A 70,871-nucleotide genomic window follows, 5' to 3' on the forward strand; every position below is an offset into this window, starting at 1 on the left:
GGCGTTCCTCATCTGCGGTGGAAGGAGGCAGACCTACAGCGCTGTTTGACAGACCAGGAGAATATGGGCTGGTCAGGCCTCTAGTTCCATGTAATGTCCCAGCCAGGTGAATCTACCTCTAGTTATATGTAATGTCCCAGCCAGGTGAATCTACCTCTAGTTATATGTAATGTCCCAGCCAGGTGAATCTACCTCTAGTTATATGTAATGTCCCAGGCAGGTGAATCTACCTCTAGTTATATGTAGTGTCCCAGCCAGGTGAATCTACCTCTAGTTATATGTAATGTCCCAGCCAGGTGAATCTACCTCTAGTTATATGTAATGTCCCAGCCAGGTGAATCTACCTCTAGTTATATGTAATGTCCCAGCCAGGTGAATCTACCTCTAGTTATATGTAATGTCCCAGCCAGGTGAATCTACCTCTAGTTATATGTAATGTCCCAGCCAGGTGAATCTACCTCTAGTTATATGTAATGTCCCAGCCAGGTGAATCTACCTCTAGTTATATGTAATGTCCCAGCCAGGTGAATCTACCTCTAGTTATATGTAATGTCCCAGCCAGGTGAATCTACCTCTAGTTATATGTAATGTCCCAGCCAGGTGAATCTACCTCTAGTTATATGTAATGTCCCAGCCAGGTGAATCTACCTCTAGTTATATGTAATGTCCCAGCCAGGTGAATCTACCTCTAGTTATATGTAATGTCCCAGCCAGGTGAATCTACCTCTAGTTCCATGTAGTGTCCCAGGCCCTCCACTGTGTCCAAGTGAACCCTCGTCTGACCAACCAGGAACAGCCTCCTCTCCTTCCTCACCTCACCCTTCACCCCTAGAGAATCAGCCAACACAGTCTACACAAACACACACTAAGATTAATATACACCACCTCACCTCATGACCAGCCATCTCTACACTAAACCAGTCACTCATTCCCTCAGATGGAGTAGTGTTGTAGTAGCTACTCACTGTAGTAGAGATGGAGTAGTGTTGTAGTAGCTACTCACTGTAGTAGAGATGGAGTAGTGTTGTAGTAGCTACTCACTGTTTAGTAGAGATGGAGTAGTGTTGTAGTAGCTACTCACTGTGTAGTAGAGATGGAGTAGTGTTGTAGTAGCTACTCACTGTGTAGTAGAGATGGAGTAGTGTTGTAGTAGCTACTCACTGTAGTAGAGATGGAGTAGTGTTGTAGTAGCTACTCACTGTTTAGTAGAGATGGAGTAGTGTTGTAGTAGCTACTCACTGTAGTAGAGATGGAGTAGTGTTGTAGTAGCTACTCACTGTTTAGTAGAGATGGAGTAGTGTTGTAGTAGCTACTCACTGTAGTAGAGATGGAGTAGTGTTGTAGTAGCTACTCACTGTTTAGTAGAGATGGAGTAGTGTTGTAGTAGCTACTCACTGTAGTAGAGATGGAGTAGTGTTGTAGTAGCTACTCACTGAGTAGAGATGGAGTAGTGTTGTAGTAGCTACTCACTGTAGTAGAGATGGATTAGTGTTGTAGTAGCTACTCATTGTGTAGCAGAGATTGAGTAGTGTTGTAGTAGCTACTCACTGTGTAGTAGAGATGGAGTAGTGTTGTAGTAGCTACTCACTGTGTAGTAGAGATGGAGTAGTATTGTAGTAGCTACTCACTGTGTATTAGAGATGGATTAGTGTTGTAGTAGCTACTCACTGTGTAGTAGAGATGGAGTAGTGTTGTAGTCGCTACTCATTGTGTAGCAGAGATGGATTAGTGTTGTAGTCGCTACTCACTGTGTAGTAGAGATGGAGTAGTGTTGTAGTAGCTACTCACTGTAGTAGAGATGGAGTAGTGTTGTAGTAGCTACTCACTGTGTAGTATAGATGGAGTAGTGTTGTAGTAGCTACTCATTGTGTAGCAGAGTTGGATTAGTGTTGTAATAGCTACTCACTGTGTAGTAGAGATGGAGTAGTGTTGTAGTAGCTAATCATTGTGTAGCAGAGATGGAGCAGTGTTGTAGTAGCTACTCACTGTAGTAGAGATGGAGTAGTGTTGTAGTAGCTACTCACTGTGTAGTAGAGATGGATTAGTGTTGTAGTAGCTACTCACTGTGTAGTAGAGATGGAGTAGTATTGTAGTAGCTACTCACTGTAGTAGAGATGGAGTAGTGTTGTAGTAGCTACTCACTGTAGTAGAGATGGAGTAGTGTTGTAGTAGCTACTCACTGTAGTAGATGGAGTAGTGTTGTAGTAGCTACACACTGTGTAGTAGAGATGGAGTAGTGTTGTAGTAGCTACTCACTGTGTAGTAGAGATGGAGTAGTGTTGTAGTAGCTACTCACTGTAGTAGAGATGGAGTAGTGTTGTAGTAGCTACAAACTGTGTAGTAGAGATGGAGTAGTGTTGTAGTAGCTACTCACTGTGTAGTAGAGATGGATTAGTGTTGTAGTAGCTACTCACTGTGTAGTAGAGATGGAGTAGTGTTGTAGTAGCTACTCACTGTAGTAGAGATGGAGTAGTGTTGTAGTAGCTACTCACTGTAGTAGAGATGGAGTAGTGTTGTAGTAGCTACTCACTGTAGTAGAGATGGAGTAGTGTTGTAGTAGCTACACACTGTGTAGTAGAGATGGAGTAGTGTTGTAGTAGCTACTCACTGTGTAGTAGAGATGGATTAGTGTTGTAGTAGCTACTCACTGTGTAGTAGAGATGGAGTAGTGTTGTAGTAGCTACTCACTGTAGTAGAGATGGAGTAGTGTTGTAGTAGCTACTCACTGTAGTAGAGATGGAGTAGTGTTGTAGTAGCTACTCACTGTAGTAGAGATGGAGTAGTGTTGTAGTAGCTACACACTGTGTAGTAGAGATGGAGTAGTGTTGTAGTAGCTACTCACTGTGTAGTAGAGATGGATTAGTGTTGTAGTAGCTACTCACTGTGTAGTAGAGATGGAGTAGTGTTGTAGTAGCTACTCACTGTGTAGTAGAGATGGAGTAGTGTTATAGTAGCTACTCACTGTGTAGCAGAGATGGAGTAGTGTTGTAGTAGCTACTCACTCTGAGTCCCTCTGGATCCTGTGTATCAGAGATGGAGTAGTTGGACACCTTGGGCCCATCACAATCTGGTCTCTCATAGAAGATCAGCTGACCCCTCCCATCCTGCTGGACAAACAAAACGTCAGTCCAAAGCATGTGTGTTTATGTGTGTCTGTGTATGAGTGTGTGTCTGTGTTTGTGTTTGTGTGTGTCTGTGTGTGTGTCTGTGTGTGTGTGTGTGTGTAGGTGTGTGTGTGTAGGTGTGTGTCTGTGTGTGTGTCTGTGTGTGTGTTTGTCTGTGTGTGTGTTTGTCTGTGTGTGTGTGTGTGTCTGTCTGTGTGTGTGTGTCTGTGTGTGTGTCTATGTTTGTGTGTGTTTTTATGTTTGTGTGTGTGTTTATGTGTGTCTGTGTGTGTCTGTGTACCATCAGGTTGCGTAGTTTAAGTCGTCCGGTGCTGCAGTTGAAGAACGTGTCCTGCTGGCGGATTACTGTGCCCTCTGATTGGTTTAGCTGGCTGGCTCTCTCTGCCAATCGTGTCGCATTGCTCACCCTCGCCTTGATCTCCACATTAGACGGCATCTCTGAGCTGTACCGAGTTATATTAGGGTTAGAGTGGTAGAGAGGTTTATATCATATCTGTATTGAGTTAGGGTTATGTTAGGGTTAAAAAAAAAAAAAAAAAATTGGTCATTTAGCAGACGCTCTTATCCAGAGCGACTTACAGGAGCAATTAGGGTTAAGTGCCTTGCTCAAGGGCACATCGACAGATTTTTCACCTAGTCGGCTTGGGGATTAGAACCAGCGACCTTTCGGTTACTGGTCCAACGCTCTTAACCACTAAGCTACCTGCCGCCCTATTAGAGTGGTAGAGAGGTTAGAGTGGTAGAGAGGTTTATATCATATCTGTATTGAGTTAGGGTTAGAGTGGTAGAGAGGTTTATATCATATCTGTATTGAGTTAGGGTTATGTTAGGGTTAGAGTGGTAGAGAGGTTTATATCATATCTAAATGAGTTAGGGTTATGTTAGGGTTAGAGTGGTAGAGAGGTTTATATCATATATGTATTGAGTTAGGGTTAGAGTGGTAGAGAGGTTTATATCATATCTGTATTGAGTTAGGGTTATGTTAGGGTTAGAGTGGTAGAGAGGTTTATATCATATCTGTATTGAGTTAGAGTTATGTTAGGGTTAGAGTGGTAGAGAGGTTTATATCATATCTGTATTGAGTTAGGGTTATGTTAGGGTTAGAGTGGTAGAGAGGTTTATATCATATCTGTATTGAGTTAGGGTTAGAGTGGTAGAGAGGTTTATATCATATCTGTATTGAGTTAGGGTTATGTTAGGGTTAGAGTGGTAGAGAGGTTTATATCATATCTGTATTGAGTTAGGGTTATGTTAGGGTTAGAGTGGTAGAGAGGATTATATCATATCTGTATTGAGTTAGGGTTAGAGTGGTAGAGAGGTTTATATCATATCTGTATTGAGTTAGGGTTAGAGTGGTAGAGAGGTTTATATCATATCTGTACTGAGTTAGGGTTAGAGTGGTAGAGAGGTTTATATCATATCTGTATTGAGTTAGGGTTAGAGTGGTAGAGAGGTTTATATCATATCTCTATTGAGTTAGGGTTATGTTAGGGTTAGAGTGGTAGAGAGGTTTATATCATATCTGTATTGAGTTAGGGTTATGTTAGGGTTAGAGTGGTAGAGAAGTTTATATCATATCTGTATTGAGTTAGGGTTAGAGTGGTAGAGAGGTTTATATCATATCTGTATTGAGTTAGGGTTAGAGTGGTAGAGAGGTTTATATCATATCTGTATTGAGTTAGGGTTATGTTAGGGTTAGAGTGGTAGAGAGGTTTATATCATATCTGTATTGAGTTAGGGTTATGTTAGGGTTAGAGTGGTAGAGAGGTTTATATCATATCTGTATTGAGTTAGGGTTATGTTAGGGTTAGAGTGGTAGAGAGGTTTATATCATATCTGTATTGAGTTAGGGTTATGTTAGGGTTAGAGTGGTAGAGAGATTTATATCATATCTAAATGAGTTAGGGTTATGTTAGGGTTAGAGTGGTAGAGAGGTTTATATCATATATGTATTGAGTTAGGGTTAGAGTGGTAGAGAGGTTTATATCATATCTGTATTGAGTTAGGGTTATGTTAGGGTTAGAGTGGTAGAGAGGTTTATATCATATCTGTATTGAGTTAGAGTTATGTTAGGGTTAGAGTGGTAGAGAGGTTTATATCATATCTGTATTGAGTTAGGGTTATGTTAGGGTTAGGGTGGTAGAGAGGTTTATATCATATCTGTATTGAGTTAGGGTTAGAGTGGTAGAGAGGTTTATATCATATCTGTATTGAGTTAGGGTTATGTTAGGGTTAGAGTGGTAGAGAGGTTTATATCATATCTGTATTGAGTTAGGGTTATGTTAGGGTTAGAGTGGTAGAGAGGATTATATCATATCTGTATTGAGTTAGGGTTAGAGTGGTAGAGAGGTTTATATCATATCTGTATTGAGTTAGGGTTAGAGTGGTAGAGAGGTTTATATCATATCTGTACTGAGTTAGGGTTAGAGTGGTAGAGAGGTTTATATCATATCTGTATTGAGTTAGGGTTAGAGTGGTAGAGAGGTTTATATCATATCTCTATTGAGTTAGGGTTATGTTAGGGTTAGAGTGGTAGAGAGGTTTATATCATATCTGTATTGAGTTAGGGTTATGTTAGGGTTAGAGTGGTAGAGAAGTTTATATCATATCTGTATTGAGTTAGGGTTAGAGTGGTAGAGAGGTTTATATCATATCTGTATTGAGTTAGGGTTAGAGTGGTAGAGAGGTTTATATCATATCTGTATTGAGTTAGGGTTATGTTAGGGTTAGAGTGGTAGAGAGGTTTATATCATATCTGTATTGAGTTAGGGTTATGTTAGGGTTAGAGTGGTAGAGAGGTTTATATCATATCTGTATTGAGTTAGGGTTATGTTAGGGTTAGAGTGGTAGAGAGGTTTATATCATATCTGTATTGAGTTAGGGTTATGTTAGGGTTAGAGTGGTAGAGAGATTTATATCATATCTAAATGAGTTAGGGTTATGTTAGGGTTAGAGTGGTAGAGAGGTTTATATCATATATGTATTGAGTTAGGGTTAGAGTGGTAGAGAGGTTTATATCATATCTGTATTGAGTTAGGGTTATGTTAGGGTTAGAGTGGTAGAGAGGTTTATATCATATCTGTATTGAGTTAGAGTTATGTTAGGGTTAGAGTGGTAGAGAGGTTTATATCATATCTGTATTGAGTTAGGGTTATGTTAGGGTTAGGGTGGTAGAGAGGTTTATATCATATCTGTATTGAGTTAGGGTTAGAGTGGTAGAGAGGTTTATATCATATCTGTATTGAGTTAGGGTTATGTTAGGGTTAGAGTGGTAGAGAGGTTTATATCATATCTGTATTGAGTTAGGGTTATGTTAGGGTTAGAGTGGTAGAGAGGATTATATCATATCTGTATTGAGTTAGGGTTAGAGTGGTAGAGAGGTTTATATCATATCTGTATTGAGTTAGGGTTAGAGTGGTAGAGAGGTTTATATCATATCTGTACTGAGTTAGGGTTAGAGTGGTAGAGAGGTTTATATCATATCTGTATTGAGTTAGGGTTAGAGTGGTAGAGAGGTTTATATCATATCTCTATTGAGTTAGGGTTATGTTAGGGTTAGAGTGGTAGAGAGGTTTATATCATATCTGTATTGAGTTAGGGTTATGTTAGGGTTAGAGTGGTAGAGAAGTTTATATCATATCTGTATTGAGTTAGGGTTAGAGTGGTAGAGAGGTTTATATCATATCTGTATTGAGTTAGGGTTAGAGTGGTAGAGAGGTTTATATCATATCTGTATTGAGTTAGGGTTATGTTAGGGTTAGAGTGGTAGAGAGGTTTATATCATATCTGTATTGAGTTAGGGTTATGTTAGGGTTAGAGTGGTAGAGAGGTTTATATCATATCTGTATTGAGTTAGGGTTATGTTAGGGTTAGAGTGGTAGAGAGGTTTATATCATATCTGTATTGAGTTAGGGTTATGTTAGGGTTAGAGTGGTAGAGAGATTTATATCATATCTGTATTGAAATAGGGTTAGAGTGGTAGAGAGGTTTATATCATATCTGTATTGAGTTAGGGTTATGTTAGGGTTAGAGTGGTAGAGAGGTTTATATCATATCTGTATTGAGTTAGGGTTATGTTAGGGTTAGAGTGGTAGAGAGGTTTATATCATATCTGTATTGAGTTAGGGTTAGAGTGGTAGAGAGGTTTATATCATATCTGTATTGAGTTAGGGTTATGTTAGGGTTAGAGTGGTAGAGAGGTTTATATCATATCTGTATTGAGTTAGGGTTATGTTAGGGTTAGAGTGGTAGAGAGGTTTATATCATATCTGTATTGAGTTAGGGTTAGAGTGGTAGAGAGGTTTATATCATATCTGTATTGAGTTAGGGTTATGTTAGGGTTAGAGTGGTAGAGAGGTTTATATCATATCTGTATTGAGTTAGGGTTAGAGTGGTAGAGAGGTTTATATCATATCTGTATTGAGTTAGGGTTATGTTAGGGTTAGAGTGGTAGAGAGGTTTATATCATATCTGTATTGAGTTAGGGTTAGAGTGGTAGAGAGGTTTATATCATATCTGTATTGAGTTAGGGTTATGTTAGGGTTAGAGTGGTAGAGAGGTTTATATCATATCTCTATTGAGTTAGGGTTATGTTAGGGTTAGAGTGGTAGAGAGGTTTATATCATATCTGTATTGAGTTAGGGTTATGTTAGGGTTAGAGTGGTAGAGAAGTTTATATCATATCTGTATTGAGTTAGGGTTAGAGTGGTAGAGAGGTTTATATCATATCTGTATTGAGTTAGGGTTAGAGTGGTAGAGAGGTTTATATCATATCTGTATTGAGTTAGGGTTATGTTAGGGTTAGATTGGTAGAGAGGTTTATATCATATCTGTATTGAGTTAGGGTTATGTTAGGGTTAGAGTGGTAGAGAGGTTTATATCATATCTAAATGAGTTAGGGTTATGTTAGGGTTAGAGTGGTAGAGAGGTTTATATCATATATGTATTGAGTTAGGGTTAGAGTGGTAGAGAGGTTTATATCATATCTGTATTGAGTTAGGGTTATGTTAGGGTTAGAGTGGTAGAGAGGTTTATATCATATCTGTATTGAGTTAGAGTTATGTTAGGGTTAGAGTGGTAGAGAGGTTTATATCATATCTGTATTGAGTTAGGGTTATGTTAGGGTTAGAGTGGTAGAGAGGTTTATATCATATCTGTATTGAGTTAGGGTTAGAGTGGTAGAGAGGTTTATATCATATCTGTATTGAGTTAGGGTTAGAGTGGTAGAGAGGTTTATATCATATCTGTACTGAGTTAGGGTTAGAGTGGTAGAGAGGTTTATATCATATCTGTATTGAGTTAGGGTTAGAGTGGTAGAGAGGTTTATATCATATCTCTATTGAGTTAGGGTTATGTTAGGGTTAGAGTGGTAGAGAGGTTTATATCATATCTGTATTGAGTTAGGGTTATGTTAGGGTTAGAGTGGTAGAGAAGTTTATATCATATCTGTATTGAGTTAGGGTTAGAGTGGTAGAGAGGTTTATATCATATCTGTATTGAGTTAGGGTTAGAGTGGTAGAGAGGTTTATATCATATCTGTATTGAGTTAGGGTTATGTTAGGGTTAGAGTGGTAGAGAGGTTTATATCATATCTGTATTGAGTTAGGGTTATGTTAGGGTTAGAGTGGTAGAGAGGTTTATATCATATCTGTATTGAGTTAGGGTTATGTTAGGGTTAGAGTGGTAGAGAGGTTTATATCATATCTGTATTGAGTTAGGGTTATGTTAGGGTTAGAGTGGTAGAGAGATTTATATCATATCTAAATGAGTTAGGGTTATGTTAGGGTTAGAGTGGTAGAGAGGTTTATATCATATATGTATTGAGTTAGGGTTAGAGTGGTAGAGAGGTTTATATCATATCTGTATTGAGTTAGGGTTATGTTAGGGTTAGAGTGGTAGAGAGGTTTATATCATATCTGTATTGAGTTAGAGTTATGTTAGGGTTAGAGTGGTAGAGAGGTTTATATCATATCTGTATTGAGTTAGGGTTATGTTAGGGTTAGGGTGGTAGAGAGGTTTATATCATATCTGTATTGAGTTAGGGTTAGAGTGGTAGAGAGGTTTATATCATATCTGTATTGAGTTAGGGTTATGTTAGGGTTAGAGTGGTAGAGAGGTTTATATCATATCTGTATTGAGTTAGGGTTATGTTAGGGTTAGAGTGGTAGAGAGGATTATATCATATCTGTATTGAGTTAGGGTTAGAGTGGTAGAGAGGTTTATATCATATCTGTATTGAGTTAGGGTTAGAGTGGTAGAGATGTTTATATCATATCTGTACTGAGTTAGGGTTAGAGTGGTAGAGAGGTTTATATCATATCTGTATTGAGTTAGGGTTAGAGTGGTAGAGAGGTTTATATCATATCTCTATTGAGTTAGGGTTATGTTAGGGTTAGAGTGGTAGAGAGGTTTATATCATATCTGTATTGAGTTAGGGTTATGTTAGGGTTAGAGTGGTAGAGAAGTTTATATCATATCTGTATTGAGTTAGGGTTAGAGTGGTAGAGAGGTTTATATCATATCTGTATTGAGTTAGGGTTAGAGTGGTAGAGAGGTTTATATCATATCTGTATTGAGTTAGGGTTATGTTAGGGTTAGAGTGGTAGAGAGGTTTATATCATATCTGTATTGAGTTAGGGTTATGTTAGGGTTAGAGTGGTAGAGAGGTTTATATCATATCTGTATTGAGTTAGGGTTATGTTAGGGTTAGAGTGGTAGAGAGGTTTATATCATATCTGTATTGAGTTAGGGTTATGTTAGGGTTAGAGTGGTAGAGAGATTTATATCATATCTGTATTGAAATAGGGTTAGAGTGGTAGAGAGGTTTATATCATATCTGTATTGAGTTAGGGTTATGTTAGGGTTAGAGTGGTAGAGAGGTTTATATCATATCTGTATTGAGTTAGGGTTATGTTAGGGTTAGAGTGGTAGAGAGGTTTATATCATATCTGTATTGAGTTAGGGTTAGAGTGGTAGAGAGGTTTATATCATATCTGTATTGAGTTAGGGTTATGTTAGGGTTAGAGTGGTAGAGAGGTTTATATCATATCTGTATTGAGTTAGGGTTATGTTAGGGTTAGAGTGGTAGAGAGGTTTATATCATATCTGTATTGAGTTAGGGTTAGAGTGGTAGAGAGGTTTATATCATATCTGTATTGAGTTAGGGTTATGTTAGGGTTAGAGTGGTAGAGAGGTTTATATCATATCTGTATTGAGTTAGGGTTAGAGTGGTAGAGAGGTTTATATCATATCTGTATTGAGTTAGGGTTATGTTAGGGTTAGAGTGGTAGAGAGGTTTATATCATATCTGTATTGAGTTAGGGTTAGAGTGGTAGAGAGGTTTATATCATATCTGTATTGAGTTAGGGTTATGTTAGGGTTAGAGTGGTAGAGAGGTTTATATCATATCTCTATTGAGTTAGGGTTATGTTAGGGTTAGAGTGGTAGAGAGGTTTATATCATATCTGTATTGAGTTAGGGTTATGTTAGGGTTAGAGTGGTAGAGAAGTTTATATCATATCTGTATTGAGTTAGGGTTAGAGTGGTAGAGAGGTTTATATCATATCTGTATTGAGTTAGGGTTAGAGTGGTAGAGAGGTTTATATCATATCTGTATTGAGTTAGGGTTATGTTAGGGTTAGAGTGGTAGAGAGGTTTATATCATATCTCTATTGAGTTAGGGTTATGTTAGGGTTAGATTGGTAGAGAGGTTTATATCATATCTGTATTGAGTTAGGGTTATGTTAGGGTTAGAGTGGTAGAGAGGTTTATATCATATCTGTATTGAGTTAGGGTTATGTTAGGGTTAGAGTGGTAGAGAGGTTTATATCATATCTGTATTGAGTTAGGGTTATGTTAGGGTTAGAGTGGTAGAGAGATTTATATCATATCTAAATGAGTTAGGGTTATGTTAGGGTTAGAGTGGTAGAGAGGTTTATATCATATATGTATTGAGTTAGGGTTAGAGTGGTAGAGAGGTTTATATCATATCTGTATTGAGTTAGGGTTATGTTAGGGTTAGAGTGGTAGACAGGTTTATATCATATCTGTATTGAGTTAGAGTTATGTTAGGGTTAGAGTGGTAGAGAGGTTTATATCATATCTGTATTGAGTTAGGGTTATGTTAGGGTTAGAGTGGTAGAGAGGTTTATATCATATCTGTATTGAGTTAGGGTTAGAGTGGTAGAGAGGTTTATATCATATCTGTATTGAGTTAGGGTTATGTTAGGGTTAGAGTGGTAGAGAGGTTTATATCATATCTGTATTGAGTTAGGGTTATGTTAGGGTTAGAGTGGTAGAGAGGATTATATCATATCTGTATTGAGTTAGGGTTAGAGTGGTAGAGAGGTTTATATCATATCTGTATTGAGTTAGGGTTAGAGTGGTAGAGAGGTTTATATCATATCTGTACTGAGTTAGGGTTAGAGTGGTAGAGAGGTTTATATCATATCTGTATTGAGTTAGGGTTAGAGTGGTAGAGAGGTTTATATCATATCTCTATTGAGTTAGGGTTATGTTAGGGTTAGAGTGGTAGAGAGGTTTATATCATATCTGTATTGAGTTAGGGTTATGTTAGGGTTAGAGTGGTAGAGAAGTTTATATCATATCTGTATTGAGTTAGGGTTAGAGTGGTAGAGAGGTTTATATCATATCTGTATTGAGTTAGGGTTAGAGTGGTAGAGAGGTTTATATCATATCTGTATTGAGTTAGGGTTATGTTAGGGTTAGAGTGGTAGAGAGGTTTATATCATATCTGTATTGAGTTAGGGTTATGTTAGGGTTAGAGTGGTAGAGAGGTTTATATCATATCTGTATTGAGTTAGGGTTATGTTAGGGTTAGAGTGGTAGAGAGGTTTATATCATATCTGTATTGAGTTAGGGTTATGTTAGGGTTAGAGTGGTAGAGAGATTTATATCATATCTGTATTGAAATAGGGTTAGAGTGGTAGAGAGGTTTATATCATATCTGTATTGAGTTAGGGTTATGTTAGGGTTAGAGTGGTAGAGAGGTTTATATCATATCTGTATTGAGTTAGGGTTATGTTAGGGTTAGAGTGGTAGAGAGGTTTATATCATATCTGTATTGAGTTAGGGTTAGAGTGGTAGAGAGGTTTATATCATATCTGTATTGAGTTAGGGTTATGTTAGGGTTAGAGTGGTAGAGAGGTTTATATCATATCTGTATTGAGTTAGGGTTATGTTAGGGTTAGAGTGGTAGAGAGGTTTATATCATATCTGTATTGAGTTAGGGTTAGAGTGGTAGAGAGGTTTATATCATATCTGTATTGAGTTAGGGTTATGTTAGGGTTAGAGTGGTAGAGAGGTTTATATCATATCTGTATTGAGTTAGGGTTAGAGTGGTAGAGAGGTTTATATCATATCTGTATTGAGTTAGGGTTATGTTAGGGTTAGAGTGGTAGAGAGGTTTATATCATATCTGTATTGAGTTAGGGTTAGAGTGGTAGAGAGGTTTATATCATATCTGTATTGAGTTAGGGTTAGAGTGGTAGAGAGGTTTATATCATATCTGTATTGAGTTAGGGTTAGAGTGGTAGAGGTTTATATCATATATGTACTGAGTTAGGGTTAGAGTGGTAGAGAGGTTTATATCATATCTGTATTGAGTTAGGGTTAGAGTGGTAGAGAGGATTATATCATATATGTATTGAGTTAGGGTTAGAGTGGTAGAGAGGTTTATATCATATCTGTATTGAGTTAGGGTTATGTTAGGGTTAGAGTGGTAGAGAGGTTTATATCATATCTGTATTGAGTTAGGGTTAGAGTGGTAGAGAGGTTTATATCATATCTGTATTGAGTTAGGGTTATGTTAGGGTTAGAGTGGTAGAGAGGTTTATATCATATCTCTATTGAGTTAGGGTTATGTTAGGGTTAGAGTGGTAGAGAGGTTTATATCATATCTGTATTGAGTTAGGGTTATGTTAGGGTTAGAGTGGTAGAGAAGTTTATATCATATCTGTATTGAGTTAGGGTTAGAGTGGTAGAGAGGTTTATATCATATCTGTATTGAGTTAGGGTTAGAGTGGTAGAGAGGTTTATATCATATCTGTATTGAGTTAGGGTTATGTTAGGGTTAGATTGGTAGAGAGGTTTATATCATATCTGTATTGAGTTAGGGTTATGTTAGGGTTAGAGTGGTAGAGAGGTTTATATCATATCTAAATGAGTTAGGGTTATGTTAGGGTTAGATTGGTAGAGAGGTTTATATCATATATGTATTGAGTTAGGGTTAGAGTGGTAGAGAGGTTTATATCATATCTGTATTGAGTTAGGGTTATGTTAGGGTTAGAGTGGTAGAGAGGTATATATCATATCTGTATTGAGTTAGAGTTATGTTAGGGTTAGAGTGGTAGAGAGGTTTATATCATATCTGTATTGAGTTAGGGTTATGTTAGGGTTAGAGTGGTAGAGAGGTTTATATCATATCTGTATTGAGTTAGGGTTAGAGTGGTAGAGAGGTTTATATCATATCTGTATTGAGTTAGGGTTAGAGTGGTAGAGAGGTTTATATCATATCTGTATTGAGTTAGGGTTATGTTAGGGTTAGAGTGGTAGAGAGGTTTATATCATATCTGTATTGAGTTAGGGTTATGTTAGGGTTAGAGTGGTAGAGAGGTTTATATCATATCTGTATTGAGTTAGGGTTATGTTAGGGTTAGAGTGGTAGAGAGGTTTATATCATATCTGTATTGAGTTAGGGTTATGTTAGGGTTAGAGTGGTAGAGAGATTTATATCATATCTGTATTGAGTTAGGGTTAGAGTGGTAGAGAGGTTTATATCATATCTGTATTGAGTTAGGGTTATGTTAGGGTTAGATTGGTAGAGAGGTTTATATCATATCTGTATTGAGTTAGGGTTATGTTAGGGTTAGAGTGGTAGAGAGGTTTATATCATATCTGTATTGAGTTAGGGTTAGAGTGGTAGAGAGGTTTATATCATATCTGTATTGAGTTAGGGTTATGTTAGGGTTAGAGTGGTAGAGAGGTTTATATCATATCTGTATTGAGTTAGGGTTATGTTAGGGTTAGAGTGGTAGAGAGGTTTATATCATATCTGTATTGAGTTAGGGTTAGAGTGGTAGAGAGGTTTATATCATATCTCTATTGAGTTAGGGTTATGTTAGGGTTAGAGTGGTAGAGAGGTTTATATCATATCTGTATTGAGTTAGGGTTATGTTAGGGTTAGAGTGGTAGAGAGGTTTATATCATATCTGTATTGAGTTAGGGTTAGAGTGGTAGAGAGGTTTATATCATATCTGTATTGAGTTAGGGTTAGAGTGGTAGAGAGGTTTATATCATATCTGTATTGAGTTAGGGTTATGTTAGGGTTAGAGTGGTAGAGAGGTTTATATCATATCTGTATTGAGTTAGGGTTATGTTAGGGTTAGAGTGGTAGAGAGGTTTATATCATATCTGTATTGAGTTAGGGTTATGTTAGGGTTAGAGTGGTAGAGAGGTTTATATCATATCTGTATTGAGTTAGGGTTATGTTAGGGTTAGAGTGGTAGAGAGATTTATATCATATCTGTATTGAGTTAGGGTTAGAGTGGTAGAGATGTTTATATCATATCTGTATTGAGTTAGGGTTTTGTTAGGGTTAGAGTGGTAGAGAGGTTTATATCATATCTGTATTGAGTTAGGGTTATGTTAGGGTTAGAGTGGTAGAGAGGTTTATATCATATCTGTATTGAGTTAGGGTTAGAGTGGTAGAGAGGTTTATATCATATCTGTATTGAGTTAGGGTTATGTTAGGGTTAGAGTGGTAGAGAGGTTTATATCATATCTGTATTGAGTTAGGGTTATGTTAGGGTTAGAGTGGTAGAGAGGTTTATATCATATCTGTATTGAGTTAGGGTTAGAGTGGTAGAGAGGTTTATATCATATCTGTATTGAGTCAGGGTTATGTTAGGGTTAGAGTGGTAGAGAGGTTTATATCATATCTGTATTGAGTTAGGGTTAGAGTGGTAGAGAGGTTTATATCATATCTGTATTGAGTTAGGGTTATGTTAGAGTGGTAGAGAGGTTTATATCATATCTGTATTGAGTTAGGGTTAGAGTGGTAGAGAGGTTTATATCATATCTGTATTGAGTTAGGGTTATGTTAGGGTTAGAGTGGTAGAGAGGTTTATATCATATCTGTATTGAGTTAGGGTTATGTTAGGGTTAGAGTGGTAGAGAGGTTTATATCATATCTGTATTGAGTTAGGGTTATGTTAGGGTTAGAGTGGTAGAGAGGTTTATATCATATCTGTATTGAGTTAGGGTTATGTTAGGTTTAGAGTGGTAGAGAGGTTTATATCATATCTGTATTGAGTTAGGGTTAGAGTGGTAGAGAGGTTTATATCATATCTGTATTGAGTTAGGGTTAGAGTGGTAGAGAGGTTTATATCATATCTGTATTGAGTTAGGGTTATGTTAGGGTTAGAGTGGTAGAGAGGTTTATATCATATCTGTATTGAGTTAGGGTTATGTTAGGGTTAGAGTGGTAGAGAGGTTTATATCATATCTGTATTGAGTTAGGGTTAGAGTGGTAGAGAGGTTTATATCATATCTGTATTGAGTTAGGGTTATGTTAGGGTTAGAGTGGTAGAGAGGTTTATATCATATCTGTATTGAGTTAGGGTTATGTTAGGGTTAGAGTGGTAGAGAGGTTTATATCATATCTGTATTGAGTTAGGGTTATGTTAGGGTTAGAGTGGTAGAGAGGTTTATATCATATATGTATTGAGTTAGGGTTATGTTAGGGTTAGAGTGGTAGAGAGGTTTATATCATATCTGAATTGAGTTAGGGTTAGAGTGGTAGAGAGGTTTATATCGTATCTGTATTGAGTTAGGGTTATGTTAGGGTTAGAGTGGTAGAGAGGTTTATATCATGTCTGTATTGAGTTAGGGTTATGTTAGGGTTAGAGTGGTAGAGAGGTTTATATCATATCTGTATTGAGTTAGGGTTAGATTGGTAGAGAGGTTTATATCATATCTGTATTGAGTTAGGGTTATGTTAAGGTTAGAGTGGTAGAGAGGTTTATATCATATCTGTATTGAGTTAGGGTTAGAGTGGTAGAGAGGTTTATATCATATCTGTATTGAGTTAGAGTTAGAGTGGTAGAGAGGTTTATATCATATCTGTATTGAGTTAGGGTTATGTTAGGGTTAGAGTGGTAGAGAGGTTTATATCATATCTGTATTGAGTTAGGGTTATGTTAGGGTTAGAGTGGTAGAGAGGTTTATATCATATCTGTATTGAGTTAGGGTTATGTTAGGGTTAGAGTGGTAGAGAGGTTTATATCATATCTGTATTGAGTTAGGGTTATGTTAGGGTTAGAGTGGTAGAGAGGTTTATATCATATCTGTATTGAGTTAGGGTTAGAGTGGTAGAGAGGTTTATATCATATCTGTATTGAGTTAGGGTTATGTTAGGGTTAGAGTGGTAGAGAGGTTTATATCATATCTGTATTGAGTTAGGGTTATGTTAGGGTTAGAGTGGTAGAGAGGTTTATATCATATCTGTATTGAGTTAGGGTTATGTTAGGGTTAGAGTGGTAGAGAGGTTTATATCATATCTGTATTGAGTTAGGGTTATGTTAGGGTTAGAGTGGTAGAGAGGTTTATATCATATCTGTATTGAGTTAGAGTTATGTTAGGGTTAGAGTGGTAGAGAGGTTTATATCATATCTGTATTGAGTTAGGGTTAGAGTGGTAGAGAGGTTTATATCATATCTGTATTGAGTTAGGGTTATGTTAGGGTTAGAGTGGTAGAGAGGTTTATATCATATCTGTATTGAGTTAGGGTTATGTTAGGGTTAGAGTGGTAGAGAGGTTTATATCATATCTGTATTGAGTTAGGGTTAGAGTGGTAGAGAGGTTTATATCATATCTGTATTTTTATTTATTTATTTATTTTATTTAACCTTTATTTAACCAGGAAGGGCTCATTGAGATTTAAAATCTCTTTTTCAAGAGCGTCCTGGCCAAGATAGGCAGCACCAAGTCATTACAAAAATTTTACAGACAGACAACATGAAAAACTACAAGTAATCTAGTAAAAACCATTCATGAATTCACAAGAGTATAACAATATCAAAAACAGCAAATTAAAGACATTGACAGGTCAGGGAATCAGCCTCAAAATCCTTCATCAGAGATTTAAAAACACCAATCGGGACAAGTTCTTCCAGTTTAAAATTATTTTGTAAGGTGTTCCAAGACGATGGCGCAGAGTACATAAAAGACCTTTTACCAAATTCAGTTCGGACATTTGGAACAGTTAGCAGGATAAAGTCCAGTGAACGAAGAGAGTACCCACCACATTTCTGAACAATAAAAATGCCCAAATAAAAAGGTAGTAAAACCAAAATGGCTTTGTAAATAAAAGTATACCAGTGACTGAGCCTACGAGTGACTAGAGAAGGCCAGCCAACCCTGGTATACAAAGTACAGTGGTGCGTAAGGGTTTTGCAGTTTAAAATAAATCTCAAAGTACCATGATAAAGAGTGTCAATTGATCTCAAACACTGAGCGGAAGCATTCATATATAAAATATCCCCATAGTCTAGTAAAGGCATAAATGTAGCTGATACTAGCCTCCTTCTGGCTTCAAAAGAAAAACAGGCCTTATTCCTAAAATAAAATCCCAATTTCAGCTTCAATTTTTTTGTAAGTTGTTGAATATGCAATTTAAAAGAGAGGCCGTCATCAATTAGAATTCCAAGATATTTATATGAGGTTACAACCTCAATCTCCTTGCCCTGACAGGTAGTAACAGGTGAAAGGTTCAGAGGTCTATTTCTTGCATTAGAAAACACCATTAGTTTAGTTTTGTCAGTATTGAGGATAAGCTTCAATTGACACAAGGTATGTTGAACAGTATAAAAAGCAGTTTGCAAGTTCTGGAAAGCTTTTGTAAGAGATGAGGCACAACAGTAAATAACAGTATCATCAGCATAAAAATGAAGTTGTGCATTTTGGACATTTTTGTCTAAATCATTAATATAAATAGTGAATAAGAGAGGACCAAGTACAGAGCCCTGGGGCACACCATTCAGGACAGACAATTTAACAGACATAAGCCCATCAAATTGAGTGCACTGAGTTCTATCAGACAGATAGTTAGCAAACCATGCAACTGCATGCTCCGAAAGACCTACACTCAACAATCTCTGCCTTAGTATAGCATGATCAACTGTATCAAAAGCCTTAGAGAGATCAATAAAAAGTGAGACACAGTGCTGTTTTTTGTCAAGGGCTTCAGTGATATCATTTAAAACCTTCATGGCTGCTGTAATTGTGCTATGCTTCTTCCTGAAGCCCGATTGATACATTGATAAAATAGAGTTAGTAAATAAAAACTATTTTAGCTGTTCACTTACAAGGGTTTCAAGTATTTTCACCAGGGGTGACAGCTTTGAGATTGGCCTATAATTATTTAAAAGAGTTGGATCTCCCCCTTTTAAAAGTGGTAGGACAAATGCTGATTTCCAGATCTTTGGAATTTCATTACATTCCAGGGTTAGATTGAACAGATATGTAAGTGGTTCAGCTATGAAATCAGCTGCCAGATTTAAAAAGCAGGGATCCAAAAGATCAGGACCTGCAGGCTTTCTTTGATCTAAGGATTTCAGGGCTTTATGTACCACCTGCACTGAGAATGGCAGAAAACTAAAAGTTTGACCAGCTCTCACTGGTTCATCCACACAGGGTTGTACAGAGACAGAGGACACTGGTTCATCCACACAGGGTTGTACAGAGACAGAGGACACTGAATCAAACAGCCTACCAGATGATACAAAGTGCTCATTGAAACAATTCAGCATTTCAGTTTTGTCATATATAGCAACAGAGTCCTTCAAAACACATGACGGTAATTCATTAACATTACTGTTACCAGACATAGACTTAATAGCATTCCAAAACTTTCTAGGGTCATTCAGGTTATCAGTGGTAACAGACATAAAATATTCAGACTTGGCCTTCCTGAGAAGAAAAGAACACTTGTTTCTTAACTGCCTAAAAATAAGCCAATCAGCATCAGAACAAGATTTCCTTGCTTTAGCCCAGGCTAGATTACGGTCGTGAATAATACAAGACAGCTCAGAAGAAAACCATGGATTATCCCGCCCTTTAACCCTGAACCTGCGGAATGGTGCATGTTTGTTTACTATTTGGAAAAAACCATCATGAAAGAATATCCAGGCAGTTTCCACATCAGGGATAAGCTCAATCTTGCTCCAGTCAAAATAAAACAAATCATGAAAGAAAGCCTGCTCATTAAAACACTTCAAATTTCTCTTACGAATAAAACGTGGATTTGTCTTTGGAACCTTAGTATTTCTAACAGCAACAACAGCACAATGGTCACTTAAATCATTACAAAAAACACCAACCGCAGAATATTTATGTGGAACATTTGTCAATATCAAATCAATCAGGGTAGATTTATCAGGGCATTTAAGATTTGGGCGAGTGGGTGAATTAATCAACTGGGTAAGATTCATAGAATTACAAAACATTTTTAAATCATCAGACACCGGCTTTAACCAACACCAGTTGAGATCACCAATCAAGATCATTTCACTGTAAAGAAGTATTGAGTTAGGGTTAGAGTGGTAGAGAGGTTTATATCATATCTGTATTGAGTTAGGGTTATGTTAGGGTTAGAGTGGTAGAGAGGTTTATATCATATCTGTATTGAGTTAGGGTTATGTTAGGGTTAGAGTGGTAGAGAGGTTTATATCATATCTGTATTGAGTTAGGGTTAGAGTGATAGAGATGTTTATATCATATCTGTATTGAGTTAGGGTTAGAGTGGTAGAGAGGATTATATCATATCTGTATTGAGTTAGGGTTATGTTAGGGTTAGAGTGGTAGAGAGGTTTATATCATATCTGTATTGAGTTAGGGTTATGTTAGGGTTAGAGTGGTAGAGAGGTTTATATCATATCTGTATTGAGTTAGGGTTATGTTAGGGTTAGAGTGGTAGAGAGGTTTATATCATATCTGTACTGAGTTAGGGTTAGAGTGGTAGAGAGGTTTATATCATATCTGTATTGAGTTAGGGTTAGAGTGGTAGAGAGGTTTATATCATATCTGTATTGAGTTAGGGTTATATTAGTGTTAGAGTGGTAGAGAGGTTTATATCATATCTGTATTGAGTTAGGGTTAGAGTGGTAGAGAGGTTTATATCATATCTGTATTGAGTTAGGGTTAGAGTGGTAGAGAGGTTTATATCATATCTGTATTGAGTTAGGGTTATATTAGTGTTAGAGTGGTAGAGAGGTTTATATCATATCTGTATTGAGTTAGGGTTATGTTAGGGTTAGAGTGGTAGAGAGGTTTATATCATATCTGTATTGAGTTAGGGTTATGTTAGGGTTAGAGTGGCAGAGAGGTTTTGTCACGCCCTGGCTCTGGGGACACTTGTATGTTGAGCCAGGGTGTGCATTTCATTTGTTTATCGAGTATGTGTATTTCTATGTTGGCCTGAGTGGCTCCCAATCAGAGGCAACGAGTGTCAGCTGTCGTTGGTTGTCTCTGATTGGGAGCCATATTTAAACTGTCTGTTTCCCATTTGTGTTTGTGGGATCTTGTTTCAAGTCTGTTTAAGTTAGACCGTGAACTGTCACGTATCGTTTGCTTGTTTTTTGATCGTGTCTCGAATTAAAGAGTATGTTTGCCTGCAACGCTGCGCCTTGGTCCTCATCTGTTCTGGACGATCGTTACAGAAGATCCCACCTCGACTGGATCAAGCAGCGTGACGAGGAGAGAGGATGGACTTGGGAGGAGATTAGTGAGAGTCTGGCAAGAGGGATGGAGGCCATGAGCACGGGGGAGAGACAAGCCCATAAATTTTTTAGGGGGGGGCTAACGCCGTGGACGACGGGGCAGCAGGAGGCCGCCAGGTTACGGGAGTCACTGGTCACCAGGGGGAAGGAGGATGTAGAGGCACGGCGAGAGGTACTGGCGTGTGTTGCCAGTCCGGTCCGGCCTGTTCCTGATCCCCACGTAGGGCCAGTGGTGTGTGTTCCCAGTACGGTCCGGCCTGTTCCTGCCACTCGCATCAAGTCAGTGGTGCGCTTCGTCAGCCCGGCACGGCCCGTTCCTGCTCCCCGCACCAAGTCAGTGGTGCGCGTCGTCAGCCCGGTCCGGCCCATTCCTGCTCCCCGCACCAAGTCAGTGGTGCGCTTCGTCAGCCCGGTCCGGCCCGCTCCTGCTCCCCGCACCAAGTCAGTGGTGCGCTTCGTCAGCCCGGCACGGCCCGTTCCGGCTCCCCGCACCAAGTCAGTGGTGCGCGTCGTCAGCCCGGTCCGGCCCATTCCTGCTCCCCGCACCAAGTCAGTGGTGCGCTTCGTCAGCCCGGTCCGGCCCGCTCCTGCTCCCCGCACCAAGTCAGTGGTGCGTTTCGTCAGCCCGGCGCGGCTCGTTCCTGCTCCCCGCACCAAGTCAGTGGTGCGCGTCGTCAGCCCGGTCCGGCCCATTCCTGCTCCCCGCACCAAGTCAGTGGTGCGTTTCGTCAGCCCAGCTCGGCCCGTTCCTGCCCCCCGCACCAAGTCAGTGGTGCGCTTCGTCAGCCCGGCACGGCCCGTTCCTGCTCCCCGCACCAAGTCAGTGGTGCGCTTCGTCAGCCCGGTCCGGCCCGCTCCTGCTCCCCGCACCAAGTCAGTGGTGCGTTTCGTCAGCCCGGCGCGGCCCGCTCCTGCTCCCCACACCAAGCCAGTGGTGTGCGTCGTCAGTCCGGCACGGCCCGTGCCTGTTCCACCGGTGGCTGGTCCGGCACCGGTCAGATGCTTCACGCCGGAGCTGGAGCAATCCGCTCCACCAGTGTGCAGTCCAGCTCCGGCCAGCGGGGCCAGACCGGATCAGGGGTACTTTGGGGGGTTGGAGCGGGGATCAGGCCCGGAGCCGGATCCGCCGCCTAAGCGGAGTGCCCACCCGGTCCCTCCCCTGTGGTGTTTGGTGGGCGCGGTCGGAGTCCGCGCCTTTAGGGGGGGGTACTGTCACGCCCTGGCTCTGGGGACACTTGTATGTTGAGCCAGGGTGTGCATTTCATTTGTTTATCGAGTATGTGTATTTCTATGTTGGCCTGAGTGGCTCCCAATCAGAGGCAACGAGTGTCAGCTGTCGTTGGTTGTCTCTGATTGGGAGCCATATTTAAACTGTCTGTTTCCCATTTGTGTTTGTGGGATCTTGTTTCAAGTCTGTTTAAGTTAGACCGTGAACTGTCACGTATCGTTTGTTTGTTTTTTGATCGTGTCTCGAATTAAAGAGTATGTTTGCCTGCAACGCTGCGCCTTGGTCCTCATCTGTTCTGGACGATCGTGACAGGTTTATATTATATCTGTATTGAGTTATGGTTATGTTAGGGTTTTAGTGGTAGGTTCGATTCCCATGGGGGGCCAGCATGAAAAATAAAACATAAATTATGTATGCACTCACTAACTGTAAGTCGCTCTGGATAAGAGCGTCTGCTAAATGACTAAAATGTAAAAATGTAAATGTAGAGAGGTTTATATCATATCTGTATTGAGTTAGGGTTAGAGTGGTAGAGAGGTTCATATCATATCTGTATTGAGTTAGGGTTAGAGTGGTAGAGAGGTTTATATGATATCTGTATTGAGCAGTGGCGGCTGGTGAAAAATATTCTCGGTGGGGCTGTGCCATACTTTTTTTTTCCTGTAACCATCGCGATATATTTTAACACAAACTGCAGGACAGCAGTGCTCAGTGAAACATTCAGTAATTATTTAATGCCAATATTAAAAAGTTGAGGCATTCTTACACAAAAACATATTACACAAACCCAAGCCTTTCATTTGCATTTAAAGTGAACTTTTCACCATTGGTAGTAAACAGGCAACGCAACAGGCATGCTGTCAGAACAGAGTGGAAAGTGGACAATAACATGAAATTATTATAAAGTTTATAGGAAATCTTACACTGTATAAAAGGATGTATAATATAGAAATTGATATCAAGTGGATGAACTCAAACCTTTGACTGGAAGAATAGCATACAGTATTTTATGATCATACTAAATGTGACTAATTGTTAATGTGCTCCAGAACTGCAACAATTAATTGATACAAAACAACCTATATACAGTAATATTAGCAAAGACACTATTAAGACTTTCTAGAGTACCATATATAACTGGATTTTTTATGCTAAGGTCAACTATATACAAAGAAACATGCGGCCAGAGCTGCTCTGTGTGTGTGTGTCTGTCATCTTATTTGTACAGGAATTTTGCCCGTCTGTCCTTCTGAGTGGCAAACCTCTCAATGACCCTTTGATTAAAGTCAGGAATGTCCCTGACAAGTTTCTTCTCCATGGAGAGCATGGCCAGAGCGTTCAGGCGATCCTGTGTCATGCTGTTTCTCAGGAAGGTCTTGATCCTTTTCAGTGTAGAGAAGCACCATTCTGACTCAGCAGTTGTCATGGGTGTGGTGATGAGGATCTTGAGGAGGCTGGCAGTCTCTGTGAAAGTGCTCTGAAGGTTGTTCTCCATGAAGAACTGGTACAGGGGCACTGCACCACTACAAGCCTTGAACTCACTGTTCTCATAGATGAGGGACAGTTCGGTTTTGAGCTTGGCCTTGTTCAACATGGGGTACGCCTCCACGGTTGTTTCAAGCGCTGTATCGGGGAACTTCACACTGTGTTGTGGGAACAACTCTCCGTGCAATAGTGTTGCGCTGATGAGGTGCTGGGTGAAGGAGAACCTCTCTTTGGCATGACTCAGGATGGTATCACATACCTGTAAAAGATACATCATCAGCTTTAATTTGCAATTAAGCTATTTTGATGCAAGTGATCCTGACTGACACATGCCTATGTCCAACTCAAGTATATGATTACCAAGGTGCTGATTGTTCAGGGTTTTGGCTACATACTACCAGGCCTGAAAAAAGTTCTAGGTGGGAAACACTGACAATTACATCACAACTTACCTCTATAGCCAACCTCTGTTGTTCTCCTGGTCCCAGCATCCTCCGTCGCTTGATGGGCTGTTGCTGCTCGTCAGATACGCTGTGCCCACACAAAGAGGGAATTGAGGCCCTGGGTCCAAAAAATAAAGTTTAATTTGATAACTTGCAATCAGACTTCTTAACTCACTGTAATTCCCCCTCAACACACAACCAGTGACTTTTATATTTATATATATATATATATATATATATATATATATATATAGACAGACAGACAGACAGACAGTGTGTATATACACACAAACTATGTCTAGTAACTGCTTTTAACCTGTGATGTACATAATTAACTGATGTTATTACGTTTTAAAGCCTTTTTCTATTACATTTGTGAGAGGGATGCAACATCATTTTGTTCTGCTGTTCACTTAGCAATAAAGTTAATATTCAATAACAACTAGGCCTCTTCTAGAAATTGACCTGGTGGACACCTGAATAATTATTACAAACTGTGTAGTACTTTCCTGCATTATTATCAACGTCTGATTGTGTCTTCTCTTTCCTTTTAAAATACTAAAACAAATATAATTGTGACGGCTCTATGATAATCACTCACACAAGCACCAACTGGCAGTGGGTGGAAACGTCAGTCGTCTCGTCAGCTTGAATGGCGATAAAATCAGCACTCTTTACTTCCTCCAGGATGTAATCCTTAAGCATTGACAGCATACAGTCCAACAGCTCGTTCTGTATCGTCTTTGACGTGCCCTTAAAAACGGTAGCTGTCTTCAGGTGCTCCTCCAGCACACTGTCGAGGGAGGCAACAAAATCCACTAAGCCCCGGAAAATGCCGGGGTTGTCTGAGGAGTCAGTCTCCTCGTGCCCACGCAAGGCCAACTCAAAAGCCCCACAGAACTTCACACAATCGATAATTTTGGATAGAATGTGCCTGTTTTTATCCACCTCCTCATTGTGTTTCCTCACCGCAATCCTGTGGCCGTCATCCAGCTGTGTAGCAATGTTCACCCTTCCTAATACAGCTAGCTTTACAGAGTTGTCCATGTGTGCCCTGGTGTTCTCATGTTTCTTTACCTTCTCTGACAGGTGCTTCATATCCCTCACTCCGGTACCTGTCCATGCTGAATCTGACCCCGTCGTTTTAAAAAGCAAGCACGGAAAGCAAAATAAAGCATTAGCATCAGTGCACCCAGCTAGCCAAGCCTTCCTGGTGTACCAGCTACGGGAGAAGCCGCGCATATACTGCTTCCCTTTCTCGCTAGCCTGCTGTCTGATTGAGAGGTCAGGTTGATCTGGGCCCAGCTCTTTCACCCGAACTTTCTCTGACAAAGTTCTCCTCTCAAACGGATCTTGGAGGAGAGATTTCACCGAGTTAGGGTTGGGTCTTGGAGGAGTAACGTTTGCGTTCGCCATTGTTGTCTAGTAAAAATGGCGTCACTGGACCCCGGTCCTTATTTTATCAGGGGCGAGCTTGGGGCGATAAAATAATCGCCCTCCTTGGATTCGATTTAAGATCGCTTATTGACTACATTTTATGTCATACATTCATATCTTAAATTAGCAATTGGCTTAACTGCTACGTAGACCCGCCTCCTCGGGGCACTTTCTGTATCGCCCAGAGCTGACGAGGCGTTTGACAGGCAGAGGAAAGGTTGCGAATATGATTTTCTATCATATCTTACACATATTACTGTGTGCATTCCATATTTCAAACACACAAATATTGACATACTGATGTTTTTATTATTATTATTATTATTTTTATTTTTTTATTTTTTTATTTTGTAAAATAATTTTATTTAAGGGGGCGGCGCCCTAGCGCCCTCTATCGGCCAGCCGCCACTGGTATTGAGTAAGGGTTAGAGTGGTAGAGAGGTTTATATCATATCTGTACTGAGTTAGGGTTATGTTAGGGTTAGAGTGGTAGAGAGGTTTATATCATATCTGTATTGAGTTAGGGTTATGTTAGGGTTAGAGTGGTAGAGAGGTTTATATCATATCTGTATTGAGTTAGGGTTATGTTAGGGTTAGAGTGGTAGAGAGGTTTATATCATATCTGTATTGAGTTAGGGTTAGAGTGGTAGAGAGGTTTATATCATATCTGTATTGAGTTAGGGTTATGTTAGGGTTAGAGTGGTAGAGAGGTTTATATCATATCTGTATTGAGTTAGGGTTATGTTAGGGTTAGAGTGGTAGAGAGGTTTATATCATATCTGTATTGAGTTAGGGTTAGAGTGATAGAGATGTTTATATCATATCTGTATTGAGTTAGGGTTAGAGTGGTAGAGAGGTATATATCATATCTGTATTGAGTTAGGGTTAGAGTGGTAGAGAGGTTTATATCATATCTGTATTGAGTTAGGGTTAGAGTGGTAGAGAGGTTTATATCATATCTGTACTGAGTTAGGGTTAGAGTGGTAGAGAGGTTTATATAATATCTGTATTGAGTTAAGGTTAGAGTGGTAGGGAGGTTTATATCATATCTGTATTGAGTTAGGGTTAGAGTGGTAGAGAGATTTATATCATATCTGCATTGAGTTAGGGTTAGAGTGGTAGAGGTTTATATAATATCTGTATTGAGTTAGGGTTATGTTAGGGTTAGAGTTAGGGTTAGGCCTCTGTATGCTAGAGCTGGTCTGCCTCTGTATGCTAGAGCTGTTCAGGCCTCTGTATGCTAGAGCTGGTCAGGCCTCTGTATGCTAGAGCTGGTCAGGCCTCTGTATGCTAGAGCTGGTCAGGCCTCTGTATGCTAGAGCTGGTCAGGCCTCTGTATGCTAGAGCTGGTCAGGCCTCTGTATGCTAGAGCTGGTCAGGCCTCTGTATGCTAGAGCTGGTCAGGCCTCTGTATGCTAGAGCTGGTCAGGCCTCTGTATGCTAGAGCTGGTCAGGCCTCTGTATGCTAGAGCTGGTCAGGCCTCTGTATGCTAGAGCTGGTCAGGCCTCTGTATGCTAGAACTGGTCAGGCCTCTGTATGCTAGAGCTGGTCAGGCCTCTGTATGCTAGAGCTGGTCAGGCCTCTGTATGCTAGAGCTGGTCAGGCCTCTGTATGCTAGAGCTGGTCAGGCCTCTGTATGCTAGAGCTGGTCAGGCCTCTGTATGCTAGAGCTGTTCAGGCCTCTGTATGCTAGAGCTGGTCAGGCCTCTGTATGCTAGAGCTGTTCAGGCCTCTGTATGCTAGAGCTGGTCAGGCCTCTGTATGCTAGAGCTGGTCAGGCCTCTGTATGCTAGAGCTGGTCAGGCCTCTGTATGCTAGAGCTGTTCAGGCCTCTGTATGCTAGAGCTGGTCAGGCCTCTGTATGCTAGAGCTGGTCAGGCCTCTGTATGCTAGAGCTGGTCAGGCCTCTGTATGCTAGAGCTGGTCAGGCCTCTGTATGCTAGAGCTGGTCAGGCCTCTGTATGCTAGAGCTGGTCAGGCCTCTGTATGCTAGAGCTGGTCAGGCCTCTGTATGCTAGAGCTGGTCAGGCCTCTGTATGCTAGAGCTGTTCAGGCCTCTGTATGCTAGAGCTGGTCAGGCCTCTGTATGCTAGAGCTGGTCAGGCCTCTGTATGCTAGAGCTGGTCAGGCCTCTGTATGCTAGAGCTGGTCAGGCCTCTGTATGCTAGAGCTGGTCAGGCCTCTGTATGCTAGAGCTGGTCAGGCCTCTGTATGCTAGAACTGGTCAGGCCTCTGTATGCTAGAGCTGGTCAGGCCTCTGTATGCTAGAGCTGGTCAGGCCTCTGTATGCTAGAGCTGGTCAGGCCTCTGTATGCTAGAGCTGGTCAGGCCTCTGTATGCTAGAGCTGGTCAGGCCTCTGTATGCTAGAGCTGGTCAGGCCTCTGTATGCTAGAGCTGGTCAGGCCTCTGTATGCTAGAGCTGGTCAGGCCTCTGTATGCTAGAGCTGGTCAGGCCTCTGTATGTTAGAGCTGTTGGCCTGTCGGCGTTCCTCATCTGCGGTGGAAGGAGGCAGACCTACAGCGCTGTTTGACAGACCAGGAGAATATCCAGAACATCAGTCTTCTCACAAGCAGTTTGGGCTACACACTAATATGACCCCTCTATGGAAAGATGAGACGCTCAGGAAACACCATCCCCACAAGTGTCACGTGACTCGTCTGAAGGTAACCCAGTACCGGGCTGAAAAATGAATGGAAGTGAATGTTCCACATCAAAGGTATACAGATCATTCCACTGATGGTTCTTATATCTCTCAGATAGAGTCAGACACTTCAGAGAAAACTTCCTTTTCATTCATTTTTTGACTGTTTTTCCATGTATGAATCTGTTATTCAATGGGTTTCTATGGCTAACAGCAGTAAGGCCAAATTCAATGTTTGTTCAAATTCATTTGTATACCTACAGGCTCCTAAAATGTAAAATCAAATAGCTAAATGATCCTTGGTATGACCATCTTTAAAAAGTCCATATGTTAGCTTGGTAGAAACCCCTTACAGTTAGCTCTACCAACTGAACTACACAGGGCATGACCATCTTTAAAAAAGTCCATATGTTAGCTTGGTAGAAACCCCGGGGCCCTTAGACCTTATTAAACATAACACACAGTTTTGTTATTTTACTTTTTATTACAAAAACAGTTTTCCAGTTGCTTTCACACTCCAGTATGGGAATGTTTTAGTCCTGCATGGGAGGGTCACTGTGTGTTTCTATCCCTGGCCTTCCAGCAAGAGGTCCAGGTAGGCCCCAGTCACCAGGCTGTCATCCCCAACACCGAGCTCCTTCATCAGGCTGCGAGCTATCGCCTCCCCCTCCTCAGGCCTCTGGTCCTCCCTCATCACCACCTAGACACACACACACACACACACACACACACACACACACACACACACCTCTAGTTATACAGTGGGAAAAAAAAGTATTTAGTCAGCCACCAATTGTGCAAGTTCTCCCACTTAAAAAGATGAGAGAGGCCTGTAATTTTCATCATAGGTACACGTCAACTATGACAGACAAATTGAGAATTTATTTTCCAGAAAATCACATTGTAGGATTTTTAATGAATTTATTTGCAAATTATGGTGGAAAATAAGTATTTGGTCACCTACAAACAAGCAAGATTTCTGGCTCTCACAGACCTGTAACTTCTTCTTTAAGAGGCTCCTCTGTCCTCCACTCGTTACCTGTATTAAAGGCACCTGTTTGAACTTGTTATCAGTATAAAAGACACCTGTCCACAACCTCAAACAGTCACACTCCAAACTCCACTATGGCCAAGACCAAAGAGCTGTCAAAGGACACCAGAAACAAAATTGTAGACCTGCACCAGGCTGGGAAGACTGAATCTGCAATAGGTAAGCAGCTTGGTTTGAAGAAATCAACTGTGGGAGCAATTATTAGGAAATGGAAGACATACAAGACCACTGATAATCTCCCTCGATCTGGGGCTCCACGCAAGATCTCACCCCGTGGGGTCAAAATGATCACAAGAACGGTGAGCAAAAATCCCAGAACCACACGGGGGGACCTAGTGAATGACCTGCAGAGAGTTGGGACCAAAGTAACAAAGCCTACCATCAGTAACACACTACGCCGCCAGGGACTCAAATCCTGCAGTGCCAGACGTGTCCCCCTGCTTAAGCCAGTACATGTCCAGGCCCGTCTGAAGTTTGCTAGAGAGCATTTGGATGATCCAGAAGAGGATTGGGAGAATGTCATATGGTCAGATGAAACCAAAATAGAACTTTTTGGTAAAAACTCAACTCGTCGTGTTTGGAGGACAAAGAATGCTGAGTTGCATCCAAAGAACACCATACCTACTGTGAAGCATGGGGGTGGAAACATTATGCTTTGGGGCTGTTTTTCTGCAAAGGGACCAGGACGACTGATCCGTGTAAAGGAAAGAATGAATGGGGCCATGTATCGTGAGATTTTGAGTGAAAACCTCCTTCCATCAGCAAGGGCATTGAAGATGAAACGTGGCTGGGTCTTTCAGCATGACAATGATTCCAAACACACCGCCCGGGCAACGAAGGAGTGGCTTCGTAAGAAGCATTTCAAAGGTCCTGGAGTGGCCTAGCCAGTCTCCAGATCTCAACCCAATAGAAAATCTTTGGAGGGAGTTGAAAGTCCGTGTTGCCCAGCGACAGCCCCAAAACATCACTGCTCTAGAGGAGATCTGCATGGAGGAATGGGCCAAAATACCAGCAACAGTGTGTGAAAACCTTGTGAAGACTTACAGAAAACGTTTGACCTGTGTCATTGCCAACAAAGGGTATATAACAAAGTATTGAGAAACTTTTGTTATTGACCAAATACTTATTTTCCACCATAATTTGCAAATAAATTCATAAAAAATCCTACAATGTGATTTTCTGGATTTTTTTTCCTCATTTTGTCTGTCATAGTTGACTTGTACCTATGATGAAAATTACAGGCCTCTCTCATCTTTTTAAGTGGGAGAACTTGCACAATTGGTGGCTGACTAAATACTTTTTTCCCCCACTGTATGTAATGTCCCAGCCAGGTGAATCTACCTCTAGTTCTATGTAATGTCCCAGCCAGGTGAATCTACCTCTAGTTATATGTAATGTCCCAGCCAGGTGAATCTACCTCTAGTTATATGTAATGTCCCAGCCAGGTGAATCTACCTCTAGTTATATGTAATGTCCCAGCCAGGTGAATCTACCTCTAGTTATATGTAATGTCCCAGCCAGGTGAATCTACCTCTAGTTATATGTAATGTCCCAGCCAGGTGAATCTACCTCTAGTTATATGTAATGTCCCAGCCAGGTGAATCTACCTCTAGTTATATGTAATGTCCCAGCCAGGTGAATCTACCTCTAGTTATATGTAATGTCCCAGCCAGGTGAATCTACCTCTAGTTATATGTAATGTCCCAGCCAGGTGAATCTACCTCTAGTTATATGTAATGTCCCAGCCAGGTGAATCTACCTCTAGTTATATGTAATGTCCCAGCCAGGTGAATCTACCTCTAGTTATATGTAATGTCCCAGCCAGGTGAATCTACCTCTAGTTATATGTAATGTCCCAGCCAGGTGAATCTACCTCTAGTTATATGTAATGTCCCAGCCAGGTGAATCTACCTCTAGTTATATGTAATGTCCCAGCCAGGTGAATCTACCTCTAGTTATATGTAATGTCCCAGCCAGGTGAATCTACCTCTAGTTATATGTAATGTCCCAGCCAGGTGAATCTACCTCTAGTTATATGTAATGTCCCAGCCAGGTGAATCTACCTCTAGTTATATGTAATGTCCCAGCCAGGTGAATCTACCTCTAGTTATATGTAATGTCCCAGCCAGGTGAATCTACCTCTAGTTATATGTAATGTCCCAGCCAGGTGAATCTACCTCTAGTTATATGTAATGTCCCAGCCGGGTGAATCTACCTCTAGTTATATGTAATGTCCCAGCCGGGTGAATCTACCTCTAGTTATATGTAATGTCCCAGCCAGGTGAATCTACCTCTAGTTATATGTAATGTCCCAGCCAGGTGAATCTACCTCTAGTTATATGTAATGTCCCAGCCAGGTGAATCTACCTCTAGTTATATGTAATGTCCCAGCCAGGTGAATCTACCTCTAGTTATATGTAATGTCCCAGCCAGGTGAATCTACCTCTAGTTATATGTAATGTCCCAGCCAGGTGAATCTACCTCTAGTTCCATGTAATGTCCCAGGCCCTCCACTGTGTCCAAGTGAACCCTCGTCTGACCAACCAGGAACAGCCTCCTCTCCTTCCTCACCTCACCCTTCACCCCTAGAGAATCAGCCAACACAGTCTACACACACACACACTAAGATTAATATACACCACCTCACCTCATGACCAGCCATCTCTACACTAAACCAGTCACTCATTCCCTCAGATGGAGTACTGTTGTAGTAGCTACTCACTGTAGTAGAGATGGAGTAGTGTTGTAGTAGCTACTCACTGTAGTAGAGATGGAGTAGTGTTGTAGTAGCTACTCACTGTTTAGTAGAGATGGAGTAGTGTTGTAGTAGCTAGTCATTGTGTAGCAGAGATGGAGTAGTGTTGTAGTAGCTACTCACTGTGTAGTAGAGATGGAGTAGTGTTGTAGTAGCTACTCACTGTAGTAGAGATGGAGTAGTGTTGTAGTAGCTACTCACTGTGTAGTAGAGATGGAGTAGTGTTGTAGTAGCTACTCACTGTGTAGTAGAGATGGAGTAGTGTTGTAGTAGCTACTCACTGTAGTAGAGATGGAGTAGTGTTGTAGTAGCTACTCACTGTGTAGTAGAGATGGAGTAGTGTTATAGTAGTGTTGTAGTAGCTACTCACTGTAGTAGAGATGGAGTAGTGTTGTAGTAGCTACTCACTGTGTAGTAGAGATGGAGTAGTGTTGTAGTAGCTACTCACTGTAGTAGAGATGGAGTAGTGTTGTAGTAGCTACTCACTGTGTAGTAGAGATGGAGTAGTGTTGTAGTAGCTACTCACTGTAGCAGAGATGGAGTAGTGTTGCAGTAGCTACTCACTGTGTAGTAGAGATGGAGTAGTGTTGTAGTAGCTACTCACTGTAGTAGAGATGGAGTAGTGTTGTAGTAGCTACTCAATGTGTAGTAGAGATGGAGTAGTGTTGTAGTAGCTACTCACTGTAGCAGAGATGGAGTAGTGTTGTAGTAGCTACTCACTGTGTAGCAGAGATGGAGTAGTGTTGTAGTAGCTACTCACTGTGTAGTAGAGATGGAGTAGTGTTGTAGTAGCTACTTACTGTAGTAGAGATGGAGTAGTGTTGTAGTAGCTACTCACTGTGTAGTAGAGATGGAGTAGTGTTGTAGTAGCTACTCACTGTGTAGTAGAGATGGAGTAGTGTTGTAGTAGCTACTCACTGTTTAGTAGAGATGGAGTAGTGTTGTAGTAGCTAGTCATTCTGTAGTAGAGATGGAGTAGTGTTGTAGTAGCTACTCACTGTAGTAGAGATGGAGTAGTGTTGTAGTAGCTACTCACTGTGTAGTAGAGATGGAGTAGTGTTGTAGTAGCTACACACTGTAGCAGAGATGGAGTAGTGTTGTAGTAGCTACTCACTGTGTAGCAGAGATGGAGTAGTGTTGTAGTAGCTACTCACTGTAGTAGAGATGGAGTAGTGTTGTAGTAGCTACTCACTGTGTAGTAGAGATGGAGTAGTGTTGTAGTAGCTACTCACTGTAGTAGAGATGAGTAGTGTTGTAGTAGCTACTCACTGTGTAGCAGAGATGGATTAGTGTTGTAATAGCTACTCACTGTGTAGTAGAGATGGAGTAGTGTTGTAGTAGCTACTCACTGTGTAGCAGAGATGGAGTAGTGTTGTAGTAGCTACACACTGTGTAGTAGAGATGGAGTAGTGTTGTAGTAGCTACTCACTGTAGTAGAGATGGAGTAGTGTTGTAGTAGCTACTCACTGTAGTAGAGATGGAGTAGTGTTGTAGTAGCTACTCACTGTGTAGTAGAGATGGAGTAGTGTTGTAGTAGCTACTCACTGTGTAGTAGAGATGGAGTAGTGTTGTAGTAGCTACTCACTGTGTAGTAGAGATGGAGTAGTGTTGTAGTAGCTACTCACTGTGTAGTAGAGATGGAGTAGTGTTGTAGTAGCTACTCACTGTAGTAGAGATGGAGTAGTGTTGTAGTAGCTACTCACTGTGTAGTAGAGATGGAGTAGTGTTGTAGTAGCTACTCACTGTAGCAGAGATGGAGTAATGTTGTAGTAGCTACTCACTGTGTAGCAGAGATGGAGTAGTGTTGTAGTAGCTACTCACTGTGTAGTAGAGATGGAGTAGTGTCATAGTAGCTACTCACTGTAGTAGAGATGGAGTAGTGTTGTAGTAGCTACTCACTGTAGTAGAGATTGATTAGTGTTGTAGTAGCTACTCATTGTGTAGCAGAGATGGAGTAGTGTTGTAGTAGCTACTCATTGTGTAGTAGAGATGGAGTAGTGTTGTAGTAGCTACTCACTGTGTAGTAGAGATGGAGTAGTGTTGTAGTAGCTACTCACTGTGTAGTAGAGATGGAGTAGTGTTGTAGTAGCTACTCACTGTAGTAGAGATTGAGTAGTGTTGTAGTAGCTACTCATTGTGTAGCAGAGATGGAGTAGTGTTGTAGTAGCTACTCATTGTGTAGTAGAGATGGAGTAGTGTTGTAGAAAGCTACTCACTGTAGTAGAGATGGAGTAGTGTTGTAGTAGCTACTCACTGTGTAGTAGAGATGGAGTAGTGTTGTAGTAGCTACTCACTGTGTAGTAGAGATAGAGTAGTATTGTAGTAGCTACTTACTGTGTAGTAGAGATGGAGTAGTATTGTAGTAGCTACTCACTGTGTAGTAGAGATGGATTAGTGTTGTAGTAGCTACTCACTGTGTAGTAGAGATGGAGTAGTGTTGTAGTCACTACTCATTGTGTAGTAGAGATTAGTATTGTAGTAGCTACTCACTGTGTAGTAGAGATGGATTAGTGTTGTAGTCACTACTCATTGTGTAGCAGAGATGAGTAGTGTTGTAGTAGCTACTCACTGTGTAGTAGAGATGGAGTAGTGTTGTAGTAGCTACTCACTGTGTAGTAGAGATGGAGTAGTGTTGTAGTAGCTACTCACTGTGTAGTAGAGATGGAGTAGTGTTGTAGTAGCTACTAACTGTGTAGTAGAGATGGAGTAGTGTTGTAGTAGCTACTCACTGTGTAGTAGAGATGGAGTAGTGTTGTAGTAGCTACTCACTGTGTAGTAGAGATGGAGTAGTGTTGTAGTAGCTACTCACTGTGTAGTAGAGATGGAGTAGTGTTGTAGTAGCTACTCACTGTGTAGTAGAGATGGAGTAGTGTTGTAGTAGCTACTCATTGTGTAGCAGAGATGGAGTAGTGTTGTAGTAGCTACTCACTGTGTAGTAGAGATGGAGTAGTGTTGTAGTAGCTACTCATTGTGTAGCAGAGTTGGAGCAGTGTTGTAGTAGCTACTCACTGTAGTAGAGATGGAGTAGTGTTGTAGTAGCTACTCACTGTGTAGTAGTAGAGATGGAGTAGTGTTGTAGTAGCTACTCATAGTGTAGCAGAGATGGAGTAGTGTTGTAGTAGCTACTCACTGTGTAGTATAGATGGAGTAGTGTTGTAGTAGCTACTCACTGTGTAGCAGAGATGGAGTAGTGTTGTAGTAGCTACTCACTGTGTAGCAGAGATGTTGTAGTAGCTACTCACTGTAGTAGAGATGGAGTAGTGTTGTAGTAGCTACTCACTGTGTAGTAGAGATGGAGTAGTATTGTAGTAGCTACTCACTGTGTAGTAGAGATGGAGTAGTGTTGTAGTAGCTACTCACTGTGTAGTAGAGATGGAGTAGTGTTGTAGTAGGTACTCACTGTGTAGTAGAGATGGATTAGTGTTGTAGTAGCTACTCACTGTGTAGTAGAGATGGAGTAGTGTTGTAGTAGCTACTCACTGTGTAGTAGAGATGGAGTAGTGTTGTAGTAGCTACTCACTGTGTAGTAGAGATGGAGTAGTGTTGTAGTAGCTACTCACTGTGTAGTAGAGATGGAGTAGTGTTGTAGTAGCTACTCACTGTGTAGTAGAGATGGAGTAGTGTTGTAGTAGCTACTCACTGTGTAGTAGAGATGGAGTAGTGTTGTAGTAGCTACTCACTCTGAGTCCCTCTGGATCCTGTGTATCAGAGATGGAGTAGTTGGACACCTTGGGCCCATCACAATCTGGTCTCTCATAGAAGATCAGCTGACCCCTCCCATCCTGCTGGACAAACAAAACGTCAGTCCAAAGCATGTGTGTTTATGTGTGTCTGTGTATGAGTGTGTGTCTGTGTTTGTGTTTGTGTGTGTCTGTGTGTGTGTCTGTGTGTGTGTGTGTCTGTCTGTGTGTGTGTGTCTGTCTGTGTGTCTGTCTGTGTGTGTAGGTGTGTCTGTCTGTGTGTGTAGGTGTGTCTGTCTGTGTGTGTCTGTGTGTGTCTGTGTGTGTGTGTCTGTGTGTGTTTTTATGTCTGTGTGTGTGTGTGTCTGTCTGTGTGTGTTTTTATGTCTGTGTGTGTGTGTGTCTGTCTGTGTGTGTGTCTATGTTTGTGTGTGTTTTTATGTTTGTGTGTGTGTTTATGTGTGTCTGTGTGTGTCTGTGTACCATCAGGTTGCGTAGTTTAAGTCGTCCGGTGCTGCAGTTAAAGAACGTGTCCTGCTGGCGGATTACTGTGCCCTCTGATTGGCTTAGCTGGCTGGCTCTCTCTGCCAATCGTGTCGCATTGCTCACCCTCGCCTTGATCTCCACGTTAGACGGCATCTCTGAGCTGTACCGAGTTATATTAGGATTAGAGTGGTAGAGAGGTTTATATCATATCTGTATTGAGTTAGGGTTATGTTAGGGTTAGAGTGGTAGAGAGGTTTATATCACATCTGTATTGAGTTAGGGTTATGTTAGGGTTAGAGTGGTAGAGAGGTTTATATCATATCTGTATTGAGTTAGGGTTAGAGTGGTAGAGAGGTTTATATCATATCTGTATTGAGTTAGGGTTAGAGTGGTAGAGAGGTTTATATCATATCTGTATTGAGTTAGGGTTATGTTAGGGTTAGAGTGGTAGAGAGGTTTATATCATATCTGTATTGAGTTAGGGTTAGAGTGGTAGAGAGGTTTATATCATATCTGTATTGAGTTAGGGTTAGAGTGGTAGAGAGGTTTATATCATATCTGTATTGAGTTAGGGTTAGAGTGGTAGAGAGGTTTATATCATATCTGTATTGAGTTAGGGTTAGAGTGGTAGAGAGGTTTATATCATATCTGTATTGAGTTAGGGTTAGAGTGGTAGAGAGGTTTATATCATATCTGTATTGAGTTAGGGTTAGAGTGGTAGAGAGGTTTATATCATATCTGTATTGAGTTAGGGTTAGAGTGGTAGAGAGGTTTATATCATATCTGTATTGAGTTAGGGTTAGAGTGGTAGAGAGGTTTATATCATATCTGTATTGAGTTAGGGTTAGAGTGGTAGAGAGGTTTATATCATATCTGTATTGAGTTAGGGTTAGAGTGGTAGAGAGGTTTATATCATATCTGTATTGAGTTAGGGTTAGAGTGGTAGAGAGGTTTATATCATATCTGTATTGAGTTAGGGTTAGAGTGGTAGAGAGGTTTATATCATATCTGTATTGAGTTAGGGTTAGAGTGGTAGAGAGGTTTATATCATATCTGTATTGAGTTAGGGTTATGTTAGGGTTAGAGTGGTAGAGAGGTTTATATCATATCTGTATTGAGTTAGGGTTATGTTAGGGTTAGAGTGGTAGAGAGGTTTATATCATATCTGTATTGAGTTAGGGTTATGTTAGGGTTAGAGTGGTAGAGAGGTTTATATCATATCTGTATTGAGTTAGGGTTATGTTAGGGTTAGAGTGGTAGAGAGGTTTATATCATATCTGTATTGAGTTGGGGTTATGTTAGGGTTAGAGTGGTAGAGAGGTTAATATCATATCTGTATTGAGTTGGGGTTATGTTAGGGTTAGAGTGGTAGAGAGGTTTATATCATATCTGTATTGAGTTAGGGTTATGTTAGGGTTAGAGTGGTAGAGAGGTTTATATCATATCTGTATTGAGTTAGGGTTATGTTAGGGTTAGAGTGGTAGAGAGGTTTATATCATATCTGTATTGAGTTAGGGTTATGTTAGGGTTAGAGTGGTAGAGAGGTTTATATCATATCTGTATTGAGTTAGGGTTATGTTAGGGTTAGAGTGGTAGAGAGGTTTATATCATATCTGTATTGAGTTAGGGTTAGAGTGGTAGAGAGGTTTATATCATATCTGTATTGAGTTAGGGTTAGAGTGGTAGAGAGGTTTATATCATATCTGTATTGAGTTAGGGTTAGAGTGGTAGAGAGGTTTATATCATATCTGTATTGAGTTAGGGTTAGAGTGGTAGAGAGGTTTATATCATATCTGTATTGAGTTAGGGTTAGAGTGGTAGAGAGGTTTATATCATATCTGTATTGAGTTAGGGTTATGTTAGGGTTAGAGTGGTAGAGAGGTTTATATCATATCTGTATTGAGTTAGGGTTAGAGTGGTAGAGAGGTTTATATCATATCTGTATTGAGTTAGGGTTAGAGTGGTAGAGAGGTTTATATCATATCTGTATTGAGTTAGGGTTATGTTAGGGTTAGAGTGGTAGAGAGGTTTATATCATATCTGTATTGAGTTAGGGTTAGAGTGGTAGAGAGGTTTATATCATATCTGTATTGAGTTAGGGTTAGAGTGGTAGAGAGGTTTATATCATATCTGTATTGAGTTAGGGTTAGAGTGGTAGAGAGGTTTATATCATATCTGTATTGAGTTGGGGTTATGTTAGGGTTAGAGTGGTAGAGAGGTTTACAGTTGAAGTCGGAAGTTTAAGTAAAAGTTCCCTGTCTTAGGTCAGTTAGGATCACCACTTTATTTTAAGAATGTGAAATGTCAGAATAATAGTAGAGAGAATGATTTATTTCAGCTTTTATTTATTTCATCACATTCCCAGTGGGCCAGAAGTTTACATACACTCAATTAGTATTTGGTAGCATTGCCTTTAAATTGTTTAACTTGGGTCAAACGTTTCGGGTAGCCTTCCACAAGCTTCCCACAATAAGTTGGGTGAATTTTGGACCATTCCTCCTGACAGAGCTGGTGTAACTGAGTCAGGTTTGTAGGCCTCCTTGCTCGCACATGCTTTTTCAGTTCTGCCCACAAATTTTCTATAGGATTGAGGTCAGGGCTTTGAGATGGCCACTCCAATACCTTGACTTTGTTGTACTTAAGCCATTTTGCCACAACTTTGGAAGTATGCTTGGGGTCATTGTCCATTTGGAAGACCAATTTGCGACCAAGCTTTAACTTCCTTACTGATGTCTTGAGATGTTTCTTCAATATATCCACATCATTTTCCTTTCTCATGATGCCATCTATTTTGTGAAGTGCACCAGTCCCTCCTGCAGCAAAGCACCCCCACAGCATGATGCTGCCACCCCGTGCTTCACGGTTGGGATGGTGTTCCTCGGCTTGCAAGCAGCCCCCTTTTTCCTCCAAACATAACGATGGTCATTATGGCCAAACAGTTCTATTTTTGTTTCATCAGACCAGAGGACATTTCTCCAAAAAGTATGATCTTTGTCCCCATCTGCAGTTGCAAACCGTAGTCTGGCTTTTTTATGGCGGTTTTGGAGCAGTGGCTTCTTCCTTGCTGAGCAGCCTTTCAGGTTATGTCGATATAGGACTCGTTTTACTGTGGATATAGATACTTTTGTACCTGTTTCCTCCAGCATCTTCACAAGGTCCTTTGCTGTTGTTCTGGGATTGATTTGCACTTTTCGCACCAAAGTACGTTCATCTCTAGGAGACAGAACGCGTCTCCTTCCTGAGCGATATGACGGCTGCGTGGTCACATGGTGTTTATACTTGCGTACTATTGTCTGTACAGATGAACGTGGTACCTTCAGGCGTTTGGAAATTGCTCCCAAGGATGAACCAGTCTTGTGGAGGTCTACAATTTCTTTTCTGAGGTCTTGGCTGATTTCTTTTGATTTTCCCATGACGTCAAGCAAAGAGGCACTGAATTTGAAGGTAGGCCTTGAAATACATCCACAGGTACACCTCCAATTGACTCAAATTATGTCAATTAGCCTATCAGAAGCTTCTAAAGCCATGACATCATTTTCTGGAATTTTCCAAGCTGTTTAAAGGCACAGTCAACTTAGTGTATGTAAACTTCTGACCCACTGGAATTGTGATACAGTGAATTAGAAGTGAAATAATCCGTCTGTAAACAATTGTGGGAAAGATTACTTGTGTCATGCACAAAGTAGATGTCCCAACCGACTTGCCAAAACTATAGTTTGTTAACAAGAAATTTGTGGAGTGGTTGAAAAACGAGTTTTAATGACTCCAACCTAAGTGTATGTAAACTTCCGACTTCAACTGTATATCATATCAAATAACTGCAATACATTGAGTGGTGAGCTTCTCAATGCTGGACAGTGCACACCTCTCCTCAGTAGAATCACAACAGACAGATACTGTACATTCAAGGAATCTAAATATTACTCCAAAGTAATAATATTCTAGTTGTGATAAAAGTTCTGCATTCTACAAATACACGTGTCAAACATTTCACATTACAAAAGGCCACCAGCTATATTAGAAAACAGTGACAAACTGGCCACATAGAAATGCAATAGACAATACAACTGTACTGAACAAAAATAAAACGCAACATGCAACAATTTCAAAGATTTTACTGAGTTCAAATCAAATTTTATTTGTCACATGCGCCGAACACAACAGGTGTAGACCTTAGTGAAATGCTTACTTACAAGCCCTTAACCAACAATGCAGTTCAAGAAATAGAGTTAAGAAAATATTTACTAAATAAAAGTAAAAAATAAAATAAAAATAATGAGGCTATGTACAGTGGGTACCGGTACCGAGTCAATGTGTGGGGCTACAGGTTAGTCCAGGTAATTTGTACATGTAGGTAGGGGTAAAGTGACTGCTTAGATAATAAACAGCAAGTAGCAGCAGTGTAAATACAAAGGGGGAGGGGTGGGGGGTGGGGGGGGTCAATGTAAATAGTCCGGGTGGCCATTTGATTAATTGTTCAGCAGTCTTATGGCTTGGGGGTAGAAGCTGTTAAGGAGCCTTTTGGACCTAGACTTGGCGCTCCGGTACCGCTTGCCGTGCGGTAGCAGAGAGAACAGTCTATGACTAGGGTGGCTGGAGTCTTTGACCATTTTTGGGGCCTTCCTCTGACACCGCCTAGTATATAGGTCCTGGATGGTAGGAAGCTTGGCCCCAGTGATGTACTGGGCCGTACGCACTACCCTCTGTAGTGCCTTACGGTCGGATGCCGAGCAGTTGCCATACCAGGCGGTGATGCAACCGGTCAGGATGCTCTCGATGGTGCAGCTGTAGAACCTTTTGAGGATCTGGGGACCCATGCCAAATCTTTTCAGTTTCCTGAGGGGGAAAAGGCATTGTCGTGCCCTCTTCATGACTGTCTTGGTGTGTTTGGACCATGACAGTTTGTTGGTGATGTGGACACCAAGGAACTTGAAACTCTCGACCCGCTCCACTACAGCCCCATCGATACAGTTCATATAAGGAAATTAGGCCCTAATCTATGGATTTCACATGACTGGGAATACAGATATGCATCTATTGGTCACAGATCCCTTTTTTCTTTTTAAGTCGGGGCGTGGATCAGAAAACCAGTCAGTTCTGGTGTGACCGCCATTTGCCTCATGCAGCGCGACACATCTCCTTCGCATAGAGTTGATCAGGCTGTTGACTGTGGCCTGTGGAATGTTGTCCCACTCCTCTTCAATGGCTGTGGGAAGTTGCTGGATATTGGCGGGAACTGGAACACGCTGTCGTACAGGTCGATCCAGAGCATCCCAAACATGCTCAATGGGTGACATGTCTGGTGAGTATGCTGGCCATGGAAGAACTGGGACATATTCAGCTTCCAGAAATTGTTTACAGATCCTTGCGACATGGGGCCGTGCTTTATCACGCTGAAACATGAGATGACGGAGGATGAATGGCACCACAATGGGCCTCAGGATCTCGTCACTTGAGACATCTGTGGCATTGTGTTGTGACAAAACTGCACATTTTAGAGTGGCCTTTTATTGTCCCCAGCACAAGGTGCACCTGTGTAATGATCATGCTGTTTAATCAGCTTCTTGTAATGCCACACCTGTCAGGTGGATGGATTATCTTAGTCCCCTGTAGCTCAGTTGGTAGAGCATGGCGCTTGCAATGCCAGGGTTGTGGGTTCGTTTCCCACGGGGGGCCAGTATGAAACATGTATGTATGTGTATGTATGTGTATGTATGCACTCACTAACTGTAAGTCGCTCTGGATAAGAGCATCTGCTAAATGACTCAAATGTAAATGTAAACAAAGGAGAAATGCTCACTAAAAGGGATGCAAACAAATTTGTGCACAAAATTGAGAGACATAAGCTTTTTGTGCAAATGGAAAAATGTTGGGATCTTTTATTTCAGCTCATGAAACACGTACACAAACACGTTACATTTCTATTTTAGTTCAGTGTCCATCCCTGGACTGGATGAAATAGATGCAATACAATCAGGGCCAGTCTATGCTGTTCTGCCGCCCTTGGAGAGACAAAACGGTCAGAAAATGGCTCCAAGCAAAACTAGAATAATCCCAGTAAGAAAAATGACATTGAAAAGACGTGTAAAATTTTCCAGACGTTGAAGTTGGAGTCAATTTAGGCTCTGAAAGAAAGGTGAAGATGTATTTTCCGTAGGTTTAAAATACAGATTTTCCAGGACGTTGAAAAGGCCTCTTTTTTTTTTTTTTTTTATTATTATTTTTTTTTTTTTCAATCCCCCATGTTTTTTTTATTTTTTATATATATATATATTCCCCTTTATTACTTTTCAACCCCACCATCCTTTCCCTACTTGGAGTAAATTAGTGAACAACAACGCCCAGGCCTCTACTTCCGGTCTATACTTACTATCTACACCTTATGGACAGAGTTAATTTTACAATAATTCTATATCTATATATATATATATATATATATATATATATACATACATACATACACATACACACACACATACATATATATATATATATATATACATACATACATACATATATATATATATATATATACATACATACACATACATATCTATTTATTTTTTTGCTCCTGAACTTCTTCTACTCTCAACCTCTCCGATCATTTTCATGATGTCCATCCGGTTTGCTTCTAAATGCCATATCTTTCTAACTGTGCTCTTTCCCAAAAGCTCCCAACATACAACCTATATACTTATTATGGACACAGTATGCTTACATTATTAGCTATCTTTGTTATTATTTGTTGTTATTTGTTATTAGTCCCATCCTTCAACTCTATTCAATACCTCCCATCTATCTCTTAACACCATCCATATAGGATTTCTATTTGCCATATATATTTCAACCATACTGTGATGTTTTACAAAAGTTCTGAACCTTTCTATTCTCATTGCTTCTACAGATTGTGAATTAAAAATAAACATTTTTGCTAAAAGTATTATTATATTATTGATTGATTGACTATGACTTTTCAGATCACCCAGTAATGCTATCTGCAAGGTTAGTTCCAGGTAAATATTGCAATCCTTTAGCCATTCCTGGACCTGTGTCCAAAAACAAGCTACAAATGGACAGAACCAAAACAAATGATCTAATGATTCTATCTCTTCACAGCAAAATCTGCAGAGCTGGGAAGATTGTATCCCCCATATAAATAACATTCTATTGGTAGCAAGAATTTTATATAATAATTTAAATTGAAAGATTCTAATTTTTGAATCCGGTGTCGTTTTGCGTGTCAGTTCATAAACACTATGCCATGGGATCGGTACGTCAAAGATCTCTTCCCAACTATTTTGCAATCTATATGGGACTGCTGTCAATCCTTTGGTCCTTAAGTGAAACTGATATACTTTTTTATTTATCACAGTTTTCCTTAACCAATTATGTTCTTTAATGCAAGGCCGACAGACAAGTTCCTTACTTTCTCCCCCTTCAACTTTCCTCTTCCACTTTTGCGGTAAGGCCTCTTTTCCGGACATTGAAAAATACAGATTTTCCAGATGTTGAAATCAGGTTCATTTTCGGTTCTGAATGAAAGTTGAAAATATGTAATTTATAGACGTCTGTGTTTGGGCCAAATCAGGGATGGTCCGGACCGGAACAATCTGAACCAAACATAGACGTCTGTGATTGGTTCAGATTTTGTCCGGACTGGACCAAAAACCAATGTCTGTGGATGTGGAACTCAAGGCGGGTCCGGACTGGACCAAAACAAGAAGTCCAAAAGGCGTTGGTGTCGGTCCGTGCTTCCTGAGGTGGAGCCTATAGTGTTGCCTGAAATGTCATTTTATGAATGCCCATCTATGTTGTAAGCCCACCATTTGTAAAACATCAACAAAAAAAGAGGTCCGGTCTGGACACGTGTACATATTATCTCGACTAATCGGTGCCCCCGCACATTGACTCTGTACCGGTACCACCTGTATATAGCCTCCCTACTGTTATTTTATTTTACTGCTGCTGTTTAATTATTATTTTTTACTTAACACTTTTTTTCTTAAAACTGCATTGTTGGTTAAGGGCTTGTAAATTAGCATTTCACTGTAAGGTCTACACCTGTTGTATTCAGAGCATGTGGCAAATAACATTTGACTTGATTTGACATTACCAAAAAAATACGTTTGCTCGTGCTTACTGGGGTGTAGCCTACCATGATGGCCTTAATGGAATTGGATGAATGCCCCCCCCCCCATGTGGTAGGCCCACCATTTATAAAACAGGCCGTTACATTGGCTTTATTAGTCCGGATTCCTGTGACTAATCAACTTGGCTATTTAAGCTGAATATCAGCTACCCAACTTTATCAGGAGCTATCGTGAGCCTATTTGCAATGTGTTTACACAGCGGGAAATGCATTAGGATTTTATTTTTCGCCATGATCAGCTAGTCGCCATGATCCCCTAACCCGAACGACGCTGGGCCAATTGTGCGCCGCTCTATGGGACTCCTGAAGTTCATTAATTTCCAATGGAACGATGCGTTTGCCTTGCAGCATTGCAGCATTGCAGAGGCAGTTGCAGTGCATTCTGTGTGGTGCATACGTTGGATTTATCGAACTTATGCATCAAACTGTATGTGTAAACGGGTTGACAGAAATGGTAGCAGAAGGTGAATGTTTAACTTTTGTTGCACACATATCTAGATGATGCTGCATCCAATTTTGCACAATGACACAGTCGGTGTGTTCAAAGCGTTAGACTGCTGCGCCAATCGGGAGGAGAAATCTGCATGATGTAAAAAGTGTCCATCATTACATTGTCATACATTTTATCTCCAGCCTGTCGGCTACAGAAATGGCCATATACTCTTTCTAACATATCCTATATCTGCTACATGATTTATGTTCGATTATGTTTTTGACGGAACTCTGGTGGAGTGCGGCAGCGATACATCTCCAACAATACTCTGGTGGAGTGCGGCAGCGATACATCTCCAACAATACTCTGGTGGAGTGCGGCAGCGATACATCTCCAACAATACTCTGGTGGAGTGCGGCAGCGATACATCTCCAACAATACTCTGGTGGAGTGCGGCAGCGATACATCTCCAACAATACTCTGGTGGAGTGCGGCAGCGATACATCTCCAACAATACTCTGGTGGAGTGCGGCAGCGATACATCTCCAACAATACTCTGGTGGAGTGCGGCAGCGATACATCTCCAACAATACTCTGGTGGAGTGCGGCAGCGATACATCTCCAACAATACTCTGGTGGAGTGCGGCAGCGATACATCTCCAACAATACTCTGGTGGAGTGCGGCGGCGATACATCTCCAACAATCCTCTGGGAATGGACAAGCTAAATATTTAGCGTCCCTGCCTTTGACAAAGTGGCCATTGTTTATCAGAGGGCGGTATCAACGCTCACCTAAAAAGCCCATATGCCACTAGTTGAGAGAAACTGTCATTTTGGGGGGGCGTCTTGGTCAGTTTAACTCAGAAAAGGCCGCAGTCATCAATCTGCCGTCTAATGAGCCGGCCGGCCGTGAATACAATGGATGGTCAACTTCTCAATGTGACACACAATGTTCACCTAACGTGAGGACAAGTCAAGTCAACATGGTCAACTTCTCAATGTGACACACAATGTTCACCTAACGTGAGGACAAGTCAAGTCAACATGGTCAACTTCTCAATGTGACACACAATGTTCACCTAACGTGAGGACAAGTCAAGTCAACATGGTCAACTTCTCAATGTGACACACAATGTTCACCTAACGTGAGGACAAGTCAAGTCAACATGGTCAACTTCTCAATGTGACACACAATGTTCACCTAACGTGAGGACAAGTCAAGTCAACATGGTCAACTTCTCAATGTGACACACAATGTTCACCTAACGTGAGGACAAGTCAAGTCAACATGGTCAACTTCTCAATGTGACACACAATGTTCACCTAACGTGAGGACAAGTCAAGTCAACATGGTCAACTTCTCAATGTGACACACAATGTTCACCTAACGTGAGGACAAGTCAAGTCAACATGGTCAACTTCTCAATGTGACACACAATGTTCACCTAACGTGAGGACAAGTCAAGCCAACATGGTCAACTTCTCAATGTGACACACAATGTTCACCTAACGTGAGGACAAGTCAAGCCTGCACAGGGGAAGCTAGGTTACAGACAGCCTGCTAGCATGTACTGTAGCTAGCTAGCCTAACATTACACCACTCGGTAGAAAACTCTTTCAGCTTCATAATATTTCATCAAAAGGTTCGCTAGCAACACAACAATGTTGGAATACATTCTATCAAAATTACATGAAGTTTTACTTCTTCCAAACGTTTATACCATATGTACATTTGAACACATACCTCAACACAGACCGAGGAGAAACTCCCGCTGCTGACTTGAAGGTCCTGCAGGCTAGAGCAATCAACACAGACCGAGGAGAAACTCCCGCTGCTGACTTGAAGGTCCTGCAGGCTAGAGCAATCAACACAGACCGAGGAGAAACTCCCGCTGCTGACTTGAAGGTCCTGCAGGCTAGAGCAATCAACACAGACCGAGGAGAAACTCCCGCTGCTGACTTGAAGGTCCTGCAGGCTAGAGCAATAGACCACAGACCGAGGAGAAACTCCCGCTGCTGACTTGAAGGTCCTGCAGGCTAGAGCAATAGACCACAGACCGAGGAGAAACTCCCGCTGCTGACTTGAAGGTCCTGCAGGCTAGAGCAATAGACCACAGACCGAGGAGAAACTCCCGCTGCTGACTTGAAGGTCCTGCAGGCTAGAGCAATAGACCACAGACCGAGGAGAAACTCCCGCTGCTGACTTGAAGGTCCTGCAGGCTAGAGCAATACACCACAGAGCAATCGATACTCTCACAATCCATGGATATGGAAAACTAATGAAAGGATTTAAGTGAAATACACATAAGACAATATTAATACTCGTTACACAGCTCTGTCTATGAATTTGAGAGTGATTACATTACATTTCTCCAGCCCCATCCCTCAACTTTTTACAGAAGCAGGGGCGGGGTAGCCTTTGTTATTGTTTCTATTGCTGATTGCAGCTTTAAGGTGCATGTCGCCGTCTAATGTGCTGGAGTGTGTGGCCAATCACGGTTTACATTAGGTTTACACCTAAATCCTCCTACCTAACTCTGTACTACTTCTAAATGAACCCATTAAAACGAGTGTCACATCATAATGTGCTCTATATTTGAACTTTTATTTTCCCTGTATGAGCTTTCAATCCTCACTGTATATTTTACAGTTTAGTGTGACTTTTATTTTGACAGCAGGTTTTTTTTTGCCTTCTCTGTTTTTACCGGTAAGGGGCATATGTGAAACAGGTGGAAGCGAGTCGCGGAATCCGGGAGAAAGAGAGCGCGCTTGTTTGAAACGGAAAAGCGTCGTGGTAGTTATTGATGAAGAAGAACATCAAGACGAAGCAGCTGCTTTACAGGTGGGATGCACTGCTGAGCGCTACATCCCCAGGGGTTCGGCCTGATTGGACCGAGATTGTTGCACCCTTGACAAGGCAAGAACAAGATGTATATCAGGAGAAGTGCAGTGTTATTATAAGGAGAGTTATACTTGGAATACGGAGGAGGAATGGAGGGAAAAAAGAGGCAGAGGAGGTCTAAGAGAGAGGGGGAGCTTGAGTCTGTTAAAAATGGCTGGAAAAAGGGAGATGGTTTGTTAAAGAAGAACGGTAGAAAGTGTTAGCAGAGTGAGCTGAAGACAGGAGGAGAAACGGAAGAGAATGAGGGGGAAGTTCTCTGTGCGCGAGGCTTGCACCGAGGGTCAGGATAAAGATGAGTCTGTGACAGTAGGAGTGAAGTTTTTGGAAAAAGTGGACCCTTGCCTTTTGGCTGATCCATTTGTGGTTTCAGGATGGGTGAAAAGAGAGTTGGGTAAAGTGGAATCGGTGAGGGTAACCAGAAGTGGTCTAGTGATAATTATTTGTGTTTCTGCTGGTCAGAGGGAGAAGGCGCTCCGTGTTAAACCAATGGGGACAAGAGATGTGAATTGTTTTGCTCTCAAGAAAAGGGCGCTATTGAAAGGAGTGATTACTGGGGTAGCGGTAAATATGAAAGCTGACCAACTGAAGGGGAAGATTCCCGGTGTTTGTGATGCTCGTCGTTTGGTGCGACGCAGACAGGATGGCATGAGTGGAGAAATAGAAGAGTCATTGTCTGTTCTTTTGAGTTTTGATGTTGAGTCTTTGCCCGACAAAGTGATGTTAGGATATATAAGTTATCCTGTAGGAGCTTTTGTGCCGAATACATTACGTTGTTACAGGTGTAAAGCTTATGGGCATGTGGCAGCAGTGTGTAGGAGGGAGGTTCCTAGGTGTGAGAAGTGTGCAGAAAGGAATGTGCAGCATTGGGGATAGTAGTGGTATGTGCTAATTGTAGGGGTGCCCATGGGGCTGGGGATCAGACATGTCCCGTGCGAGAGAGGCAGGTTGAGGTTTCCAGGGTTACAGTAGTGAAGAAGTTGTCATATGCTGAGGCAGGGAAGAAAGTAGAGGAAGATGGGTCAAGGGGGAGGGATCCTGAGAGGAGTAGATCTGTACCAGTACAGAGGGATAAACCAACAAGTGATATATGTTTCAGTAAGATTGGATTTTGGGCGTTTATAGCAATGGTTATTAATTGTACTGCAGGGATGGAACATAAGTTGCAGAAAATAGAGGTTGAGGTGGCAGCTGCAGAGAGGTATTTGGGTGTGCGAGACTTGACATCAGAAGAGGTACAGGGAGTGTTGAGTGGTGGTGTCCAGTCCTTTCAGGCTGTTGGCCTGAAGTAGGACTAAATAGATTTAAATAGTGGAGTATGGTATTTTTAGTTTGTAGTTTTTTTAAACATTTTATTTGTCCTTTTTTGTGAGTGTAGTGTTAGATGGTAGGGTATTTGTTGTATTTTTATATATATACAGTACCAGTCAAAAGTTTGGACACACTTACTCATTCAAGGGTTTTCCTTTATTTTTTACAATTTTCTAAATTGTAGAATAATAGTGAAGACAACAAAACTATGAAATAACACATATGGAATCATTTAGTAACCAAAAAAGTGTTAAACAAATCAAAATATATTTTATATTTGAGATTCTTCAAATAGCCACCCTTTGCCTTGATGATAGCTTTGCACACTCTTGGCATTCTCTCAACCAGCTTCACCTGGAATGCTTTTCTAACAGTCTTGAAGGAGTTCCCACATATGCTGAGCACTTGTTGGCTGCTTTTCCTTCACTTTGTGTCTTAATCGATTTGAAAAGTTTGACGTGTCATGTGTGTCTCTTCGGAACAGGGCACCCCTCAAGGTAATGTCTCGTGGGAAGTCGTTGTTAAAGAGATGAAAAATATTCCTGGAGTGATTGATGCACGTCGGATGAATCAAGTTGTGAATTATGAAAAAGTGAAGAGTTGGGGTATATAAACTACAAAGTCAGAGCATGTATGCCAAGACCAATGCAGTGTGATCCTTCTAGACCTATCTGCTGCCTTTGATACTGTGAACCATCAGATCCTCAATGCAGTGTGTTAACACTGTAAAGCTTTAGGTCATGTGTCAAGACCAATGCAGTGTGATCACTGTAAAGCTTTAGGTCATGTGTCAAGACCAATGCAGTGTGATCACTGTAAAGCTTTAGGTCATGTGTCAATACCAATGCAGTGTGTTAACACTGTAAAGCTTTTGGTCATGTGTCAAGACCAATGTAGTGTGTTAACACTGTAAAGCTTTTGGTCATGTGTCAAGACCAATGCAGTGTGAACACTGTAAAGCTTTAGGTCATGTGTCAAGACCAATGCAGTGTGATCACTGTAAAGCTTTAGGTCATGTGTCAAGACCAATGCAGTGTGATCACTGTAAAGCTTTTGGTCATGTGTCAAGACCAATGCAGTGTGTTAACACTGTAAAGCTTTAGGTCATGTGTCAAGACCAATGCAGTGTGTTAACACTGTAAAGCTTTTGGTCATGTGTCAAGACCAATGCAGTGTGTTAACACTGTAAAGCTTTAGGTCATGTGTCAAGACCAATGCAGTGTGAACACTGTAAAGCTTTAGGTCATGTGTCAAGACCAATGCAGTGTGATCACTGTAAAGCTTTAGGTCATGTGTCAAGACCAATGCAGTGTGTTAACACTGTAAAGCTTTAGGTCATGTGTCAAGACCAATGCAGTGTGATCACTGTAAAGCTTTTGGTCATGTGTCAAGACCAATGCAGTGTGTTAACACTGTAAAGCTTTAGGTCATGTGTCAAGACCAATGTAGTGTGATCACTGTAAAGCTTTAGGTCGTGTGTCAAGACCAATGCAGTGTGATCACTGTAAAGCTTTAGGTCATGTGATCACTGTAAAGCTTTAGGTCATGTGATCACTGTAAAGCTTTAGGTCATGTGATCACTGTAAAGCTTTAGGTCATGTGATCACTGTAAAGCTTTAGGTCATGTGATCACTGTAAAGCTTTAGGTCATGTGATCACTGTAAAGCTTTAGGTCATGTGATCACTGTAAAGCTTTAGGTCGTGTGTCAAGGGTTTGCAGAAGGGAGAAACCAAGAAGGCCAAGTTGTGGAAAAGATCATTTAATGTGTTATAAAAGTGATGAAAAAGTGAAATGTTGCTATTGTGGTGGGAACCATGAAGCCACGTCTTTTGAATGCCCGACAAGGATGAAAGAGAGTGAGGTGGCCAAAGTCAGGGCTGTCCAGAGCATTTCATATGCAGCAGGATCCTGACATTTTAAATGTTAAAAAGGTGGACTTTGTGGCCTTTATCACAATGGTGATTAATGACACTGCCAAGGTTGAGAAAAGATCTAGGAAGATAGAAATCATTGTGGTTGCGGCGGAACAGTTACTGGGGTAGAAAAATTTCTCGGCAAAAGAGTTACATGGAATATTGTCAAAAGCCGTATCACTCTCTCAGGTCCTAGAGACTGAGAAGGGAGATATGGAGATTTAAAAGAAGGAAGAAATGGGAGTTTTGTTTTGTCAATGTACTATTTTATTTGGGTGGATTTAGTTAGTTTCCCTATTATGTATGGGTTTTATTTTGTTACATGGAATATTGGCAAAAGCCGTATCACTCTCTCAGGTCCTAGATCCTGAGAAGGGAGATATGGAGAACTAAAAGAGGGAATAAATGGGAGTTTTGTTTGTTTTGGCAATGTACTATTTTTATTAGGGTGGAGTAAGTTAGTATCACTATTAAGTATGGATATATTTTTTATTGGATATATTTTGTGGTTTGAAACCGTCCAGCTGGTGGCGACAATTCAACTTGTGGATGTAGTCCGTCATAAAACCCACAGAAGAAGAAGAAGAATCATTATTTCAACAAGCATGGCGGCGATAGGAGTACATTTCGGATACACATGTGCCTGTGTAGCTATTTTCAAGGTATTGTGCTGCCTTTAGTAACGGTATTAGTGGTGGGACTATTCTGTTTTTCCCGTTATGAAGAAGCTCTGTTTAGGTGGCCCGCAAAGATCCTTAAGGCGGTTAAACATGCTAGTCAACGTTACCGGTGGTAGCCAGCTAGCTAGTCAACGTTACCGGTGGTAGCCAGCTAGCTAGTCAACGTTACCGGTGGTAGCCAGCTAGCTAGCCAACGTTACCGGTGGTAGCCAGCCAGCTAGTCAACGTTACCGGTGGTAGCCAGCTAGCTAGTCAACGTTACCGGTGGTAGCCAGCTAGCTAGCCAACGTTACCGGTGGTAGCCAGCCAGCTAGTCAATGTTACCGGTGGTAGCCAGCTAGCTAGTCAACGTTACCGGTGGTAGCCAGCTAGCTAGCCAACGTTACTGGTGGTAGCCAGCTAGCTAGCCAACGTTACCGGTGGTAGCCAGCCAGCTAGTCAACGTTACCGGTGGTAGCCAGCTAGCTAGTCAACGTTACTGGTGGTAGCCAGCTAGCTAGCCAACGTTACCGGTGGTAGCCAGTTAGCTAGCCAACGTTACCGGTGGTAGCCAGCCAGCTAGTCAACGTTACCGGTGGTAGCCAGCTAGCTAGCCAACGTTAGCATGGAGTGAATGAGTTGTTGCCGGTGTTAGTCATCTAGTAAGCTAACGTTAACTAGAAAATAACTTGCTTGGCTTTTGAAATGTTATTCTCATCGGGCAAGCCAGTGTGGAAGGTTTTTGACAGTATTGTGTGTTTTGTGCAGGATGGCCGAGCGGAGGTGGTCGCCAATGACGCCGGAGACCGAGTCACTCCTGCCGTGGTGGCTTACAGAGACACGGAGCAGGTATCCTACAACTAGCCAACTAACATACTATATAACTATTTAATATTAGGTACCTCAACTGTTACATCTGCTAAATATGTGACCCTAACCCTACAACTAGCCAACTAAATTATAATATTATAGTCACTGAAGGAAGGCGTTTAAGATCCCTGACGCTTGGTCTGAACATTAACATGTATCACTTGCGGTATGGTTTTGGAAGCACAAGGACCTTTATCTTTCATATCAGCGAATCAATTTAACTTTTTTTGTGAAACACCTTGATAAGGTTAGTGTTCCCACACTGCCACATCTCCATGTGGCAGCGCTTGTTTTCGGAAAACAGATGGAAGACAAGAGGCGACCACCTGTGTTAATGAGCTATCTAGCATGCTCTGAACACCTGTGTTAATGAGCTATCTAGCATGCTCTGAACACCTGTGTTAATGAGCTATCTAGCATGCTCTGAACACCTGTGTTAATGAGCTATCTAGCATGCTCTGAACACCTGTGTTAATGAGCTATCTAGCATGCTCTGAACACCTGTGTTAATGAGCTATCTAGCATGCTCTGAACACCTGTGTTAATGAGCTATCTAGCATGCGCTGAACACCTGTGTTAATGAGCTATCTAGCATGCTCTGAACACCTTTGGACAATCCCTATCATTTCTTTCGCCACTGCAAATTTCAGGTCTTGTTAGCGAAACCTTTTAATTTTAAGCACACAGAACACTGAGGCTGTAACTGCTTTAAAGCACACAGAACACTGAGGCTGTAACTGCTTTAAAGCACACAGAACACTGAGGCTGTAACTGCTTTAAAGCACACAGAACACTGAGGCTGTAACTGCTTTAAAGCACACAGAACACTGAGGCTGTAACTGCTTTAAAGCACACAGAACACTGAGGCTGTAACTGCTTTAAAGCACACAGAACACTGAGGCTGTAACTGCTTTAAAGCACACAGAACACTGAGGCTGTAACTGCTTTAAAGCACACAGAACACTGAGGCTGTAACTGCTTTAAAGCACACAGAACACTGAGGCTGTAACTGCTTTAAAGCACACAGAGCACTGAGGCTGTAACTGCTTTAAAGCACACAGAACACTGAGGCTGTAACTGCTTTAAAGCACACAGAACACTGAGGCTGTAACTGCTTTAAAGCACACAGAACACTGAGGCTGTAACTGCTTTAAAGCACACAGAACACTGAGGCTGTAACTGCTTTAAAGGTCCAGTGTAGCCGTTTTGAACTCAATATCAAATCATTTCTGGGTAACAATTAAGTACCTTACTGATTTTTAAATTAAAATGGTTAATGCATGGCTTGACATTAACCGTTTTAGGACTGATGTTTTACTTGTCTGAACTCAAATCACTTCATAAATATAATAAATTATCTAACATAATTGGCCAAATAGGGGACTGAAATTGTATTATATGATGCAAGAAACCACTTTACAAAATTTAAAATCATTATTACCATACAGAGAATCATACAAACATGTATACTACCCTCTGCCTTCAAGCCTGTTTAGAAATAGGACAATGCCCCTTTAAGGCAAAATAGCTCTTTACCTGACTCGCTTTTCAAAGACAGATACATTTACATTTTAGTCATTTAGCAGACGCTCTTATCCAGAGCGACTTACAGTTAGTGAGTGCATACATTTTTTAAATTTATTTTATTTTTTTAATATATTTTTTTTGTTATTCTTTTTATATATATATATATATATATATATATATATATATATATATATATTTTTTTTTTTCATACTGCCCCCCCGTGGGAATCGAACCCACAACCCTGGCGTTGCAAACGCCATGCTCTACCAACTGAGCTACATCCCTGCCGGCCATTCCCTCCCCTACCCTGGACGACGCTGTGCCAATTGTGCTCCGCCCCATGGGTCTCCCGGTCGCGGCCGGCTACGACAGAGCCTGGATTCGAACCAGGATCTCTAGTGGCACAGCTAGCAGATGTACACTGAACAAAAATATAAACACAATATGCAACAATTTCAAAGATTTTTACTGAGTTACAGTTCATATAAGGAAATTAGGCCCTAATCTATGGATTTCACATGACTGGGAATACAGATATGCATCTGTTGGTCACAGTTACCTTTTTGGATCAGAAAACCAGTCAGTATCTGGTGTGACTGCCATTTGCCTCATGCAGCGTGACACATCTCCTTCACATAGAGTTGATCAGGCTGTTGATTGTGGCCTGTGGAATGTTGTCCCTCTCCTCTTCAATGGCTGTGTGAAGTTGCTGGATATTGGCGGGAACTGGAACACGCTGTCGTACAGGTCGATCCAGAGCATCCCAAACATGCTCAATGGGTGACATGTCTGGTGAGTATGCAGGCCATGGAAGAACTGGGACATTTTCAGCTTCCAGGAATTGTGTACAGATCCTTGGGGCTGTGCATTATCATGCTGAAACATGGATGAATGGCACCACAATGGGCCTCAGGATCTCGTCACCAGGGCCGGCCCGCTCATTAGGCAGGATTAGACGGCCGCCTATGGCAGCAGATTGACGAGGGCAGCATTTTCTGAACTAAACTGACCAAGACGCACCTCCAGTTGGAGAGACGTATTGCTGCAGCGCTCCACCAACGTTCCGTCAAAAAAATTATCAAACCTAAATCATGTAGCAGATGTAGGATATGGTAGAAAGACTGGTCTTTTTCTGAAGCCTACAGGCTGGAGATAAAATGTATGACAATGTAATGAGATGGACACTTTTTACATCATGCAGGTTTTTCCGATCAAATAGAAAATGCACTGTCATGTTAACAACATATCCTAAAAACAGGACTGGTCAAAGTAAAATGGTCAATATGGAATGGACAATCACCACTGTTCTCCAGGAGTTTCACCCCGTTGATCAGTGGGTTCAAGTTTGTATCCGTCAATTTTTGACAAGCTGATCATGGCGAAAAATAAAATCCTAATGCATTTCCCGCTGTGTAAACACGTTGCAAATAGGCTCCTGATAAAGTTGGGTAGCTGATATTCAGCTTAAATAGCCAAGTTGATTAGTCACAGGAATCCGGACTAATAAAGCCAATGTAACGGCCTGTTTTATAAATGGTGGGCCTACCACATGGAGGGGGCATTCATACAATTCCATTGAGGCCATCATGGTAGGCTACACCCCAGTAAGGCCATCATGGTGGGCTACACCCCAGTAAGGCCATCATGGTAGGCTACACCCCAGTAAGGCCATCATGGTAGGCTACACCCCAGTAAGGCCATCATGGTAGGCTACACCCCAGTAAGGCCATCATGGTAGGCTACACCCCAGTAAGGCCATCATGGTGGGCTACACCCCAGTAAGGCCATCATGGTAGGCTACACCCCAGTAAGGCCATCATGGTAGGCTACACCCCAGTAAGGCCATCATGGTAGGCTACACCCCAGTAAGGCCATCATGGTAGGCTACACCCCAGTAAGGCCATCATGGTAGGCTACACCCCAGTAAGGCCATCATGGTAGGCTACACCCCAGTAAGGCCATCATGGTAGGCTACACCCCAGTAAGGCCAACATGGTAGGCTACACCCCAGTAAGGCCATCATGGTAGGCTACACCCCAGTAAGGCCATCATGGTAGGCTACACCCCAGTAAGGCCATCATGGTAGGCTACACCCCAGTAAGGCCATCATGGTAGGCTACACCCCAGTAAGGCCATCATGGTAGGCTACACCCCAGTAAGGCCAACATGGTAGGCTACACCCCAGTAAGGCCATCATGGTAGGCTACACCCCAGTAAGGCCATCATGGTAGGCTACACCCCAGTAAGGCCATCATGGTAGGCTACACCCCAGTAAGCACGAGCAAACGTCTTTTTTGGTCCTGTGTTTCAAATGGTGGGCTTACAGCATAGATGGGCATTCATAAAAGGACATTTCAGACAACACTATAGGCTCCACCTCAGGAAGCACGGACCGACACCAACGCCTTTTGGACTTCTTGTTTTGGTCCAGTCCGGACCCGCCTTGAGTTCCACATCCACAGACATTGGTTTTTGGTCCAGTCCGGACAAAATCTGAACCAATCACAGACGTCTATGTTTGGTTCAGATTGTTCCGATCTGGACCATCCCTGATTTGGCCCAATCATAGACGTCTATAAATTACAGATTTTCAACTTACATTCAAAATCTAAAATTAGCCTGATTTCAACATCGGGAAAATAAATATTTTTCTATGTCTGGAAAAGATGCCTTTTCAACATCCTGGAAAATATGTATTTTCACCTTTCATTCAGAGCCTAAACTGACTCCAACTTCAACGTCTGGAAAATTTTACACGTCTTTTCAATGTCATTTTGCTTACTGGGATTATTCAAGTTTTGCTGGGAGCCATTTTTTGGTCTCGCCCAGGACCGGCCCTGCTCGTCACGGTGTCTCTGCATTCAAATTGCCATAGATAAAATGCAATTGTGTTGGTTTTCTGTAGCTTATGCCTGCCCATACCATAACCCTACTGCCACTATGGGGCACTCTGTTCACAACGTTGACATCAGCAAACCGCCACCAGTTCTCAATACTCAACTCTCTGACCACGGGTGATGGAAAAGCCACTTGTGACTGTTTCATGAGCTGAAATAAGATGCCAGAAATGTTCAATTCACACACATTCTCTCAAATTTTGTACACATTTGTTTACCTCCCTGTTAGTGAGCATTTCTTGGTCTGTAATAAAGCCCTTTTGTGGGGAAGAACTCTTCTGATTGGCTGGGCCTGGCTCCGCAGTGGGTGGGCCTGGCTGCACCCCTGTCCAGTCATGTGAAATCCATAGATTAGGCCCTAATTAATTTCAGTTGACTCATTTCCTTATATGAACCGTAACTAAGTAAAATCTTTGAAATTGTTGCAAGTTACGTTTTATATTTTAAGTATATTTAATATTAGTTACCTCCAACTTATAGAGAAACATGTTATTAGGGTGGTGGCGTACAGGGCATTATTAGGGGGGTGGTGGCGTACAGGGCATTATTAGGGTGGTGGCGTACAGGGCATTATTAGGGTGGTGGTGGCGTACAGGGCATTATTAGGGGGGCGGCGTACAGGGCATTATTAGGGTGGTGGTGGCGTACAGGGCATTATTAGGGGGGCGGCGTACAGGGCATTATTAGGGGGGTGGCGTACAGGGCATTATTAGGGTGGTGGCGGCGTACAGGGCATTATTAGGGTGGTGGCGTACAGGGCATTATTAGGGTGGTGGCGTACAGGGCATTATTAGGGTGGTGGCGTACAGGGCATTATTAGGGGGGTGGCGGCGTACAGGGCATTATTAGGGGGGTGGCGTACAGGGCATTATTAGGGTGGTGGCGGCGTACAGGGCATTATTAGGGGGGTGGCGTACAGGGCATTATTAGGGGTGGCGGCGTACAGGGCATTATTAGGGGGGTGGTGGTGTACAGGGCATTATTAGGGGGGTGGCGGCGTACAGGGCATTATTAGGGGGGCGGCGTACAGGGCATTATTAGGATGGTGGTGGCGTACAGGGCATTATTAGGGTGGTGGCGGCGTACAGGGCATTATTAGGGTGGTGGCGGCGTACAGGGCATTATTAGGGTGGCGGCGTACAGGGCATTATTAGGGTGGTGGCGTACAGGGCATTATTAGGGTGGTGGTGGCGTACAGGGCATTATTAGGGTGGTGGTGGCGTACAGGGCATTATTAGGGTGGTGGTGGCGTACAGGGCATTATTAGGGTGGTGGCGTACAGGGCATTATTAGGGTGGTGGTGGCGTACAGGGCATTATTAGGGGGGTGGCGTACAGGGCATTATTAGGGGGGTGGCGGCGTACAGGGCATTATTAGGGTGGTGGCGGCGTACAGGGCATTATTAGGGGGGTGGCGGCGTACAGGGCATTATTAGGGTGGTGGCGGCGTACAGGGCATTATTAGGGGGGCGGCGGCGTACAGGGCATTATTAGGGTGGTGGCGTACAGGGCATTATTAGGGTGGTGGCGGCGTACTGGGCATTATTAGGGGGGTGGTGGCGTACAGGGCATTATTAGGGTGGTGGCGGCGTACAGGGCATTATTAGGGTGGTGGCGTACAGGGCATTATTAGGGTGGTGGTGGCGTACAGGGCATTATTAGGGTGGTGGCGTACAGGGCATTATTAGGGTGGTGGTGGCGTACAGGGCATTATTAGGGGGGTGGCGTACAGGGCATTATTAGGGGGGTGGCGTACAGGGCATTATTAGGGTGGTGGCGTACAGGGCATTATTAGGGTGGTGGCGGCGTACAGGGCATTATTAGGGTGGCGGCGTACAGGGCATTATTAGGGGGGCGGCGTACAGGGCATTATTAGGGGGGCGGCGTACAGGGCATTATTAGGGGGGCGGCGTACAGGGCATTATTAGGGGGGCGGCGTACAGGGCATTATTAGGGGGGCGGCGTACAGGGCATTATTAGGGGGGGGGCGGCGTACAGGGCATTATTAGGGGGGCGGTGGCGTACAGGGCATTATTAGGGGGGCGGCGTACAGGGCATTATTAGGGGGGTGGTGGCGTACAGGGCATTATTAGGGGGGCGGTGGCGTACAGGGCATTATTAGGGGGGCGGCGTACAGGGCATTATTAGGGGGGGGCGGCGTACAGGGCATTATTAGGGGGGTGGCGTACAGGGCATTATTAGGGGGGCGGCGGCGTACAGGGCATTATTAGGGGGGTGGCGTACAGGGCATTATTAGGGGGGTGGCGTACAGGGCATTATTAGGGGGGTGGCGGCGTACAGGGCATTATTAGGGGGGCGGCGGCGTACAGGGCATTATTAGGGGGGCGGCGTACAGGGCATTATTAGGGGGGTGGCGGCGTACAGGGCATTATTAGGGGGGTGGCGGCGTACAGGGCATTATTAGGGGGGTGGCGTACAGGGCATTATTAGGGTGGGGGCGGCGTACAGGGCATTATTAGGGTGGTGGCGTACAGGGCATTATTAGGGTGGTGGTGGGGTACTGGGCATTATTAGGGTGGCGGCGGACAGGGCATTATTAGGGGGGCGGCGTACAGGGCATGTAGGATCATATCTCTTATCATGATCACCTGTCCTCCCTCTGTCATCTCCCTCTGTCCTCCCTCCATCCCTCTGTTATCTCACTCTGTAACCCCCCCCCCCCCCCCCCACCTCCCTGTTCGCTCCCTCTGTCCTCATCTCCGTCTCTCTGTCTCTGTCTCTGTCTCTGCCCTGCAGATAGTAGGGATTGCAGCTAAGCAGGGCCGTGTCCGTAATGCAGCCAACACTGTGGTTAAAGTCAAACAGGTGCTGGGGAGGAGGTGAGTGTCTGTGTTCTTAGTTGGTAACGTTCTAGGGAGAGTGAACTCAACTCACATTGTTGGGTTAGTTGGTAATGTTCTAGGGAGAGTGAACTCAACTCACATTGTTGGGTTAGTTAATGGTAACGTTCTAGGGAGAGTGAACTCAACTCACATTGTTGGGTTAGTTAATGGTAACGTTCTAGGGAGAGTGAACTCAACTCACATTGTTGGGTTAGTTGGTAATGTTCTAGGGAGAGTGAACTCAACTCACATTGTTGGGTTAGTTAATGGTAACGTTCTAGGGAGAGTGAACTCAACTCACATTGTTGGGTTAGTTGGTAATGTTCTAGGGAGAGTGAACTCAACTCACATTGTTGGGTTAGTTGGTAATGTTCTAGGGAGAGTGAACTCAACTCACATTGTTGGGTTAGTTGGTAATGTTCTAGGGAGAGTGAACTCAACTCACATTGTTGGGTTAGTTGGTAATGTTCTAGGGAGAGTGAACTCAACTCACATTGTTGGGTTAGTTGGTAATGTTCTAGGGAGAGTGAACTCAACTCACATTGTTGGATTAGTTGGTAATGTTCTAGGGAGAGTGAACTCAACTCACATTGTTGGGTTAGTTGGTAATGTTCTAGGGAGAGTGAACTCAACTCACATTGTTGGGTTAGTTGGTAACGTTCTAGGGAGAGTGAACTCAACTCACATTGTTGGGTTAGTTGGTAACGTTCTAGGGAGAGTGACCTCAACTCACATTGGGTTAGTTGGTAACGTTCTAGGGAGAGTGAACTCAACTCACATTGTTGGGTTAGTTGGTAATGTTCTAGGGAGAGTGAACTCAACTCACATTGTTGGGTTAGTTGGTAACGTTCTAGGGAGAGTGACCTCAACTCACATTGGGTTAGTTGGTAACGTTCTAGGGAGAGTGAACTCAACTCACATTGTTGGGTTAGTTGGTAATGTTCTAGGGAGAGGGAACTCAACTCACATTGTTGGGTTAGTTAATGGTAACGTTCTAGGGAGAGGGAACTCAACTCACATTGTTGGGTTAGTTGGTAATGTTCTAGGGAGAGGGAACTCAACTCACATTGTTGGGTTAGTTGGTAACGTTCTAGGGAGAGGGAACTCAACTCACATTGTTGGGTTAGTTGGTAACGTTCTAGGGAGAGGGAACTCAACTCACATTGTTGGGTTAGTTCATGGGAACGTTCTAGGGAGAGTGAACTCAACTCACATTGTTGGGTTAGTTAATGATAACGTTCTAGGGAGAGTGAACTCAACTCACATTGTTGGGTTAGTTGGTAATGTTCTAGGGAGAGGGAACTCAACTCACATTGTTGGGTTAGTTGGTAATGTTCTAGGGAGAGTGAACTCAACTCACATTGTTGGGTTAGTTGGTAATGTTCTAGGGAGAGTGAACTCAACTCACATTGTTGGGTTAGTTGGTAATGTTCTAGGGAGAGTGAACTCAACTCACATTGTTGCTTCTCTCCTTTTTCCTCTTCCTGTTGGCAGCTTTGAGGATCCTGAGGTTCAGACACACAGAGCTGAGAGTAAATGTCCTGTGAGTACAACCCCTCTACACCCTATTAGCCTACCTCAGGGATGGACCTGGTAGACATGTCTCTATTCCAGACTACCTAACACTAAGTTATCAGTGATGGACCTGGTAGACATGTCTCTATTCCAGACTACCTAACACTAAGTTATCAGTGATGTACCTGGTAGACATGTCTCTATTCCAGACTACCTAACACTAAGTTATCAGTGATGGACCTGGTAGACATGTCTCTATTCCAGACTACCTAACACTAAGTTATCAGTGATATACCTGGTAGACATGTCTCTATTCCAGACTACCTAACACTAAGTTATCAGTGATGTACCTGGTAGACATGTCTCTATTCCAGACTACCTAACACTAAGTTATCAGTGATGGACCTGGTAGACATGTCTCTATTCCAGACTACCTAACACTAAGTTATCAGGGATGGACCTGGTAGACATGTCTCTATTCCAGACTACCTAACACTAAGTTATCAGTGATGGACCTGGTAGACATGTCTCTATTCCAGACTACCTAACACTAAGTTATCAGTGATGGACCTGGTAGACATGTCTCTATTCCAGACTACCTAACACTAAGTTATCAGGGATGGACCTGGTAGACATGTCTCTATTCCAGACTACCTAACACTAAGTTATCAGTGATGTACCTGGTAGACATGTCTCTATTCCAGACTACCTAACACTAAGTTATCAGTGATGTACCTGGTAGACATGTCTCTATTCCAGACTACCTAACACTAAGTTATCAGGGATGGACCTGGTAGACATGTCTCTATTCCAGACTACCTAACACTAAGTTATCAGGGATATACCTGGTAGACATGTCTCTATTCCAGACTACCTAACACTAAGTTATCAGTGATGGACCTGGTAGACATGTCTCTATTCCAGACTACCTAACACTAAGTTATCAGTGATGTACCTGGTAGACATGTCTCTATTCCAGACTACCTAACACTAAGTTATCAGGGATGGACCTGGTAGACATGTCTCTATTCCAGACTACCTAACACTAAGTTATCAGTGATGGACCTGGTAGACATGTCTCTATTCCAGACTACCTAACACTAAGTTATCAGTGATGTACCTGGTAGACATGTCTCTATTCCAGACTACCTAACACTAAGTTATCAGTGATGGACCTGGTAGACATGTCTCTATTCCAGACTACCTAACACTAAGTTATCAGTGATGGACCTGGTAGACATGTCTCTATTCCAGACTACCTAACACTAAGTTATCAGTGATGGACCTGGTAGACATGTCTCTATTCCAGACTACCTAACACTAAGTTATCAGGGATATACCTGGTAGACATGTCTCTATTCCAGACTACCTAACACTAAGTTATCAGGGATGGACCTGGTAGACATGTCTCTATTCCAGACTACCTAACACTAAGTTATCAGTGATGGACCTGGTAGACATGTCTCTATTCCAGACTACCTAACACTAAGTTATCAGTGATGTACCTGGTAGACATGTCTCTATTCCAGACTACCTAACACTAAGTTATCAGGGATGGACCTGGTAGACATGTCTCTATTCCAGACTACCTAACACTAAGTTATCAGGGATATACCTGGTAGACATGTCTCTATTCCAGACTACCTAACACTAAGTTATCAGTGATGTACCTGGTAGACATGTCTCTATTCCAGACTACCTAACACTAAGTTATCAGTGATGTACCTGGTAGACATGTCTCTATTCCAGACTACCTAACACTAAGTTATCAGTGATGTACCTGGTAGACATGTCTCTATTCCAGACTACCTAACACTAAGTTATCAGTGATGTACCTGGTAGACATGTCTCTATTCCAGACTACCTAACACTAAGTTATCAGTGATGGACCTGGTAGACATGTCTCTATTCCAGACTACCTAACACTAAGTTATCAGTGATGTACCTGGTAGACATGTCTCTATTCCAGACTACCTAACACTAAGTTATCAGTGATGGACCTGGTAGACATGTCTCTATTCCAGACTACCTAACACTAAGTTATCAGTGATGTACCTGGTAGACATGTCTCTATTCCAGACTACCTAACACTAAGTTATCAGTGATGTACCTGGTAGACATGTCTCTATTCCAGACTACCTAACACTAAGTTATCAGTGATGTACCTGGTAGACATGTCTCTATTCCAGACTACCTAACACTAAGTTATCAGTGATGTACCTGGTAGACATGTCTCTATTCCAGACTACCTAACACTAAGTTATCAGTGATGTACCTGGTAGACATGTCTCTATTCCAGACTACCTAACACTAAGTTATCAGTGATGTACCTGGTAGACATGTCTCTATTCCAGACTACCTAACACTAAGTTATCAGTGATGGACCTGGTAGACATGTCTCTATTCCAGACTACCTAACACTAAGTTATCAGTGATGGACCTGGTAGACATGTCTCTATTCCAGACTACCTAACACTAAGTTATCAGTGATGGACCTGGTAGACATGTCTCTATTCCAGACTACCTAACACTAAGTTATCAGTGATGTACCTGGTAGACATGTCTCTATTCCAGACTACCTAACACTAAGTTATCAGTGATGGACCTGGTAGACATGTCTCTATTCCAGACTACCTAACACTAAGTTATCAGGGATGGACCTGGTACACATGTCTCTATTCCAGACTACCTAACACTAAGTTATCAGTGATGTACCTGGTAGACATGTCTCTATTCCAGACTACCTAACACTAAGTTATCAGGGATGGACCTGGTAGACATGTCTCTATTCCAGACTACCTAACACTAAGTTATCAGTGATGGACCTGGTAGACATGTCTCTATTCCAGACTACCTAACACTAAGTTATCAGTGATGGACCTGGTAGACATGTCTCTATTCCAGACTACCTAACACTAAGTTATCAGTGATGGACCTGGTAGACATGTCTCTATTCCAGACTACCTAACACTAAGTTATCAGTGATGTACCTGGTAGACATGTCTCTATTCCAGACTACCTAACACTAAGTTATCAGTGATGTACCTGGTAGACATGTCTCTATTCCAGACTACCTAACACTAAGTTATCAGTGATGTACCTGGTAGACATGTCTCTATTCCAGACTACCTAACACTAAGTTATCAGTGATGTACCTGGTAGACATGTCTCTATTCCAGACTACCTAACACTAAGTTATCAGGGATGGACCTGGTAGACATGTCTCTATTCCAGACTACCTAACACTAAGTTATCAGTGATGGACCTGGTAGACATGTCTCTATTCCAGACTACCTAACACTAAGTTATCAGTGATGGACCTGGTAGACATGTCTCTATTCCAGACTACCTAACACTAAGTTATCAGGGATGGACCTGGTAGACATGTCTCTATTCCAGACTACCTAACACTAAGTTATCAGTGATGTACCTGGTAGACATGTCTCTATTCCAGACTACCTAACACTAAGTTATCAGTGATGTACCTGGTAGACATGTCTCTATTCCAGACTACCTAACACTAAGTTATCAGTGATGTACCTGGTAGACATGTCTCTATTCCAGACTACCTAACACTAAGTTATCAGTGATGGACCTGGTAGACATGTCTCTATTCCAGACTACCTAACACTAAGTTATCAGTGATGGACCTGGTAGACATGTCTCTATTCCAGACTACCTAACACTAAGTTATCAGTGATGGACCTGGTAGACATGTCTCTATTCCAGACTACCTAACACTAAGTTATCAGTGATGGACCTGGTAGACATGTCTCTATTCCAGACTACCTAACACTAAGTTATCAGTGATGTACCTGGTAGACATGTCTCTATTCCAGACTACCTAACACTAAGTTATCAGTGATGTACCTGGTAGACATGTCTCTATTCCAGACTACCTAACACTAAGTTATCAGTGATGGACCTGGTAGACATGTCTCTATTCCAGACTACCTAACACTAAGTTATCAGTGATGTACCTGGTAGACATGTCTCTATTCCAGACTACCTAACACTAAGTTATCAGGGATGGACCTGGTAGACATGTCTCTATTCCAGACTACCTAACACTAAGTTATCAGTGATGGACCTGGTAGACATGTCTCTATTCCAGACTACCTAACACTAAGTTATCAGTGATATACCTGGTAGACATGTCTCTATTCCAGACTACCTAACACTAAGTTATCAGTGATGGACCTGGTAAACATGTCTCTATTCCAGACTACCTAACACTAAGTTATCAGTGATGTACCTGGTAGACATGTCTCTATTCCAGACTACCTAACACTAAGTTATCAGTGATGGACCTGGTAGACATGTCTCTATTCCAGACTACCTAACACTAAGTTATCAGGGATGGACCTGGTAGACATGTCTCTATTCCAGACTACCTAACACTAAGTTATCAGTGATGGACCTGGTAGACATGTCTCTATTCCAGACTACCTAACACTAAGTTATCAGTGATGGACCTGGTAGACATGTCTCTATTCCAGACTACCTAACACTAAGTTATCAGTGATGTACCTGGTAGACATGTCTCTATTCCAGACTACCTAACACTAAGTTATCAGTGATGGACCTGGTAGACATGTCTCTATTCCAGACTACCTAACACTAAGTTATCAGTGATGTACCTGGTAGACATGTCTCTATTCCAGACTACCTAACACTAAGTTATCAGGGATGGACCTGGTAGACATGTCTCTATTCCAGACTACCTAACACTAAGTTATCAGTGATGGACCTGGTAGACATGTCTCTATTCCAGACTACCTAACACTAAGTTATCAGGGATGGACCTGGTAGACATGTCTCTATTCCAGACTACCTAACACTAAGTTATCAGTGATGTACCTGGTAGACATGTCTCTATTCCAGACTACCTAACACTAAGTTATCAGTGATGGACCTGGTAGACATGTCTCTATTCCAGACTACCTAACACTAAGTTATCAGTGATGTACCTGGTAGACATGTCTCTATTCCAGACTACCTAACACTAAGTTATCAGGGATGGACCTGGTAGACATGTCTCTATTCCAGACTACCTAACACTAAGTTATCAGTGATGGACCTGGTAGACATGTCTCTATTCCAGACTACCTAACACTAAGTTATCAGGGATGGACCTGGTAGACATGTCTCTATTCCAGACTACCTAACACTAAGTTATCAGTGATGTACCTGGTAGACATGTCTCTATTCCAGACTACCTAACACTAAGTTATCAGTGATGGACCTGGTAGACATGTCTCTATTCCAGACTACCTAACACTAAGTTATCAGTGATGTACCTGGTAGACATGTCTCTATTCCAGACTACCTAACACTAAGTTATCAGTGATGTACCTGGTAGACATGTCTCTATTCCAGACTACCTAACACTAAGTTATCAGGGATGGACCTGGTAGACATGTCTCTATTCCAGACTACCTAACACTAAGTTATCAGTGATGTACCTGGTAGACATGTCTCTATTCCAGACTACCTAACACTAAGTTATCAGGGATGTACCTGGTAGACATGTCTCTATTCCAGACTACCTAACACTAAGTTATCAGTGATGTACCTGGTAGACATGTCTCTATTCCAGACTACCTAACACTAAGTTATCAGTGATGTACCTGGTAGACATGTCTCTATTCCAGACTACCTAACACTAAGTTATCAGTGATGTACCTGGTAGACATGTCTCTATTCCAGACTACCTAACACTAAGTTATCAGTGATGGACCTGGTAGACATGTCTCTATTCCAGACTACCTAACACTAAGTTATCAGTGATGTACCTGGTAGACATGTCTCTATTCCAGACTACCTAACACTAAGTTATCAGTGATGGACCTGGTAGACATGTCTCTATTCCAGACTACCTAACACTAAGTTATCAGTGATGTACCTGGTAGACATGTCTCTATTCCAGACTACCTAACACTAAGTTATCAGTGATGTACCTGGTAGACATGTCTCTATTCCAGACTACCTAACACTAAGTTATCAGTGATGTACCTGGTAGACATGTCTCTATTCCAGACTACCTAACACTAAGTTATCAGGGATGGACCTGGTAGACATGTCTCTATTCCAGACTACCTAACACTAAGTTATCAGGGATGTACCTGGTAGACATGTCTCTATTCCAGACTACCTAACACTAAGTTATCAGTGATGTACCTGGTAGACATGTCTCTATTCCAGACTACCTAACACTAAGTTATCAGGGATGGACCTGGTAGACATGTCTCTATTCCAGACTACCTAACACTAAGTTATCAGGGATGTACCTGGTAGACATGTCTCTATTCCAGACTACCTAACACTAAGTTATCAGTGATGTACCTGGTAGACATGTCTCTATTCCAGACTACCTAACACTAAGTTATCAGTGATGTACCTGGTAGACATGTCTCTATTCCAGACTACCTAACACTAAGTTATCAGTGATGTACCTGGTAGACATGTCTCTATTCCAGACTACCTAACACTAAGTTATCAGTGATGTACCTGGTAGACATGTCTCTATTCCAGACTACCTAACACTAAGTTATCAGTGATGGACCTGGTAGACATGTCTCTATTCCAGACTACCTAACACTAAGTTATCAGTGATGTACCTGGTAGACATGTCTCTATTCCAGACTACCTAACACTAAGTTATCAGTGATGGACCTGGTAGACATGTCTCTATTCCAGACTACCTAACACTAAGTTATCAGTGATGTACCTGGTAGACATGTCTCTATTCCAGACTACCTAACACTAAGTTATCAGTGATGTACCTGGTAGACATGTCTCTATTCCAGACTACCTAACACTAAGTTATCAGTGATGTACCTGGTAGACATGTCTCTATTCCAGACTACCTAACACTAAGTTATCAGTGATGTACCTGGTAGACATGTCTCTATTCCAGACTACCTAACACTAAGTTATCAGTGATGTACCTGGTAGACATGTCTCTATTCCAGACTACCTAACACTAAGTTATCAGTGATGTACCTGGTAGACATGTCTCTATTCCAGACTACCTAACACTAAGTTATCAGTGATGGACCTGGTAGACATGTCTCTATTCCAGACTACCTAACACTAAGTTATCAGTGATGGACCTGGTAGACATGTCTCTATTCCAGACTACCTAACACTAAGTTATCAGTGATGGACCTGGTAGACATGTCTCTATTCCAGACTACCTAACACTAAGTTATCAGTGATGGACCTGGTAGACATGTCTCTATTCCAGACTACCTAACACTAAGTTATCAGTGATGGACCTGGTAGACATGTCTCTATTCCAGACTACCTAACACTAAGTTATCAGTGATGGACCTGGTAGACATGTCTCTATTCCAGACTACCTAACACTAAGTTATCAGTGATGGACCTGGTAGACATGTCTCTATTCCAGACTACCTAACACTAAGTTATCAGTGATGGACCTGGTAGACATGTCTCTATTCCAGACTACCTAACACTAAGTTATCAGTGATGTACCTGGTAGACATGTCTCTATTCCAGACTACCTAACACTAAGTTATCAGTGATGGACCTGGTAGACATGTCTCTATTCCAGACTACCTAACACTAAGTTATCAGTGATGGACCTGGTAGACATGTCTCTATTCCAGACTACCTAACACTAAGTTATCAGTGATGGACCTGGTAGACATGTCTCTATTCCAGACTACCTAACACTAAGTTATCAGTGATGGACCTGGTAGACATGTCTCTATTCCAGACTACCTAACACTAAGTTATCAGTGATGGACCTGGTAGACATGTCTCTATTCCAGACTACCTAACACTAAGTTATCAGTGATGGACCTGGTAGACATGTCTCTATTCCAGACTACCTAACACTAAGTTATCAGTGATGGACCTGGTAGACATGTCTCTATTCCAGACTACCTAACACTAAGTTATCAGTGATGGACCTGGTAGACATGTCTCTATTCCAGACTACCTAACACTAAGTTATCAGTGATGGACCTGGTAGACATGTCTCTATTCCAGACTACCTAACACTAAGTTATCAGTGATGGACCTGGTAGACATGTCTCTATTCCAGACTACCTAACACTAAGTTATCAGTGATGGACCTGGTAGACATGTCTCTATTCCAGACTACCTAACACTAAGTTATCAGTGATGGACCTGGTAGACATGTCTCTATTCCAGACTACCTAACACTAAGTTATCAGTGATGGACCTGGTAGACATGTCTCTATTCCAGACTACCTAACACTAAGTTATCAGTGATGGACCTGGTAGACATGTCTCTATTCCAGACTACCTAACACTAAGTTATCAGTGATGGACCTGGTAGACATGTCTCTATTCCAGACTACCTAACACTAAGTTATCAGTGATGGACCTGGTAGACATGTCTCTATTCCAGACTACCTAACACTAAGTTATCAGTGATGGACCTGGTAGACATGTCTCTATTCCAGACTACCTAACACTAAGTTATCAGTGATGTACCTGGTAGACATGTCTCTATTCCAGACTACCTAACACTAAGTTATCAGTGATGTACCTGGTAGACATGTCTCTATTCCAGACTACCTAACACTAAGTTATCAGTGATGGACCTGGTAGACATGTCTCTATTCCAGACTACCTAACACTAAGTTATCAGTGATGGACCTGGTAGACATGTCTCTATTCCAGACTACCTAACACTAAGTTATCAGTGATGGACCTGGTAGACATGTCTCTATTCCAGACTACCTAACACTAAGTTATCAGTGATGGACCTGGTAGACATGTCTCTATTCCAGACTACCTAACACTAAGTTATCAGTGATGGACCTGGTAGACATGTCTCTATTCCAGACTACCTAACACTAAGTTATCAGTGATGGACCTGGTAGACATGTCTCTATTCCAGACTACCTAACACTAAGTTATCAGTGATGGACCTGGTAGACATGTCTCTATTCCAGACTACCTAACACTAAGTTATCAGTGATGACCTGGTAGACATGTCTCTATTCCAGACTACCTAACACTAAGTTATCAGTGATGTACCTGGTAGACATGTCTCTATTCCAGACTACCTAACACTAAGTTATCAGTGATGGACCTGGTAGACATGTCTCTATTCCAGACTACCTAACACTAAGTTATCAGTGATGGACCTGGTAGACATGTCTCTATTCCAGACTACCTAACACTAAGTTATCAGTGATGGACCTGGTAGACATGTCTCTATTCCAGACTACCTAACACTAAGTTATCAGTGATGGACCTGGTAGACATGTCTCTATTCCAGACTACCTAACACTAAGTTATCAGTGATGTACCTGGTAGACATGTCTCTATTCCAGACTACCTAACACTAAGTTATCAGTGATGGACCTGGTAGACATGTCTCTATTCCAGACTACCTAACACTAAGTTATCAGTGATGTACCTGGTAGACATGTCTCTATTCCAGACTACCTAACACTAAGTTATCAGGGATGGACCTGGTAGACATGTCTCTATTCCAGACTACCTAACACTAAGTTATCAGTGATGGACCTGGTAGACATGTCTCTATTCCAGACTACCTAACACTAAGTTATCAGTGATATACCTGGTAGACATGTCTCTATTCCAGACTACCTAACACTAAGTTATCAGTGATGGACCTGGTAAACATGTCTCTATTCCAGACTACCTAACACTAAGTTATCAGTGATGTACCTGGTAGACATGTCTCTATTCCAGACT

General features: G+C 41.9%; 2 protein-coding genes and 1 long non-coding RNA gene across 3 annotated transcripts; 1 reads left to right on the forward strand and 2 right to left on the reverse strand.

Moving 5' to 3' along the window:
* Positions 1 to 19,460: 19,460 nt before the first annotated feature.
* Positions 19,461 to 28,549, reverse strand: LOC311120625 (zinc finger MYM-type protein 1-like; the record flags this gene model as incomplete). The annotated part of the gene is made up of 5 exons (XM_084195207.1): positions 19,461 to 19,469; positions 23,830 to 23,892; positions 24,086 to 24,194; positions 24,678 to 25,069; positions 28,523 to 28,549. 5 exons carry the CDS (start codon positions 28,547 to 28,549, stop codon positions 19,461 to 19,463), a joined length of 600 nt encoding a protein of 199 aa, XP_084051333.1.
* A 78-nt stretch (positions 28,550 to 28,627) lies between these two features.
* Positions 28,628 to 46,747, reverse strand: LOC311120626 (uncharacterized protein). Its single transcript, XM_084195208.1, has 5 exons — positions 46,456 to 46,747; positions 36,127 to 36,289; positions 35,644 to 35,745; positions 31,690 to 31,815; positions 28,628 to 28,857 (listed from the first exon to the last, which is right to left on the reverse strand). The coding sequence occupies exons 2-5, from the start codon at positions 36,280 to 36,282 to the stop codon at positions 28,723 to 28,725; spliced, it is 519 nt and encodes a 172-aa protein (XP_084051334.1). The 5' UTR covers positions 36,283 to 36,289; positions 46,456 to 46,747; the 3' UTR covers positions 28,628 to 28,722.
* Positions 46,748 to 51,425: 4,678 nt separating this feature from the next.
* On the forward strand, positions 51,426 to 59,627 carry LOC311120627. Its single transcript, XR_014612178.1, has 3 exons — positions 51,426 to 51,497; positions 52,263 to 52,343; positions 59,545 to 59,627. It is a non-coding gene; the product is annotated as an uncharacterized lncRNA (long non-coding RNA).
* Positions 59,628 to 70,871: the final 11,244 nt, after the last annotated feature.

The sequence above is a fragment of the Coregonus lavaretus genome (genome assembly GCF_964263955.1).
Source record: "Coregonus lavaretus genome assembly, contig: HAP1_SCAFFOLD_2654, whole genome shotgun sequence".
Taxonomy (NCBI): Eukaryota; Metazoa; Chordata; class Actinopteri; order Salmoniformes; family Salmonidae; genus Coregonus; species Coregonus lavaretus.

What these genes read in the sequence shown, in the direction of transcription:
- LOC311120626 (XM_084195208.1), bottom strand. Translation starts at nt 36,282, where the DNA reads ATGCCGTCTAACGTGGAGATCAAGGCGAGGGTGAGCAATGCGACACGA. An exon ending in AGGATCCAGAGGGACTCAGA is followed by an intron (nt 31,816 to 35,643) that starts GTGAGTAGCTAC and finishes GTGTGTGTGTAG; the next exon opens with ACTGTGTTGGCTGATTCTCT. An exon ending in GACATTACATGGAACTAGAG is followed by an intron (nt 28,858 to 31,689) that starts GTAGATTCACCT and finishes GTGTGTGTCTAG; the next exon opens with GTGGTGATGAGGGAGGACCA.